The sequence below is a fragment of the Dipteris shenzhenensis genome, chromosome 30, assembly GCF_047967505.1.
Source record: "Dipteris shenzhenensis isolate YYH24624 ecotype China chromosome 30, Dip_SZ_1.0, whole genome shotgun sequence".
NCBI lineage: Eukaryota > Viridiplantae > Streptophyta > Polypodiopsida > Gleicheniales > Dipteridaceae > Dipteris > Dipteris shenzhenensis.
The window spans coordinates 11,218,496-11,290,584 of NC_141625.1; the positions used below are offsets into that span (position 1 = coordinate 11,218,496).

The following is a 72,089-nucleotide window of genomic DNA, read 5'->3' on the forward strand; positions in this document are numbered from 1 at the left end:
TGGATAGTACTTCACATTTAGACATCCATAATACTACATCTCAACTACAAGTTCATAGTACTTGTAAATGGGGGTTAGCTTTCTTGAAATCAAGTTTGCCCAAGACAGTTTCCTTCAATGTCATGGAAGACACAACAAAATATTATCAGAAGAAAAAGACTATAACACAAATGGGATCCAAATTGATAAGAAGCTATAGTTTAGTAATCAAGAGTATCATAGTGGCATGCTCATAGGTATTGAGGACATTATAGTAACAGATGTTGATGTAGAAAAGGTTTCTTGTGTTACAAGTGACTCAAAATATACTCACTGGTATATAAGACTTGTCTTGTGTTGCAAGTGACTCGAACAGGCTCATTGGTATAGAAGACTTGTCATGTGTTGCAAGTGACTCAAATAGGCTCACTGGTATAGAAGACTTGTTCTGTGTTGCAAGTGACTCGATCAGGCTCACTGGTATAGAAGACTTGTCTTGTGTTGTAAGTGACTCAAACATGCTTACCATTTCCAAGATATTATAAGGTATCAAATAATTATCAAGCCCACATAGCATTTGATTATATAGATGAAGATTCAAGGGAAATGGATTCGAGGTTTGATGGTCTTACAACTAGAAAACGCAAGACACTATTTACAAAAAGAAAGTATGTGAGTGTGAAGAGGCAAAGAATCATGGCATCAATTCCAGAACCAAAGAGACATGTAATGCTATCCGAGGAGAATATGGAAAGGATGCTTATGCGAGTTTGTTGCAAGAGACTTTGCATTAGAAAAGTTGGAAAAGATGATTGTGCAGTCATACGCCTTGGTATGGCACATACTAGACCATCTGGGTAGAGGTGAAAGAAAAAGTGGTTCATACAATTCATGGAAATACCTACAAGCTTAAATGCCATGGAAGCACTATCAATGCAACCGCAACATTAAAGCAAGTTCTCGAAGACCATGCATTACCGTAGCCTCATCTTCAATAAACAATGCTAGATGAACGTGTCAAATGCCAACAACATCTTCCTTTGGGAATGACAAAGAAGGTCATCCTAGAAACTGTCAATAAATTTTTACAAGATAGAGATGAGAGCATGATTTCATGATCAACCTTGTACAAAATTTGGCGTAGAGATTTTTGCCATGTCAAGACACCATCAAAGCAAAGGATGTCAAAATGTAAGACATGTGATGAATTAAAAAATGCCATTGAACATAGTAAATGTGAGCAGCAGTGAGGAAGATATATTAAATGGTGATCAATCCATTTACATCATGTGCAAGATGCTCAAAAGTTGTATGCTTCTTGGAGAGAGGAAGCTATTTCACATGTCGATAAGTCCATGTGCATCACCATTGATGGCATGGACCAGAATACAACCACTTTGCCACGATATAGACGTATCCCACTGGCATTAGAGGGCAAACGTGGACTAAAAACACACTTGTGTGGAGTATTAGTACATGGATACCAAATCTTTTGTGATGTATGGATTGATAGTTTGCATGACCATGATAGTAACCAGGTTGTTACATCAATCATGAAAGCAATAAGAAAGGTCAGAGATGCTCACGGATGTTTACCTAACAGATTGTGAATACTGTATGGATTGATAGTTTGCATGACCATGATAGTAACCAGGTTGTTACATCAATCATGAAAGCAATAAGAAAGGTCAAAGATGCTCACGGATGTTTACCTAACAGATTGTGAATACAAGCTAATAATTGTTGGAGAGAGAATAAGAATAAATATATATGTGCTTTATGCTCTATGCTAGTTGGTTTGAAAATATTTGAAGAAGTGGAAGTTGGCTTTCTTCTTGTCAGCCATACACATGAAGACATAGATAGAATCTTCAGTGTTATCTCTGGTGAGTTGAAGGCAATGGATGTTTTGACAATGGAGGATATGCTATTTCGAATTGGGAAAAAAATTAGAGGTTCTCGCAAGGAAGAATCAGAAGTGGCTATCTTAGAGAGGATAGTAGATTGGAGAGCATTCATAGAGCCACATTTACAAACAGGAGATGATGCCCTAATAGGACACACAAAAACACACTACTTTCAGTTTCACATGCATAACAATATTCCAGTGATGCAATGGAAGCACTACTCAGTAGATGGAGATCATTTATGGAGTGAGTCATATGCTTTATTACAACGAATAATTCCATTGAAGGGTACTAGATTTGTTCTTGCAAAAAACAAATCACTTGACATAGATGAAATGAAAGGCTTGAAAGCCTTCATTAAACATCTTCAAAGTATGATGCAGAAATATCCTGAGCAATCAACTAAGAATTTGGAGATAATTAAATCAACTGAAGCACTTATCCAATCTTTAGAAAGACAAGAAAACTAAATGAGCATTGAATACTGTGAATCCTTTTGCACGGAACAAGCTAGGTCACCAAGTTTTCCTTTGGATATAAATATGTTAGTAGATATGGAGGAAGCAGAGGAATGCCTTTTACCTCAAAAATATTGTGGCAGGAAGGGAGACAAACACTTACCAGAGTTTATACCATCTAATGAGATTGAAGAGGGTCAATTTGTTGCAGTTTGGGCATCTGATCTAGGTTCAGAGTTGGATGACCAAGGTGGCCCAATTTGGGTTGCAAAGGTTGCTAAGATAGAAAGGGATGACAAGGAAACTCCTATAACATTTACAGCTTTATGGTATGAACCAAAGCCATTGAAAAATCTCTCGAGAAGATATACAATAAAACAACTCTATGAGGGATGCTTGCAAAAGAAACATGAATGGGTTCCAAATAATGAGGGATTAACAGAGGTGGAAGTCAGTAGCATTATTCATTGCTGGAAATCGAGGACACGAAGTTTTAAAAAGAAGCATGGATACAATGTTGAAAAATGTATCACAATCCCTGATCCAAGTCGTGTCCATATTAAACATCATTTGGCAAGACTTGACCCATCAAGCGCAAATACATTACATGAATCTGATGACTCTGAACGAGATTCAGATGCATAAGATAATGTTTTGTATGCTTTTTTCCATACAAATGGTGTATCTATACACCACCAATAAGATAATTTATTGTATGGTTTGTTTTTCAAAAAAAGGGTGTATCTATACACCACTTATATATTGAATTCAACAAACTCTTTTTTTTCAAAAAAATGGTGTATCTATACACCACTTATATGTTGAATTCAACAAACTCTTTTCATATGGTGTCATATTTTCACTTCATAGTGTTAAAATTGAACTAGAGTTAGGAGACTACTATTATTATTAGTATAGTTATTGGATGGGGGCACCATGCATGAGTTTGGGAATTATAGCTTCGCTGAGCCATTTTTTTAAAAATTAGAGGTCACCACTTGACTTTTTAGTTTAGTAAGGCCATATTTGTATATAAGTGACACATTTAGTGCTCTAAAAAACCCAATTTTTGAGCTCACTAAGTGAAGTTGAGTGGAGAAGATATGCTCCAAAAAAAAGTCCAAACCAGGAGAGAAAGTCCAAAAATTTTGAATAGTGTGTTGATTGTATCACGAGCATTCACTTGCATATCTACGTCTTTGCACATATAGATAGCATCAATCGATTTTAACCTAGGGCTCTAAAGTGATGCCTGAGTTCTAGCTACCCTATGCAAATCCCAGGAACAAAAAAAGCATATAGTTAGTCCCTACCTAGCTACTAGGTCACGTGCACTCACACGCTTTTGCTTAGACACATAGATGATTGCATGAATAATTGTGCCACACACTCATTCCACACTCTAAAAGCATGTATAAAAATAAGATCTCCCACACACACACACAAAGGTCATACTTGCATGTCAACCAATCTAATGATCAATGGTACACCACATGCACATGGATGCACGTTCAAAAAAGATGTCGCCACTAAAGAGGATGCGCAAAAAGAGCCCACTGACTCAACCACGAGACCCCCTCCAGAGTTCGTAGCCATCTACATCCTCTCAACCACGGCAACCATAGGCATTTGTGGTCTAGAGCGATAGCTCCGAAGAGGATTCAATGCATGACCAAGAAGAACAAATGCCACCCCAGTCACCACCGACCTACACAGCCATTGACAGGGCCCAGTCACTACTTGTTTAGCCACCCACATTGACTTATGCTTTTTCCCAGGAAGCAACATCTTACTTAGAGCAAAGGGGTCTAGGCAGTTTGCATGAGAGCCTAAAATCCTTAGAGGATAGTCCTACAATGACCACATACATCACATAATTTCTCCATTCTTACCACTCCCGCAATGTAAAGGTTGGCAAGTACGGTACAATCACTATACATGAGAGCCCACTAAACATTATCCTTGACAGTACAGTCATTCAAAGGGCTTTCTCACTGCTAACACAAGGTGCCAAATACCCTACATGGCCTGCCGATGCAAAGTTTCCTGAAGTACAGTCTCTCATCACCAAGGGCATACTGTTCCATAGGGACGGCATATTGCTTCACACAATCCTTAACCATCACCTCAAGGAAGCAACACAATTCCTATTCACAATCCTAGGGGTTAAGTGCAGCAAAAATTGATCCCTTCCACTCCGCACATTTGTTTTGCTGAGTAGGAAGCTAAAACAAGACTAGGTCCTGCACTTAGTCATCTTCTTTACAAAGAAACTAGATGGTTCATCAGGCCAAAAATATAAAATTCCACACTTATTGGCTATAATCATCAAAAAAGAACTACAAGAAATAGAAATGACTCTGCCCAGTCACCAAAACCAATTGAGGAGTTGGACATACCCTTCTTACCAGTATGGGAGTTGTCACCAACTTCTCCTACTATCACATTGATAAGTGCAGATGCCTTAGAAGAAATACCTATTCTGGAGATCGGGATTGAGGAATTGTCCCACGAGATGCTATAGCTCGGTGCACAACTGCAACCAATATATCTCCAACAGTAGCAGCAACAAGAGCCTAAGGCAAGATCGGCACCAAAACCTGAGGAAAGATCGGCACCAGAGCCTGAGGCTACATCATCACTAGAACCGCCCATCGATGCCATGCCAATCGATGAGCCATAAGGGGAGCTAGTGCCAGATCAACAGTATGACTATTGTATACAAGGGACTGAAATACCATTGGAACAACCTCCCCCAAGTACTACAGAATCATCGAGATGGCTACATGGGCACCACTTGTATCAGTAGTATCACCAGACCTCATCATCGTCTGTCATTCTCCAACATCAAGCTAGCCAAATGATCCAAATGTCAGAACTATTCACTAGCTTAGCCAAGGAAGAATATGCAAGAGAATTCGACAGACAGGCTGCAATAGAAATCGAAGACCAATTCCAGGCAATCGCCATAGAGGTCAAGGTACTTCTTGTGCATATAGATGAGAAGAAGGTAGAAGAAGTACGCATAAACCAAGCTCTCCAAGCTCAAGAGAAGGCAGTGAGGGATGTGACCTCCAACCTCCACCAAAGTCAAACACAACTGACAACAACAGTACAAGCAACGGCAATCCTACAGACCTACTATAACTCCTTGACATCTGCACATGCTCAGCAGACGGAGATAGTGGCACAAGCTCGACTCACTCTAATTCACAAAGAAGAGCTCCAGGATTGCAAAGACAAGCTTAAAGAAATAAAACAATCTTTGGCAGTACATGCCTTTAGCATTGACGAGCTTACAAGGGAATGCAGAATCTTAAAGGACCAACTTGCTACCACTTAAGAGGCCAGCACTTCACAAGCACAAATCTTGGACCAATGGTCCAATACTAGTGAAGACATTCCTCAACAGACAAAGGTTATCTTGCAAATGAGAAAGCTTAAGGAGGCATATACAACCATCTACCATCAATACAAAGAAAAAATGAATGAGATGCACTCCCAAAAGATAATCATCTCCAAGCTTGAACTCCAATTGCTAGTGCACAACAATGAGGCATTGGAATATAACAACAATGAAGCCCCACTACAATGCACAACGATGGTGTACCAAGAGCTTGTGGCTGCTCTACAAGTGGAAGATCACCTCAATGCACGCGTGCTTATCCAATGGAAGCAACTCCAAATCAGGATCATATATACTCATCCAACAATCAAATGGAAACGTTCCATAGGGACCAAAACCTTGTGCATAATTTGCCAAGACTTGTCTGAAGATGAGAAAAATATCTTCATACTGTCTGCACATGCCGGATTTATAGCACTCAGGACGGATGCTTTCATTACATATGTATGCTTCATGGATAGTCCTCCCCTCAGGGTTATTGTAGGTTTGTTGCCATTGCTACAAAGGCCATCACCATTATTTGCAAGGCATGACATAACCAACATCCCACCCATGCAGCTGATGATCCCATCGCACCAGCAAAAACAAGTGTTGGAAGATGACATGGCCTATCTCACATCCAACTTCCCATATCTAACCACTCTTTCTGCCAACCTCATAACCTCGCTTTACCCTTGCTACTATAATTTTGACAATACAATTTTATTTAAAGAGTGACATGCTTTCAAAAAAGTCTATCTTTGCTTGATCATCTTTTCCTACATTCGATGTCATGCAAAATGCATGTACTTATATAATTTTGCATCAATGGAATATATTATTTTCTCTCACTTTGTTGAATGTTGTATTCTCTTGGTGACCAAGCTATATATTCAATGTGCTTATGCCCATCCAAAAATACTTTACTAGATGCACGTCTTTTATATCTTTTCAATTAGAAGTTGATTTATAACTTGAAAAATGGCTATTTACAGTTTTGGGAAGCAAAAATTCAGCATCTAAAGAGGCAGGTGGACGGTTTACAATTGAAGTCAAAGTAAGCTAATCTATTCCGCGATCACTAATAGTGTGCCTCTTAACCTTCCCCGAGCTCCTCTTAACCTTCCTCGAGCTCCATCCTAACATCTATTCCCTCCATCGTCTCTTTACTCATGCCTCTCACCATTTTCAACTAACCCAACAGTCACAAACTTACGAGCCCCTCACACCTAGCTTCTTTCCCTTCCTTGCTAATCCTACCCTTGAGGATTTCCAAGCTGCTCAAACCATTTGCCCAGTTCTTCCCCCCCTCCCCTCTGCTCCCCCTTTCGCAAGTAACACTCTTCCATATTTCTCTCCCATGTCCCTAGATTCTCTCCTTGCACCATTATCACCTTCGACACTACTCGTGCTTCCATCAGCAGAAAATGACATAGTATTTGATTTTGAATATCAGGATCTAGATAATCCAATTCGTACTCCCATGCCAACTTTCAATGATGGGTATGATTTTGATGAGATACCACTTCCCAGTAACCCCATCAAGGAATTTTGGAGCAAATATCCTGATATGAATACTTGAGGTGGATGGACCCTAGACAACTTTCCTACCAACCTTTGTCAGCATCAAATTAGTGAAGGTTGGATTAGCAAGTTGGATCCACAACCTGATTGGCGCTGCCCCAAGCTCTTTGATTTAATCTTCTTGAAGGAGTACCTACGTGCACCTCCATGTCTCAGAACCCATCCCAAGTTCTATGCAGTTCCACGGCGTAAAAAATGGGAAGCCAACATACACACTTTGGATGAAGATCGAATCATTAATTGGCCAATGATCGAACCATACTCTGGTGTAGAATGGAATATCCAAGGCACAATGGTCCGAGCACTTCAGCAGCATGAGCAAATAATGCGCGGCAACATTGATCGCTTCCTTCGCCTAAGTGCTATATTTTGTCAAACATTGGAATTCATTCTGGAGGTCCCATGTTACCTCGATTCCCATTTGCCTCCACTCAGTTTCAATCCCAATAAATGGGTCGATGCTTAGATTACAAGCTGAATCTATCAAAGAGTGATCTTCTTAAAAGCACACCACATATCTCTGTTCGAGCAAATGGTGGATACAGGCTACCTGGAAACTAAGCAAAAATTGTATGGTACCAAGGCTTTACGACAGGATCGACTAGCATGACACAAGTTCCACAGCCACTGGACTAAAGGCATGGCAATCTAGGTACGTGCTCATAATAAGCCATAACCCGAGGACGGATAATAAAATGGATCCGAAAATATGTTGTCTCTGTGCCAACATGGACTTAGGTAGAACAGAATGTGAGTGTAGAGTAGCGGCAAAGCTCCGCTTTGTACTTGCACAAGGCTAGAAATAATCCCTCTTAGAAATCCAACTTGCATGTTCTACATGTAAGTCTTACATGCGATTCCTACATGCAACTTCTACATGCAACTCCTAAATGCAGCTTCCACATGCAACTCCTACATGCGAGTTCTACATGCAACTTCTACATGCGAGTTCTACATGCCACTCCTACATGCAACTCCTACATGCGAGTTCTACATGCAACTTCTATATGCAAGTTCTACATGTAGAGAGAGAATCTCTCTAACTTATATAAATACCCCATAATGGAATGAAGCCCATACTCTTTGGGGCATTGTGTTGAGTTCTACTTTGGTATTCCAAGCAATTGTCTCAAGTGTCCATGCTTCCTTGCACTCCACGTCCAAAAGCATGTCCTAACCTTGTAACTCCTCCTCCCCTCTCCTCCAACCTTGCAACCCATCCTCTTTCTCTCCTCCTCCCTCCTCCTCCTCCCTTCTCCTCCTCCCTCCTCCTCCTCCTCCTCTCTCCTCCTCCCCTCCTCCTTCCTTCTCATCATCCTCCTCCTCCTCCCTCCTCTCTGTTCTTTCCCCCATGCTCTTACACCTTCTTTCTCTCCTACTCCTATGCTCCCCCAAAACCCTTAGTTCCTCAACCCTTAACCTCCATGATCTACAAGGGAGACGAGTTCTCCACCATGTACTCTATACTAAACCTTGGAACCTCTTCTAAACCTTAGAATCTCTTCTAAGCTCTGGAACCTCTTTTTAAACTCTGGAACCTCTCTCTAAACCTTGGAACCTCCTTCTAAACCTTGGACCTCCTTCTACACCTTGGAACTCCTTCTAACTCTGCAATCTCTTCTAAACCCTCGAACCTCCTCCTAACCCTTAAACTCCTCCTAAACCCTGCAACCCCCAATGAAGATGAAAGTCTTCATTACCTCAACCATGATGATACACGTTCTTTTTACACATGCATGCACTATGTTTGCTTACCACACTTAAGCCTACGTCTCTCACAGAAACACGGCTCGAGGTCCTAAGCTATACGTATATTACAAACGATAACCCCGATATATTTGTAGATGACAAAAAGCCTCGGAACCCTACATACTGAGAAAACCTTGCTCTTCTTACGAAAACCGTGGGAAAGAGCCAACAATGTATATGAGGGTATTTTTAATGCCGATTTACAATGGTTTCTTGACCATGGGTGTTAATATAAGCATAAAAAAAGCTCGATATGATTGTCATAATTGTCGATATAAATATTGATATGTCGTGCTCTAGAGAGAATTACCTTGTAAACCTATAAACCCCCTATAAACTTTTCATTGGCTTTATTTGCATGAAACATAATGATTCTGCATAGTGCAATACGTGCACATGGTGTTTACAATGGGGTCAAATCATATAATATAAACATTAGATGTGAGGTTATATAGTGGGAGGAGCATCAAAAGTGCATGAAGACACTGTCATTAGACCAAAGAAGATGCGTGGAGCACTTTATCAAAATTTTTTACAATAATACAATCCTGTAGATGAGCCTAAGAAAATCACCACATTTACTTATAGTCAAACAAACCAATTGCTAAAAGTATGGTAAACTTACAACATTAAACATGTAGAAAGATTGCCCTTGGACCAATCACCTTAAAATAACAAGGTGAATGATATTTAATCATTCATAAGGCCTTCCCAAGACAAAAATAGTAAACAAAAAGGAATCCATTGGAAATCCTCTGGAGGAAGAGTGCATGAGATAAAGGAGAGAGAGAGAGAGAGAGAGAGAGAGAGAGAGAGAGAGAGAGAGAGAGAGAGAGAGAGAGAGAGAGAGAGAGAGAGTCAACCACTTAAGTCCAATGTAGAAGAGTGAACATATTGTCCAATAGAAAAAATGCACTTCTAAAATTTTTAAAAATGCTTAATTTCTGTGCCCAAATTGAAGCGTTGCTAAGGCTACCCAAAGGGCACGCCAAAAAGAAATGTCTAAAATAATACTTATTTTTACTTTCTCATCACACATCTTCACTAAGGCCTTCCTATGGAAGGCCAAAAATTATATTTTTTAAAGTTACATGTGGAAATTCACAAAAGAGCTCAAGGACAGTTTCAATACTCTACTATGGGAGTACCTAAAGTCACAAAAGAGCTCGAGGAGAGTTTCATAGGTACTCACAAAAGAGCTCAAGGAGAGTTTCAATACTCTACTATAGGAGTACCTTACCTAGAGGCCAATGCTAAAAAATTAAAGTTTTGACATTTTATTGCTTTAAGAACATCCAAAGTACAACTTCAATCGATATGGATGTAGACTTGGAGTCTCAAGAGAGGTAAAGCCAAATTTAATTTCGAATTCCAAACTATGAGCGGATGGTTGCATTCTGCACTTTTAGGAATGCTAGGTAGCCCTCGTCGAACGTTTGTATGATGGACTTGACGTTTTCATAATGGAAACAGGCCCGGGATTTTTTCCTGTAAAACGCTGCTGCGCAGGAACAGTTTGATGCGCACGAATTCTTGCAATCCTCCATCGTAGTCGAAACTTTCTGTGCGATCAAGGCATCATTGGGAAAGTAGTCTGCACCTTTCAACTCTAAGAGATACTGGGAGTCCTTTCCATGTTCGCAGTTGAGGGGGCGTGGGGCTTCGCATCCTAAGCTTGGAATGGAGCTGTTGACTGGCAGAAAAACTTCCACACCTAATGAATTCCGGGGACAGCTGCACTGCGAATCGACGGAGCTGCAAATACCATAAGGACCGCAAATGCCCGGAAGATGGCAAGTTCCCAGGCTATTACTCTTGAACCAGTCGAACGTCACCGACCAAAACTTGTAAGTAAAAGAATACCCTCGCATATCACCATCAGAATCGAGTCTGAGGTAATCGACTGTCACCGCTTCAAAACTTGGGCCAAATGCTGTTCCGCTTTCTCCTGAGTTATTGCACTTTGAAGTCGTAAAGGCCTGTTTTTGAAGCAACAGTGAACCATCTGAGGACAGCTCTAGAATTGTGTGACGACAGGGACCATGGAGAGCTTCCTTCAATGTGCCCGGATCTGAAGTGAAACCAAACACGTAATAGGGAAGTGGTGTCGAAGTGGAAACGTCGTAGAGAACCAGGCCACCGGGTTCCATAACGGCTGAGTAAGATCCGGTAGAAGAGACACCAGAAGAGAAACCAGCTACAAGCTTCTTGCCTGGCGTCATGGTTTGTCCCCGCAGAATGAGATCGACGGGGTGGTCGAAACTCTGCCAAACGGTTTTATTCATGGCATTCACGAATACCAAATTGCCGGTGCTCTCCAGCCTTATCCCCTTCACGCCTGCTGTCTTGGCAGCCCAAACCAAAGAGCCATCCGCATCTCGCAAAATCACATCGCCCTTGGAATCGAGCTGCAGCGATGCATTGGCCCCGACAGGGCGGTGCCGGTTGGCTACCCAAACAGGCGTACTGCCATAAGATCCCAATGCATACGCCACAGTGATATAGAAAACACCCTGAGTATTCCAAGGTTGGCAACCGAACCCAAAACCACCACTGGAAGCGAAGAAGGTTGTGAGGAACCCAAATCCGTCGCTGGCCTGGCACTGGGCCGTCCAGTTGGGGGGCAAAGGGAAGATACTATCAGAAATGGACGTGTCTGTGGTGGCAGCTACTGAGTAGTGCGCAAGGAAGAAGGGACAGATGAGGATGAGGATGAGGATGATAAACGAATCAACGCCGGGAGCCATGGAGAAATGTATGAAGCAGGAAATGTAACAGGTGAATGGATATTGCAACGATGACAATATAATCGAACTTACGGCAAACTAGCGGATGCAACCTCTACTGACGAATAAGTCCGGCTGACTACGGGACCGTTACTGACGGATAAGTCCGACACTATCACAATTTATAGAGTATAAATAACGATTGCTACATCTGCACGTAAGCTCATCCAGCTAGCCAGTTACGATCCATAGTTTGCTGGATTTTCGATGTACTACAACAATCCAGTTTGCTAGATTTTGGATGCCGACACCGCTGGCTGATGAAGAGTCAAAGCTGGCTTTTGACTAGTTCGTTCTTGTGAAATATTATTTGTTTGACTTCTTATGTGATCATGATTGTAACAACACGATTATCTCCCCGCAAGGGTCCCTTATGTGATCATGATTGTAACAACACAACTATCTCCCCACTTACATTTTTTTTCCCCCCTGCGAGGGTCCTAAGGGATATCTTGGTTAGTGAGTTGCTAATTAGGTCCATCCTTTCCAAGTTAGTTCATTTCGTCAAATTGACCATGCAAATTGTGGTTAGTATGAGGTTTAACTATGGGTTAGTAGGAGTTTAAGGGATTCTAATGTGTTTAGGGTTTAAGGTTTTTGTTTGCTTGTGGAGGTCCTAAATGTTCTTGTCTTTTGTTAGATCTCTTGTGAAGATTCTAAATGCTTTTGTCTTTCGTTAGGTATTTCACTGCTTTCTTCTTGTATGGCACCACCTTTATATTACTCTTGCTAAAATAGGCACGTCCCTTCACACACACACACACTTCTTTCACCTCTTTTCTCTCCTGTCTTTCATTGCCCATATTCCTTCACCTTCACTTGCTTTTTCTCTTTTCCTTCCCTTCCAATTTACACCTATCGTTTCCCTTTTACAAGTTATCAAAAATATTTATTGAGCTGTACTTTACACCTAGTCTTATAATGACATTCTAAAAGGCAGGGCCTTAGTGGGATCCCCACCTTGTTTTAAACCTAGTAAAAGACACTAAAAGGAGAAAGTGCGCCTCAACATCTCCCCTACATAATGGTTGCTCACGTTTTCCAAGTTTTTTTTGGTCCCCTGAAAGAAGAGCTTGATCTTTCTCTGTGACGAGTACTCAGTTACTACTGACATTGTAAAGGCACCCACCTCTTTATTGACCCCTTTACTCTATTGGCCCTTCTCCCTCTTTCACCTCTCTCCTCCTCCCTTTTAAGTCATCTTCATGTCCCCCCACATATTCTACTTTTACTTGCTTTTTTCCCTCCCAATTTACTCATGTGGACTTTCCCCTTTACATGTTATTGGAAGATTATATTAAATTATTGTTAATTTCTATTACTTCTCATTTTTTCATACGAGGACTTAGTGGTTGTGCCACCTTGTTTGGGTCACTACCGTTCTTATCAAAGTATTATGTAGTTGACTTCTCATGTAATCACTTTATGACTATAGAACCTATGTTCACAGAGAAGTTTTATGTTTGTAGATGGAGAAACCTACTTTTTTTCACCTCTTAGGTTTTTTGTAAGGCAAAAATATAACCAAAACATGAAAAGTTTTATGGATTTTCGAAATTGCAAAAATAAATTTATGTAACAAACTAGAAATTCATAGTTTCATTGTACAAAATTTGCCAATTTTCTGTGAATAATTATGGAAATACAATAATCTCCTCTAGTAATTGCTATGCACATTTTCCAAGCACCCCATCCCCCCCCCCCCAACTTATCTCTGCACATCTTGCTCAAGGGTCAAATCTTTCCTACCCACATTCTTTAAGTGCAGTTTCTTATAGGCCTCCAGAGAGGGTAATTTTTGTGGAGCAATAGCAGTAGCTCAATCAGGTTAGGCATTCGCCCTCCTTAGTGGCTACCTACATTCAAACTCTTGAGTGGCTACCCACATTCAAACTCCCTTAGGGATGACCCAACCAAGTTGCACTTCCTAGGCTCCCTGCCCTTCCTTGTGTGTGTGAGTGTGTGAGCTATTATTAATATTGTGTGTGTGAGTGTGTGAGCTATTATTAATTTACTAATATTCCCTCCAAGTGTGTGTGAGTGTGGGATGTGTGAGTTATTATTAATACTTTTAAAAAAGAGAGAGCAAATTTGAGTAGCTTTCATGAACAAATATTTAGCTCATCACTTTCCATAGGTTAAGTTGTATGTATGGAAAGTTATGGAATAATTTGTTGAGATTAAGGGCCTTTAGAATAAGTACATGGGAATTATGGAGGTAACTTCATGATGCCATGTTTTTCTTACTCCACAAGTTCAGTTATATGTATGGAATGTTTAAGGGCCTTTAGAATGAAATTATGGAGGTAACTTTGTGATGCCACTTGTCTATCTCTCCATGTTGAGTAGCTGCCCGCAATCAAACTCCCTCAGGGATGACCCAACCAACCAAGCATTGCTTCTTGGGCTCCCCCCCTTTCCTGAGTTATTATTAATATTTTTGGAAAAGAGAGTGTAATTTTTAGTAGTTTTCATGAACAAACATTCAGGTCATGACTTTCCATAGGCTAAGTTTATGTATGTAAAGGTATGGAATAATTTATTGAGATTAAGGGCCTTTAGGATAAGTAGATGGGGAATTATATGAAGGTAACTTCCTCTTGCCATGTGTGTGTCTCTCTATAGTTAAGATATAGTTAAGATATATGTATGGAATGATTTGTTAGCCTTTGGAATAGGTAGATGGGAATTATGGAGGTAACTTGACGATGCCACTTTTTTTCTCTCCATGTGTTTAGATTAAGCAAGAAATTCCACAACGTCTTCATGAGGTACACTAAAAAGTATGCAACCATACAACATGGGTAACATATGACGTGCCTTCAACATGAAGGTGCTTTTTAATCCAATCAGCATGAGGGGTTATTTATTTAATAAAACAATCAAATCCAAATCTTTACAAAGGAAAAGGAATTAGAACATGTACATAGATAAAATTTAAAATTTTACATTATGAATGCATGGTATGTATAGGGTTTTCTAGCAATGCATTTTCCAGGTAATTATTGCAAATAGTGAATTGAGAGTTCCAATTATACAAGGTGATTAGACACAAGTACAAGAGAAAATTTATTTATTATAATAAGAATACATAAATAGTATACAAAATTTTAATGAGAAAAGTATATTTGGTTTATGTGAATAAAAATAAAATTGAAACCATAGAAAGTTAAAAAGTAAAATAAAATTGATATTTAAGTAATGATATGATTGTGGTGATTGAGCATTTTTTGTACTTAAATACTTTCATATTTCAATAATTTTTGAGCATATGTTATATTGAGCATTTTTATATTTAGTTCAAAGCTAAGATCAATGCAAGGAGTTTTCTTATTTGATTGCTCCACATGGTTTCATTTCCATAAACAAAGATAAAAGTACAAGATTAATTCTCAACGTACATATTTAAGTGCACAAAATTATCTCAAATTTTGTATCTAAAATTAGTTTATTTTGAATCCTTCGCCTATCTTTTGTCATTTTCTTCAAATGATGTAAGAAAAACAATGGATAGGAGCACTGGCTTTTATCGCCCCTAGAATGGAAACATTGTAACTAATTGATTTTGATATTTGAGAATATTTTATAGTTTAGAAATTTGAATACTACATTTGGGCAAGATCAATGCAGGTGCTACTTATATTTTACAAGTTTGTGGCATAAAAGTAGACATAGAGACTTAGAACATCCATCCTTTTAAAAAACTAAAAATTAAAAGATTTAATATCCTCTCATCATCTATCAAATAAATATTTAATTCATTCTACAATAACTTGTAGAAATTTTAGAATGGTCCTATAAAAAAATTATAACTGAACACATCAACCACACAATATTCATTTTTACCTATTAACGCATCTCAAGCCTTCTACAATAACTTTGAGAAAGCTTAGAAGAGCCCTATAAAAACCTTATAAACAAGACACATCAACTACACAAACTACGTCGCAATTCAATTCTAGTAATAAGGAATCTCAAATAAAGCCATAAAAAAGACGCCAAGGAATAAGCCTAGCCTTGTTAGTACGAGGTTAGTCCTTCCCATTTCACACATTGCATTTTCATTTTCATGAAGTTTAAAAACCTCAACACAATACATTCATGGCATAGAATTTATGACACATAAAGCTCTCTATAGATATCAATGGTCCTTTTAAAAGGAAGGCAATGTTGAAATTATGTTTTATGTAGAACCCAAATAAAACCATGTGGAAGTTGTGTGAACGAATTGCAAAACCCATAGCCTCTAGTTTCACCATGTTTGCCAAGTTTCATGGCATTTGAGTCCCTATAGACCCCTCCTTGGGCAAACCCTATCAATATATTACCTAAGGAGCATGCAACTTATCTAGTGTTTGAGATGGGGAAGCATAAAAAAGATGGTGCAAGATAGCCCATGTGCGCCCAAATCGACATGATTGTGCATGGAGTGTGTCACACCATCCTTCATGCACCCACAAAGTGCTATCCCACAGTGGGTGAGCCCAATTCAATAAGTCTTTTCCTAGGTAATTTTAAAAATGCTTTTGGGCCTAGTTGGGTAATGGATTGGGAGATTGTAGAATGGTAAGCCATGTCCCATGGGGTTCCAAATGGGTCTAAGCTTTGCAATATGATGGGTCCCATCAAGTTCCATGCATCCACAAAGTTTCATGGCATTTGAGGCCTTATAACTGTGAGATTTGTGCACGTGCGAAAGTGTGTGAGAGAGAGAGAGAGAGAGAGAGAGAGAGAGAGAGTGTGTGTGTGTGTGTGTGTGTGAGAGAGAGAGAGAGAGAGAGAGACAGAGAGAGAGATGCAATAGCAAATGTATATAGATCCAGGAATCAACCTCATCTTGAGGGGTACAACAATGGAAGAATGCTCCAAGTGACCACTCACAATAGAGGAGAAGGGCCCTTTATATAGGGCAGTAAATAGGCTGACCCAAGGGGCTATAAATATTGACCCCAACTCATTGTTTGTGTCTATTAACAATGTGGCAAGGAGTTGATCCTGTTTAAGTACTAATCTTTCATTTAAGTGCACCATTTCCTTGTTGAGATCATCACAAGTGATTTGCATTTGGGAGAGGGATAACTCGACCTCTTCCTTTCTGGTTCAGGCATCAAATAGCTATAGGTGTTTTTCTTGGAGAGAAACCATGGCTAGGGCATCCTTTCTACTTTTTGCTAGAGCATTTTGTGCAAGGAGATGTTGTTGCATTTGTTCTACCATGCTTTCCTTGAGCTTATGAATTTCAGTCTCAACACTTTGCAACTTGGTTTGGAGTGATGGGAGCGTCTGCCTTTACATTTCTCTTTCCTACTCATCTGACGCCATGGTAGCAAATAATTGTGACCATTGTTGTAACAGTTGACTGTGATGTTGTATGATCTAGAATGTGCTATGGCCTTGCTTGTATTAGACATATAGTTGACTCCCATGTGCACATGTGGAATTTTGATGTATTCCTTGAACAACAGTCAGATGTATGTTGCCACTAGAGACATTTGGGGGTTGTGACTTTATAGTGGAGTCATCAACATTGGTGACTTGCTTTTCTTGAAGAGGCATGCTATTTGGCTCACTTGTAAAGTCATTATGTGGCATGGTCTCCTCTTGGATTTCCACGCTCTAGTCCTTCTGTTGTGGTACCAATATTGAACTGAGTTGCAGGATTCTTTGGCAAAGTTCCACATTGTCATTCTCTGGAATCTATTTGCATTGCCGTGCATCCACGTTCTCCGCATTGAGAGTAGGTGGAGGCTCTAATTCCCATTTTGGTGATAATATCATTGTTTCAAAGTCCTCTATATCTTGTGTTGAGAGAGGTGTAGAGTCTTCCTCTTGCTCTGTTGTTGCAAATTACCTAATTATAATGGCCAATCGATGGGCAATGTAGCTTTTGCCATTATGTGAAGTGGATACATAATTGGTTAGCAATAATGATATGTGTTGAGCCGAGTCTTGTAGTTTTGCTCTACAAAGGAGTGTGTGAGTTTTACATTTAATTTTTTTTCACTCTTGTATGATTGAAAATGTCAACCAAAAACTTAGCTGCCTCTTTGCATATGGGATCCAAAATCATATCATGATGTATTCTCCCGCTTTGTGACTTTGTGTTAGGTGGGAATAAATGTTGAATATCAAAGAATCTGGCATCCAAATGTTTCTTTGGATATTCTTCTTGTGTCTCTAGAAATGAGAAATCTTCCTACATAGTGGATCTACTGAGGTGGATCTGTAAGGGCTTTTCTTTATATGTTACTGTGCCATACTTATCTTTCTCCAACTCTCTGCTTTTATATGATGTTATGAATTGACAAATGTATTTTGTCATAGTAGGTGTTGGTAAGAAGGATTTTAGCTTCTCAAAAAGACTTCCTAGTCCCTTTGACTGCAAGAAGTTGTATGCATCGGGTGACATGGCGAACGTTGAGACTCGTGGCCATACAAGCTATATTGTTTCATATGTTGCTAGCTCTTTGTTGGTTTGGTCATCAAGGTGTTCTGCACCTGCATCCTACATAGTCAAATGCTCTGCCTTGTGAGTGCTCGTGATACAATCTAGTCCTAACTATGAAAGACTTGGGGCCCCCAAATCTTCATTATTGTTGGGGATGGCTTGCATGTTGATGTAGTAGCGCTTCAATCTGCTCCCATTTATTGTTGCTATGAACTAGACTCCATCCAGTGTTTCTAGCAGCACACCTCCGATGGGGTTCATTTTTTTGACTCAAGTGGTAGACCTCGGGGTAGTCCAGCCAAGAACACATTCCTAAGCTTGACAGGCAACAAATCTTGCAAAGAAGTAGATGTTGTTTTTGAATGCACATGTTTTCGTTCCATAGAAGTCATATTTAATGCAATTTCATCTTTTCCATCAAAAGGAGACAAATCATGGAGACATACCTCATCATCACACAATAAATAGCACAAAAACATCTCTTTTATTTCAGAATTATTTATAAGAGTCTGTAGTTCCACAAAACAAATCATAAGGGATGTTGGCATGTCTTGTTCACCATGTACCAAAATAGTCTTACCATCTACTTTAAACTGGAAAGAGTTATGATGATAATTCAGTGACAAGGATGCACTCACACCAAACAACCACTCTTGGCCTAAAATAACTCTAGCACAAGTCATGTGCATTCATTTCATAACATTGTATGACGATGGGTACACTCTAGACTATGGTGTCCCAAACGTCCTTATCATAACCATCAACTAGTGAGTAATCCTTCATTTTTAACTTCTTGTGACTAACTTGTGATTCAAGAAGTTGTGCGTGGCACTATCATCTATCATAACTTCCCCCTTTTGCCCATAGATGGTACCATATATGCAAGCCAAATTATGAGGCCTAAAGGTAGGAAGCTACATAGACATAGTGACACAACACTCGTGGGAAGCGGTAGCATGACAAATAGTAACCTCTCAAAAGTTGTGAGGGGTAACACTTTTATAGTCTGTAGAGCGTTCTTAGGCTCCTTTTCTTTTCCTTTGTCATTCGATCCCATCTTATGCTTTTTCAACTTAGGACACTGACCTTGAGTGTGCCTTCTTAATAAGGAAATGAAATAAAATTTGTCTTTCTTAGTCTTCTCGTAATCTGAGGACTTCAAGAAGCAGGGTGGTCCTTTAGGTTTCTTAACCTGATCAACCTTTTGGTAAGGTCCTTTACATTTCTAACACTAGTTGTACTAGGTGACTTATATGCATTAGATACATGGTTACCTTTTCTGACAGTGTTGTCAAAGATCTAGGCAAATTTAATTGCCTCTTCAAGTGTTTTAGGCTCGTTCTACTTGACCTAATTTTTGTAGTCCAGATCAAAGCCCTAAGTCAGTGGCCAATTTCTCATCTTGCACTGATGCCAGGCATCCCAATTGCTCTCCAATTCATTCTCAGGGAGAAACTCCTTTTTAAAGAGTTTCAAATCGTGTCCATGAGGTGTGTATCAAATCACTCTCTATAAGAACTAACCACCATTTATATGCCTTGCCCCCAAGGGACAGGCTGGTCTACAAGGCACACAAGTGTCCCAATGTCTGATGCAAATTATGTAGGTCCTACCACATCCGAAAGAAAGTGGTGATGGCATCTTTATTACTTTCCTTTTCTTTGCCATTGAAATTGGGAGTTTTTGATCTTTTGCGAAGTGGGTAGAATCATGGGACCTACAACTCCTAAAGAGACTAGAGAGAAAGAAGGTTATCAAATTAGTGCCACCAAAGCTTCTGCCCCACGAGGCAATACGATAGATACACTTCCTGATAGCTTAGGCAATAGGACTTACAACTATGGAACTAAATTATTCTGAAGATTCGAAAAAATTTGTGATACACTATCAACTTTATCTTCTAGGCTTGCATGGTGCTTTTACAATTCCTTGAATTTAGACTTGGAGACTAAATTATCATCAAGCAAATACTTATCCTCATCTTCATGCACGACATCATCATGCAACCTTGAGGACATTCCTATAGATGAAAGCATAAGCACAAACATTTCTGGAGGGAGAGTCAGAGAATCCATAGAAGGGAAAATTGACGACTCCATGGTTTCCAGAACAATCACTACAAAAATAGGGCGTGAAACAACAATAACTCAATGTAAGAAACTTCAACACCTTGATATCATGTTGTCACCATAGCCTAAATCTTGTCCTAAACCAAAATTCACAAACACGAAGATTTAATCCTGAATTCAAGCTGCAAGAAGTCAAAGAAGATCATGAACCTTGTGCCAACAACATTGAAACTCTCTAGATAGTAACCTCCTGGGAAAAAAGCAAGTCATTTTTTGGCTTTTGCTGTCAGAAGAAGAGCCTTCAAGGACAACAAACATGCTAGAACAAGATTTTCTTACTTCTAGATGGATAATTGACACTTTCCCTTTCTTGATTCAAGCAACAAATGGCTTGGAAAGTTAGGGTAGCCTGATATATGGGACTTGAACTAAAAAAACGGACAGCAAACAATGGGTTTTGAAGCAAACAGGGCACTCTCGGACTGTGAGTAATGCATCGCAGATATCTCACGCTATATGCTAAAATTTTATCTTCTTTATGAACAAAAGTTGTAGAGGATTTTATGCTCTAAACTTTTTGTTTTACTTTGTCTTTGCTATCACCGCTATAAGAAGTGATGAAAATTGACTTGGGTGGGTATAGGAAGATGGCTGATCATTTGTCTTTCTGACTCTCTCTCTCTCTCTCTCTCTCTCTCTCTCTCAGGTATCAAGTAGCAAGCAACAACAAGATGGAAGTGTAACAGTGTTGACACTCTAGTTTGCTCACTCCCATTAGTTAACCCCAAAGTGCTTGGTTTGTGCTGCTCTTGTTGAATAGTCAACCCAATTGTGTAGTGCTCTGGTAAAGGTGCTTGCTCTTGCAATCCTTAGGGAAATGTGTATGTGCGTGTCCAATTGTGTCAAACGTAGGAGCCAACAAAATAGCTTGGAGGTCTGGGTTGGTGTTGAAGGGAAAACTGTGTGATGACGGGTGAATCAAGTTATTAACAGTTAACAGACAAAAGAGAGCACAATAGACATTGGAAGTAAAGCCACACTTGTATTAAAGAGAAGTCTGTTACAACCAAGCCACCTCCGCTTGAACTATACAGTCAATAGCAAACTCCTATCCTTAAGCCAGGTGAAGGAGAGTGTGAACACCATAGCCACACTCGCTCTACTCTCTTCTCCCCATTACAATGCTTCTTCTACATGATTGCAAAACTGACTTCTAAAACTAATGCACTCAGTTTGGGAAACCATTGGTCGCTATTGGTCTACCACTCTTAGATTGTGGTTTGCAAACGCAAGGTCACCGCCTCTTGTTACCGATGCTCACCATTCAAAAGTTACAAAGGGGGGAGCTCCTTGATCACCAACCACGAGAACCACGAGTACTACTCAATCTCGTGCTTGTAATGGTAAGTGTACCTTTTGGCCTAACCAGCAACATGATCTTCTACTCTAATACCAATGTTAGGACAATAGAGGAGAAGAGAATTGAGAGCATGTGATCCACCACCTAGCTATGCTATTATATAGCCATTTGTGGACCTTTCTCCATAATTGGCCTGCCTCACCTAATATAGCTTACTTTGCCATACTTAACCGGTCCTCTTTTTACGTGTCTAAACACCACCTTAGCCACTCGGTTACTATACTGGCTCCACTAAACCGAACTAATGGATACATACCTTTACTTTACAACTATGCTTATCTAACCCGATCCTTTACAACCATAGTCCCTTTTCCTGTCTACTGCCGGTCTTGCTCTCACTTTCATTATTGTAACACCATCTCTTGATGCAGATCCATAGGCCGCATGAAGATGCTTGAGTTCCAATAATGAAAGGCCAAAGCATAATCTTGGTGTAGAGTCTGGGTGGCTCAAGTATAGATGGGGCTTGTTGTATATTTTTTGTAAGAGTTAATATACATTTTTTTTGTAAGTTGCCTAGTGCACTCTAGGTGGCTCAAGTATAGAGATGGAGCCAATTATTTCTTGTTCTAAGCCTTCTATTCATTTTGCACTATCTAGTGCTTTCAATAGTGCATGCATAAGTTCAAATTTACATTGTCTAGTGCTTTCAATACTACATGCATAAGTTCAAATTTGCAATTTGATCAAAGTTTATGTGTTGACCCTACATTAGGTCAATCAAGTATAAAAAATGTGAATTTTTTATAGAAGTTTTTCAATGTAAGGCGACCACAACAGAATCAACAAACTACTACAAAATCCACCTCAATTTAGACTTGAGCTCTTCGAACCCACATTTACAATTTCTTGTATTTCTTAGATCTAGCAAGATTTACAAGAAATCATGCTATGAAGCACACTTTGTTGAACTATTAGCTACCACTTGCATGCAAAAGCTCAACAAAACAAACACTTGTAATCTTCAGTGAGCATAGTGATGAAAGCAAAGAATCTGGTGCCCAAGTGGTTGGAGCTTGGGTTCTCTATTCTGCCATTAGTGTTTTGTACCTCTCTCTTCAACTCTTTGCTCACTTTGAAACACCTTAGTTGTTTACCTTGGGTTCTCTATTCCCCCATTAGTCTTTTGTACCTCTCTCTTCATCTCTTTGGTCACTTTGAAACACCTTCTATATTGCTCATGGTCTTGTTCTACCATAGGAAACTTTGAAGATGTGGGTTCGAGATTCTTGGAAATAGTAGAAGGCTTGCTCTTCACTATACGCAGTATTGTGTGGATTAACAATCATATGCAAACCACACTATGTTTTTTATGGAATCTTCTTCCAAAAGTAAATTTGAAAATTCATGCAATGCACACACACTCTTTGATGCACTGAAAGCTCCAATTCTTGTGACTTTTGGCGAAATTCATGCAATGCTCACACACTCATATGCAAGCCACACTATGGTTCTTTTGGAATTTGTTTTCAAAAGCACAGTTTGAAAATTCATGCAATGCACACTCTCTCTCTTTGATGCACTAAAACTCCCAAATCTTGTGAATCTTGGTGGCAAGATTTTGGGCACTTTATCACCAATGGTCTGCTCTTATTGACAATTGTTCACAAATGTACCGTAGTACGAATTTAGAGCTTAAATAATCATTGAATGCATTTTTGCTTTAAGCACCAAACTTGAACCCTACTTTATGACAAAAGTTCATCTCGAGCCCTCAAACCCTTGACATTGAACAAGGTTGCCAAGTTTTCTCACCTTAATCTCTTTAGCACCCAATGAATTCTGCAAAAAATCTCAAAATTTGAACATGTTATGTTTTTCACTTCAACAACTTAAAAGTGTTCCCCTAGATTGATCGTACTCTTTGGAGTTAGTTTAGTACAACCTTTAGACCTCATGCTTAAACGGCAATATTTTCTTCTTGCTTTTTGGTAGTAATGCAGATCTAGCATTTTTTGTTATTTTTTGGGTCAAACTAACCTTAAACAAGTACTTGGATACACTGAAGAACAAGATTTCTCTCTCTCATGTTATATAAGGTAATGTCCAAAGGTTTAATACCAGAGCACTATTTTTAGTGGCTTATCAAAAGTAGTTACACACTCCCAACCCTTAAGTAAGGTGTCAATGAACCTCTTTGTTGTTTTCTTATTCACTCATCCCTATGCATGATCCAATAGCGCTTTAAGGAGTGCTAACCTCCACAACAAAAGCACCAAAATCTTTTAAATTATTATCTTTCTTATTTTTTGAAGTTTTTGTCACGTACAAAGCATTATGTTAGTCCTAAGGTAGGTTAGAAGTTTGCTTAGCATTATGTTGGGCTTAGGTTAGATGTTTGCTATGTGACATACAACCTTAGGTCATATTCCATTGAGAGGTGTAGGGTTGGGAAGTGGTTCTCGCATTAGCTCATGTGAAGAAGAATGCTTGTTTATCGCATTCAGATGGATGTTTGCAATTCTATTAGGGGTTTATAGTTTACAAAATGGTTTAGGGAAGGGTGTATGATTGAGAGGTAGGGTAAACGTAGATAGCTATCTGAGGGGAGTGAGTAGATTAGGGGTAGGAGAAGCAGCAGTGAAGTAGAATGGAATGGGAGTGTAAGAGTTGGAGTAATCTAAGAATTGGAGGGGAGAGAGAGTACGAGACCTAGGATTTCAAGGTTTGGGAGTACAAGTTGAAGGGTTGGAGCACACATCTATAGTGTTGAGGAGTGAATACACTACCCAATATATGTTAAGAAGGAAGCAAAAGAAGAAAGTTAACAAAACCCACATGCTTGGATACATAGCAAGAGACCCATCAAGGTCTAGACAAAGTTCGGCCTCCAAATCGAGTCATCAATACCTAGAAGAAACCTCTTAAGCTACTTCATGAAATGGGTGAGGAACTTCAAATTGTGCTATTGATTGCACATAATGAGGTGAATCCTTGGAGCAACACCTTTGAGCTCTCAAGCTATGCTAATTTCCAAACATGCAAGGAGATGACCTACTAGCAAAACGCAACAAATACACAGAGATGTTGGAAATTAACTATGAAAAGATAAGTAGCCTCATTAATAATATTGATTCGATCATTAGTGCCTATAAGGTAGTGCTAGCAATGATAACCTTGAATGGAGCACTAAGTGAGGTCTCAACATGAGGACATTAGTCACTTGAACACTCCTTTAATTGAGCAAAGTTGTATGTGGAGACTTACCGCAACCATGTTGAGGTCTCCTTAGGGGATGGTCATTAGATTTCACTGAAAATTTTGGTCATGCCACACATGTAATCGTTCTATTGGTGAACGAACATTACAATCTGGTTCTTCGTGTGCGAGCATGAGCCAAAGATGCACGACGCCTAGTAAAGTTGCATATATCACGAGTTCTACTTACACATGGCAGCTCACATCTAGGTGGGCTGACCAACAAAGATGTGGGGAATGCATTTTTGCCCCAGTTTGCCCAAGGGGACATTCCCATGTAGGGGAATTGTATGTTCTAACTTTGTCGAGAGGCAAATAATAGCCTTTTTGAGTGAATTTGGCCTTCCTCATCGGCTATGGAGAAGCTCCCGTCAACATCAGGAATTTTGGTGAAGTTAAGCATCTAAATGGAGAGGGAGTAGATGTCAGGGAGTGCATTCCCGCCCAATGCCCATTGTCGCTGAACAATGCTCAAACAACATTCGTCAGGAATCATTCCCACCAAGGGCCAACTCTATGGTCATAGCCCATCTCTAACAAGGACCCTTGCAACGGCCCAAATCAACCAAAAACTTGCAGTACGAATGGCTAGTGAAAATTCCTATTTCTAGCAAAGGCGGTTGTAGCTCTGGTTTTCGTCCTGGCGGGTAGCTCGTGGGAATGTCTCCGGCATTGGCAGAAATTATTAATCCCGCTCATGTAGCTGTGACTGGGAATGTCGCCTTGTTGCAGGCCACTCCCTACCCCTGCTTGCAAGGATGCACGCCTATTGTGATGCTACTTGAAACCCCCTTGCTTGTGATGGGCATACTGTATGAGGAGATTGAGCAGACTGTGTGTAGAGATTGTGCCAGTAAATCTGTGGTGGAGCTGAGGGCGGCATTGACGATGGCATTGATGACGGACCGTGAACCTGAGGAGATGGTGCTGCATGGAGAGATGCTGGGGAGGGTACAGTGTAGCCTCTTAGGGCTTGTTTCCACAGGGGCCAGTGCGATGCGCATCTGGCCACCCGATGATTGAGGTGGAGAAAATTTGTTGAATGGCGCTGGTGAAATCAAGACGAGAGTACAGGCTGACAACAACCATGAGTAAAGGGTGAAAGCAGAGCTGCGGGTGGCCAAATGAGTCCATGGATTTTCATCTCGCGCACTCAGAAGCATCGCATTCAATCAGGAAATTCTCGTGTGAACAGAATAAAAGCGCGCTCGCGCACGCCGAGCACAGATGTGCGCATCTGAGTTGCGGGGAAACAGGCCCTTAGGTAGCTCTCTTCCTAGCTAGCGAGTCGCCAAGCTCCAAGCCCCAAGCTATGGCGATGGCAACTCTATCGCCCACATCGTCTCCCAACTCTCCTCACCTCTCCTCTCAGTTCCTTTGCCCTCTCCGGCTCACCCATCTCCCTTCTCAATCTTCTTGGCGGACCACTTGCTCCTCTCAAGACAGCAAACAGCTTCCTGAGCTCATTAGCCACCTTGCACGTTCCCTCTGGGGTCCGGGATTGCCTCCTGGTTTGCTCGTTGGGGCTGTTCGATCTGCCTGGACTACAGGATGGATGGTAATGATGAAGCAGCTGGCCCCTAGCGACAAGCAAGGTGCTTACGAGAGACCCAATAGCAAGTTTCGTCGCCGTCTAGCTCATTCAGTGCTTGAATCAGAACGTGGGAGATACCACCTTTATGTCTCACTCACCTGCCCTTGGGCGCATAGAGCTGCAATTGTCCATGCATTGAAGGGATTGGAAGAGGCAGTGCCTCTGTCTGTCGCAGTGCCGAGTAGCACTGGGTTGTGGGAATTCAGGCCTCAAGATAGCACACCAAATAGTTCAAAAGACGTTCTACCACCAACCGTAGACAAGGCAAATAGATGCCAGCGACTTATTGACGTGTACAAACTTAGAAATGGTGGCTACGATGGTAGGGCCACGGTGCCAATGCTCTGGGACGCGGTTGAAAAGGAGATTGTAAGTAACGAAAGCGCTGACATTATTGAAATCCTCAATTCGGACTTCAATAACCTCGCCCTCAGCCCACAGCTGGACCTTGCGCCTCAGGATCGTAGAACTGAAATTGATAAATGGAACAGAATGATCTACCCCAAAATCAATAACGGTGTCTACAGGTGTGATTATCAACTCTTGACATCCTCCCAATTGACATAGGAGTAATCTCGTCTTTGCCCTTTACACAACATACAAAACTCCTGCATTGACAAGCCAGTAATTTATCATCATGGATGCATGATGAATCTTTCAGGCATTTCTCTAAGAGTTCAACCCGTATGATCACAGGCGTGGCAGCTGGAGAAGCTCTAACCAATCTACCGTCGTTACTTACTGATTTTATTAAGCATGTGTGCAGTAGTAACCAGGTCTATGGATGGATTGTTAGCACCGAGAAGCTAGAGGTGTATAATCTTCAATGCTTATGTACAGGAAGCCGTTCCTTTAAGATGGCTAATTGGTCTGCATCCAAAATTGAAGAAAACTAGTCTATGTATCCTCAAACATGAGAAATCTGAACGTCCTAGCGTTTGTTATAGTGAATTGCTCCATTTGACCAAGGGGCAAGGCGGGTTTCTCTGCAGACAGCTTTATTGCAACGTGTCTAGATCCTTTTCCTGAGCACTCGTGGATTGGATGGGAGGAGTGGGGAAGGCTGACAGACTTATCCTTGCCTCAACATTGAGAGAAGTGACACATTAAACCAACTGGATATGTATTGATAAACAAACATAATTTTTAGTAGTAGAGTTGTTTTGAAACATGTATATCCAATTCTTGCTCTTAAAATTTATGTAAGAGATGATAGTTGCTTATTCATGACCTGCAGTCAGCTACACTGGTGACCATGATTCTCATGCTTCTCATCAAGCCTAATATTGAGGCTTGCTTGTCCTTCTCTTCAGGCATCATTATAGATCCCTCATGTCCAAGCACACACTTTGACATATTACACCCTTCTTGAGTCCCTATCAATGAACTTGTTCCCATGTAATTACCATACCTTTTAAGTCCATTGCACAAGTGGTAGGTCTCCAAAGCTACTAGGTTGAACGCAAATGATTCACGAATAAAGATATAGTATGGTCAAGTTTCACCATGGTACCACTCCAGCTGTCCTTGAATTAAGCATCATGAGATTAAATTTTCAGCTGTTCGTATGGGTCTGCTGACACCCCTGCTGCATAGTTTTAACGGTGTGAGTTGGACACATGAGTCTAGATTAAGCAGCTAGAAATTTTGGAATAAATTGAGATTATTCTATGATGTATCATTGCTGGACATAATTCAGTTCATCCGCTAGGTGAATTCCATCAATTATATATTTTTTGTGACACACATACGCCTCCAATGGAGGAACCTGGGACATAGACTGTTTCTTCAGTCACTTAAGGTACAATCAGTTGAAGTCCTCACAGGCACGGAGAGCTCTCTTTCGTGGGGTGAGACCCTAGGGTTCACTTAATCTCCAAAGGTCCAGGGATTGATACCACACATAGCAGCAGTTTCCTCTGGTCTTGAAGAGCATCCATCATATGCTTCTGCATCGAAGCTCTGCCAAGCTTTCACTTGCAAGGAGAGCTCTGGTGGTGTACCAGGTTCTTTTAGCTAGGGCCTAGCAGACAGCCTCTTGGTGGTGTTTTTAGATGATTGGTTTACAACCTCCTATGAGCTGGTTCAGAGAATACTTACAAGACATGGGGCTCAAGTTGGCAGACATTGATGCTTCCTAGACAGAAGGGGGACTTCGCATCATAGATTTGGAGATGCAGTGCTAATCTGTGCTCGCCCATACCCCAAGCTCAGGTTTTTTTTGCAACACGGCCTCCTCAAGAATACTCTAGGTGGAGCAGGATCTGACAGACTCTCAAAGGTTGGTATTTTTAGAGGGCCTGCTCACAGCCAAGGACTCTCCGCGACGATCCAAGTGTGACGAGGGTATGGAAGCACCGTGGCAGTTTACAGTAAGGGATGAGATAGAGAGGCTGCTGCTGGTTTGATCTCCTCCTCAAGAATATTTCAGAGGGCCTGCTCACAGCAAAGAACTCTCTGACGATCCAAGTCTGACGAGGGTGTGGAAGCACCTTGGCAGTTCACAGTAAGGGGTGAGATAGAGAGGCTGCCACTGGTTTGATCTGTGACTTCAAGGATGGGATGATAGGGTCCCGCAAGCACATTGGTTGGGCTTAGTGGGACCATGGTTGTTAAGACACTTGAGACACGTGTCTTACCTTAAGACACCTTTAGACGCTCTTGTTTTTTCTTTTCTTTTTTGTGGTGGGTAGGGTGTAACAACAAACATTGAGTTTGACTTAACCATGCCATCATTGATGGTGACTTTGGATCCAGCAATGGGAGTGACCTCATTAGGATGAATCTTGAGAGCTTTGACTCTTGAGAGTCGAAAGTTTCCTCTCAATTATATGTATTGAGATGCAGATTTCATTCATGTCACATGTGACTGACTGACTATTGCCATGATATTTATGTTTATTGATATATGATGATTGGCTTATAATATATGTAGCCTTCTAGGCTCTTGTTAAGTTGTTTATCTGGATTTTCAATATCAAGATTCAATTGTCAGTTTAAACCTTTACGATTGTGAGTCGTGACTTGCAAGCTCTTAAGTCATGACTCTTAACTTGCAAGCTCTTGAGTCGTGAGTCTTAACTTTTAAGTCTAGAGTGACAAGTCTTGACTCTTAACTACATTGTACGAGTGCATTGTTACTTCTTGCCTTGTTCAAGTGTAGCTTATTTGTACTTCTAAAATCTAGCAACTAGCAGGTTGTACACACTTGTACACATATATTAGTTAAATATTTATTATTATAACCACAATAACGTGTCTTACGTGTCTTATCTTTAAGACACTTTAGACACTCGTGTCTGAAGTGTTGTGTCTTAACGTGTCTTACAACCATGAGTGGGACATTGGACCAGGGTCTTGAAGCAGTGTTTAGGGCTTATTTAGAAGGAGAGATTCCACATCCTCTTGCATCTGTGAGGGGTCAGTCGCTTAATTGTTGACATTGATGCAGCCATCTCTGAGGCTTGGTGGCAAGGACTAGGCCCTGCCAGTGATGACCCCCGTTTATGCTGGCAGCAATGGACAAGGGTCTCTCTGAGGGTGAGAGGCCACCACTGCAGCCTCCCACTGTTATGCAGGATGTTGGATGGTGGAGCATTTGAGCCAAAGCCCCCTTTACAACAGCAGCTCCATGCTGCAGATTTGTCCTTGGAAGGTGTATTTTGGCAGAAGGTTGGAGTGTTTGGGTGGTAGGGGAAGCATTGGGTATGTACCGAATTCGCTAGCCTTGGAAGGTGCATTTTGGCAGAAGGTTGGGGTGATTGGGTGGTAGGGGAAGTGCTGGGTTCCCGAACTCAGCTAACCTTTGTATTAGTCCTTGGTAGGTGTATTTTGCATAGTTACCAGGGAACGGGAACATTCCGGAAATTCAGGTGTCGGAACGGGAACGTTCCAGGAAGGGGGAATGGTAACCGGAACGTGACGTCATACACGACACGTCATCATATGACATAAAACTATGTTAGAAAATGAAAGAAACTAAAATTTTATAGCTTTGAACTTTATATATAAGCTCTAAAATACCCATTTGAAACTTTCAAATAGTGCGAATAAACAAATAAATTGGACATTCCGGGGCTGTTCCAGTTCCGGGCCCTGGCCTGCTTCCTGGAATGGCTTTCCAGACATTCTGGGTGTTGGGACGCCGTTCCCTGGTAACTTTGGTATTTTGGCAGAAGGTTGGGGTGATTGGGTGATAGGGGAAGCGCTGGGTTTGTCCCGAACTCAGCTAGCCTTTGTTTTAGTCCTAGTGGAGCCTTTGGTTATGGGAGGGTACCCACTTTGAGAGGTGCAGTGGGATCCTGAGACTGTGACTTCCAATACACTAAGCTGCCTGACATTGCCATAGATAGTGTTGGATAGACTCTTGACGGAGCTAGTGCAATAGTGACGTGTGCCGTCTCTACATTTTCTTAGCTATGAGAAAATGAGGGGCACTCCATGTGCTGAAAACATAGGAAATACCAACATGTTGTGGTCAATGATTGCTCCAAAGCCAAGTCCAAAATCTTGAAAGGTTGTCTACTTGAACTGCTACTGCAGCTAGTGCCTGCAAGCACCAATTGATGTGGATAGTATAGGAGAAGAAGAGTATTTGCTCTGTCTAAGGGACCTACTCTGGCCAGAACCAATGTTGCTTGGCTCACGAATGCCAACTATGCTTTTAGGTTCAAGATGTAGAAAAACAGAGGGATGCTGCTTGCTAAAGGCCAACTCCGACACGACGGAGGAATTACTCCAAAATCACAAGACACATGAACTGAACACAACTCAACTTTATGTGCTTTACTTAACAGTAACAGAGGGCAACAAAGATCCGAAATGGTCGATATGGGCTAACCCCCTTGGTGTTCCCACTTGTGGATTGGAGGACAAAGGATTGATTGGGTTGCTTGTGATGCTTGGTGACACGTGGATTTGTGGCTTGCTAATCCCATAAGCAATGTTGGGATGTTGTGAGCCTTGGATATAAGTAGGAGTTCAGATTCCTCTCCCATATCCCACTGGCCCTTTCTGGGAGTGGGAGAGGGCTTGGCATGGCCATGGGCGAGGGTGTGGGGCTGTTCACGTGGTGCTCTCCTTATGGATGTGCATAACACTAGGGGAAAAACGGTGTATAATGCGTGATTGACCATGCAAAGCATATCCGATGGGCACAATACTTTGCACGCACCTCAACCTAGTTGAACTTGACTTGTGTGCAAAGTGGAGCCCTCATCCGATAAGTACTTGTTTGAATAACACACCTAGGACCGTGTTTCTTTATGGTTGTGCATGACACTAAGGCAAAAACGGTGTTATATGCTTGAACGACAATGCAAAGCATATCCGATGGGCACAATACTTTGCACACACCTTAAACTAGGTGGAATTAACTTACATGCAGAGTGGCACGCCCATCCCATAAGTACTTTTTCAAATAACACATTTAGGACCATGTTTTTTTACGGTTGTGCATGACACTAAGGCAAAAACGGTGTATAATGTGTGATTGCCTATGCAAAGCATATCCGATGGGCACAATACTTTGCATATGCCTCAACCTATGTGGTGTTGAGTTTCATGCAAAGTGACGAGCCCATACCATAAGTACTTGTTCGGATAACACACCTAGGAGTGCGTTTTTTGACGGTAGTGCATAATGCAAGGACGAAAATGGTGTATAATGCGTGATTGACAATGCAAATTATATTCGATGGGCACAATACTTTGCGCACACCTCAACCTAGGTGGTATTGACTTGTGTGCAAAGAGGTGCCCCATCTGATAAGCACTTGTTCGAATAACACACCTAGGATCGTGTTTTTTGACGGTTGTGCATAACACTAAGGCAAAAACGGTATTTTATGCTCCCTTGACCATGCAAAGCATATCCGATGGGCACAATACTTTGCATGCGCCTCAAAAGCGGTGGTATTGAGTTGCATGCAAAGTGGTACACCCATCCGATAAGCACTTGGTCGGATAACACACCTAAAAGCGTGTTTTTTAATGGTTGTGCATGACACTGAGACACAAACGGTGTTTAATGCGTGATATACCATGCAAGCATGTCCGATGGGCACAATACTTTGCATGCACTTCAACCTAGATGTTATGGAGTTGCATGCAAAGTGGCGTGTGCATCCGATAAGTACTTGATCGAATAACACTCCTAGGAGCGTGTTTTTTTACGGATGTGCTTGACACTAGGCAAAAACGGTATTTAATGCTCAATCGACCATGCAATGCATATCCGATGGGCACAATCCTTTTCCTGCACCTCAACCCAGGTGGTATTGACTTGTTTGCAAAGAGGATGATGGCAGACTATGTGTGACTGTTTGGGGTGGCCGTCACGTGCGCGACACATGGTGACAGCTGACTTAGGGCAGATTTGGACTGCTGCGAAGTGTTGCGATTCATGGCAGATTATTAAGTGCGACTATATCAGTGGTGACCGCTCCGCACTGGCGGCTGACCTCTGTATTTGGGTTGTCGTGGACTTTGATGGGTGACTTTGGTTTGTCATAGCCTCTGCGTCACCCTTTGTTTGTGGGCTGATCTTGGGTTTGATCAGCTCACCTTTCATGGTGCTTAGCCCACGGGGGGTGTTGGATATGGGCTAACCCCCTTGGTGTACCCCTAGTGGCTTGGATGACACAAGATTGATTGGGCTCCATGTGGCGGTTGGTGACACATGGATATGTGGCTTGCTAATCCCATAAGCAATGGGGCTGGGTCTCCTGGAATGCATGAAACCCCCAAGTGGGGCTCCTTATATAGGGCACAAGGCCCTCCTGCCGACTGGACTGACAAATTGGCCGGCCTGGCAGTCCGCCAGCCTATGCAATCTGTGGCTGTTCTATCCAACCGACCAGACCATTCCCTATTCCTACAGGCCTCCTTTCGCAGGCGCCTGTCTTATGGACATCCTCTCTGGAGTGCAGTCTTCTCCAAGTCCTGCGACATCCCTGACAATGGTGCTCCAGTCGCCGTCCTTGCTGTTGCTATACTGCTGACCTTGGCACAGACTCACAGCTGGCCCCTATACTGAGCTTATTGTCAGCCCAATTCTCAAAAGTCCTGATAGAAGTCAGTTTAGTTTGAAGTATTAATAATGCTCTCTAACATGATATATGTCTGCATATAGTTTGTGCAGCAATCCACACCTATCTTGGCTGTTCACGAAAATTACTGGGGATTTCTATTAAGTGCATCCACTCTCAGGATGATGTGAAGCACAAGCAGAGGGCACCCCATGCGAGAGACAGATCAGTACTTTATGCAACATGCAAGAGGTTAAGACAGAGAAGCACTTCACATTCAAATGCCATGTGTACTATGAGATCCGTGTGTGTACTTGGGTACACAGATTCAGATTATGCAGGGCATGTGGATAGTCAGGAGTGGATTTGGACCACTTTTGGATTCCTGGCCCATCCTGATCAGCAATGCGTGGCGACTTTCCTATTGGATGCCTAGTAACATAGAGACCGACACTTTTGATTACAGAGGCAACGAGACCAAGAGGGTCGACTGACTGGCCCACTGACAAGGACCTCCCTTCACTTTCCTTTTTGGTGTTTTTGGTTCTCATATGGAAAGTCATTTTTGTACTCTCCCATAGAGACATCACTCGTAAACATCAATGAAACAGAGCATTTGTAGTTATGACATGCTTTGGGCTTCTTGGTCATCCATGAGTTTGCTTGCTTGATGTTGAAGGTAAAGAGAAACATATGTGTTGAAGCACATTGTACACAATGAAGCTGCACAGTTGCACTAATGGCGAGGTATGGATATCATAGCACCGTTTGGTGGGGAATAGTAAATACTAATCGAGGTTTTCTAAGTTGACTCTGATAAAGTCACTCTACTTTTCTCCCTGTCAAGTTTGGGAAGTGATATGAGTCTCATGTGTGTATGTTAAACAATATAGAGCCATTCCAACTTTTAAATTGGGAATATCCCGACTTGATGTGAAATTTTGAAGATGCCAATACAATGGAGTAACTCAATTGAGACTGAGTTTTACATTGACTTCAGAAGAGATTATGTGTGCACCTAGTCATGGCTATTGTAATGATAGAAGGGCTGTGGTGTGTTAATGGGACCCCTTATAATGGTCCTTGGGATCTTTATGTGAAAAGAATTGGATGACCTTAAAGCCAAAGCATGTGCCTTTAGTACCTCGTTCTATTTCACATATGAGATAAGGTAATGCCTTAGTTAACGTTGCAATAACTATTCAACACTGGAGACAAGTTTGAAGCCTCCAGATAATGCATATGTACAAGAAAATTGTATTTGGCAAAAGTTCCATCCTTTGGACATTGGATATTCTATATGCATATCTGTTAAAAGCACTGATGTTATGACTGTTTAACACCTTACAGGTGTGGGTTTGCACAAGGGCAAGAAGCTTATGAAGCAGCAGCAGAGGACCTTTTCTCTGCATTTGATGTCTTAGAAGGGCATCTTTCTTCTTCTCGATATCTGTGTGGTGACCATGTTACTCTTGCAGACATTCGGTTGTTCACGACCCTCTATAGGTTCGATGCTGTTTATCATGTCCTTTTCAAGTGCTCAAAGCGCAAGCTATCTGAGTATCCTAACCTTTATGGATATTTGCAAGATTTGTATCAGGTATGTACAGATTATAGTCTCTTTTTCCCCTGTGCCGACTTACAATTCCCTGTTTTGTTTGTTTTATCTTTCATGACATCTGGTTCATCACTCTTTGTACCCTCCAACAACTCATGGTGTGGATCTTGATTTATGCAATTCGTTGTCTAGACTTGGACTTGGCCTAAATACAAGATAGGGAACCATTGTCTCCCTTTAAAATCCTTAGGCCTGCTCGAATGCAGTGGTTTGTATTATCTTCTCTAGAATTTGTTGTCCGCACTACTCCACATACTCCATTTCGTATAGAACTTCAATAAATTAAATGAAATCAACCAATCAATTTGTTGAGCACCCGATGAGTATAAATCTGAAGGGCATGCTATAATGCTCAATTTGGATAGCTTCACCTCTAGTTGAAGCATATACAGGCTTTGGATCTACGACAAAGGTTCCTAATTTGCTTCATAAGATTTTTCTGCACCATGCTACTAATTCCATGGAGATTTTGCAATGTGAACTTGCCTTTTGTCTATTTTCAAGGGTCTTTGTGCTTGTCTTGCAAACCTCTATTCAGTCATGTAATAAATCCATATTTGCAAATACTGTTTTAGCTACTGAAGGAAAGAATAGGATGCTGTTTGCAAACCCTTGGTAATCCCGTCTGTATGCTTAGGTGTTTTGTTTGTCTTAAAGGATAAGTACAGTCCACAATAATGTGGTGGCAAGACAACCTATGCCCTTGCACTTCTTTCTTCCTCATAAGCTGGAAGATAGATGACAAAGGCCTTGGTAATGCAGCAAGAAGAGAGAGAGAGAGATGATATGATATGATATTATGAAGACCCAAAAAGATCTATGGGACAGTAGAATTAGCATCAATGATTACAAGTTGCAGTTCTATGCACAGCTGGCAAAGACCTAATTCTAAGTGTTTGTGGCACTTGTCTGGCCAATGTTCGTGCCGTGTCTAAGATGTTGCAGTATTCCAAAACTTGAGAGAGAGAGAGAGAGAGAGAGAGAGAGAGAGAGAGAGATTTGTATTGCCGTCTTTGGGAGGCCTCGCGGGCCTATGAGACAAACTACAATATCAAAGTGGCACATGCTCATACAAGCGGCTATGGGTTAAGGCAGAGGGTTCACTAAGACCCTTTGCTAAGTACTATACTAAACTAAGCTCATAAGTACAAACACAAACTCAAAGTCCAAAACTAGGAGCTGATAGCTAGACTCAATCTTGAAATTGGAGTCAGAAGACATAGCCAGGTGCCATGGTGGCTCTCCTGTGAGTTGTGAAAAGATCTCATTTCTGTGTCTATCTGGTCGTCTGGCATTGTGGCTGGGGCTGTGGTCTCCTTGCTCTTTGTATCTGGTGGGACATATCGATAGTGACGCCTTTGGTCGGGCGGTGGGCCGCACCTCTGGTCCGTTGCTGCATCGTGTGTGGCTCCTGCGTCTCAGGCTGCATCCCTCCTCATCATCGTCTCAGCTCACCGATCCATATTACTCTCATGTCGTCGATCTCCTCCTCGTCTACCATGACATGCCTAGGAGTAGACTCCAATGCGTAGTCATCTGTTGTGTGTCGCTGAGCTCGATCTACCCCTATTCCCTGATGCACTGCCCTCTCTTGCTCTCTAATCTGACACTTAAGGATCTCTCTTATGTCGTCTCATCTCCATCAGATAGAGGCTAACACAGACCTGGTCTTGGAAATCAATCAATCATGGGAGAGAGGCATGAAACCATGTCCCCCCTGGAAGAGGAAGTGATAACGTCCTCGGATCTCATAGTAAATCGACAGGGACATAGGAAATGCTCCTCCATCTCCGTCTCTCCCAGAGTGAATAGTCTACAAATCTGTTGCTCCCTACATGTACCTGCGGCTCTCCTTGTCTCGCTCCTCAGCTCATGGGATGAGACCCGTATCTATCCGGTGGCAATCCCGAGGGCATGCGAGACTTGCTTGTCCTTCAGATACTGGGTTCTAATGATCACTCCATCCTCTAACAGTCTCAAGAAATGGTCGCGGTAGAATCGGGTCTTGGTGGGGGTCCATGACGTATAGAGCTGGAGTAGGTCCAACTGTGTAATACGGTTGATCTCATCTCATGGGACCAAGGGATCAGGAGCATCCAAGCTGTACTGAAAGGGGAGACGATCCATCTGAATGTCCTATTTGTCAAACCATCTGGAAATGCGTGCATACCAGGCCATGCGAACCTCACTCTCAGCTAGTCATATAGATGAGTCCAGTGCCACCCTCGGTAGCCTCCTTTAGGTAAGGCCCAGACCCTATGAAGATAAGTAACCAGATGGCATCAATCTCGAGCAGTGTCATGGCAAACTTTGCTTGTATGATCTAGTGGGGGCCTGAAGGCTTACTCCGAATAATCCTGTATCCCATAGTCACCTGCAACCTCTCGAAATGTCGCTACTCGGTTGCTTTCAGGTCACACCCCTAGAAAGGTGCTATGTACATGATTGTCAACCTCATTAGCGTGTCAAATACCCATCCATTCATCGGGTGGTCCTGGAAAAGTGCCTAGAAGCATTGCGGCTTTAGTCGAGCTAGAGCTCGCCCTCATGTAAGTCATGCCTTAGGTGCATAGGTCATCGTGAAAGACTGGCCCCGTAAAGACTACCCCTAAGTAGGTGTAGGTGTGTATGATCTCCACTGGCTCTCCTCGGTAGGTGAAGCTATGTCGACAAAGTGCTGGCCGTGAGTGTGTTAAAAATCATAACCTTGGTCTTACCAAGGTTAATTGTCAAGTCTCTCTCTCTAGAAAACACCTTTAGGGCATCCTAGGTGTCTCTGTAAGCTTGCTACTGAGGAGGATAGAAGGACTATGTCATCTGCATACAATAATACATGTATCATCTGGGCTAGCTGTGATCCCTCACCTCTCAGGCAGTCAATGAATGTCGTGATCTCATCAATATATAGCCCAAATAGCGTCAGTGAGAGGGGGCATCTCTACTTCACCCCTATTGTGCTCTCGACTTAGTTGGACATGCCTCGAGGGGTGCATACTCTCCCTCTGATTGACTCATACATACCATCACCCCCCAAATGTCGACATTTGGAATCTGCATCTCCTGTCAAAGGCCTTCCGAACGTCTACAAAGCAGGCACATACTTTTTGGGCCCTCAATCTCGCCTCCTCAGTGAACTGCCCACATAGAGTGAAGATATGATTAAGAGTGGAATGCTCCTAAAACCTACCTGTCCCAGTACTCGCTGCCCGTGTGTCTTTGTGTAGGCATAGATCTAGGCCAGTGTGTGAAGTGTGGTAGCTCCCAGTATCCATGGGATCTCCTGCTTTGTGTATCAGCACAATGGTAGTGGTACTCCAAGCGGTGAACATTTGTGCTAGGATCGGGGCCAAGATCTCGTGTCCATGTGCAAAGTGGTTAGTCCATAGCCCAACATGGTCTTGGGCTCTCTAGTTGTGGAGCCAGCATAATGCAGCTCTCACATGTTGTGGGGTGAAAAGAATGCAAGCGGTGGGCTTGGGGAGAGCGGACATATCGGGTGGTGCTTGAGCTGGGACATCAAAGAGGGATGGCGCATAGGTGTGCCACACATCTGGATTTGTGATGGTTGTAGGTAGCTTCCCCTTGGATAGGAGCCCCCATACAAAGGTGGGATCACCTTCACAAAAAAGATTGGATCACCTCATCCATCCTATGTGAAAGGAATGGCCGCCTCTTAAGCCACGTCAGACGTCGTGAAATCCAATGTGCCTCAGATCTCATCAAGTGTCCCAAAGCCTACTCCCGTATGAGATAGGATCTTATCTCCTGGCACTCATCGTCAAACCATGGGTTCTGTGGAATCTTCCCATTTGAGGAGCGAGCTGTAGACTTGGTCGTGAGAAGGGCTGATTCCCAGGTGTATGTCGTGGCCATGGGTAGTCCTCTCTCAGGATTCTCATGCATCTCAACGTAGAACATCAGCTCTCTGTTCGTGTAAGTCTCCGAGATGTCCCCTGGGTCTGACCATAGGGTGGCATTGCAATTCGCTATCTTCAATCCATGTCCCCTCACCCCATGGCCTATGCACCATCATGTGCTGTCCCCATCTCCTCTTTCGGTCCATTCTTGGATTATGACTTTTCCATCTCTATAGACAGCCCACTTTTCTTCTTCTCTGGCTGCCATGACACGTATCATACCCTTTCTTCGGTGCTCCTGTTGCAATAGTGTAAGATCATGATCCAGATATGTTCTGGTTCCCTTCAGCGTGGCTCTCATACTCATGAAAGTGGATCTATCCATGTAGTCCTGAATTGCATTATGGCATCGTGGGTGCATCATCCTTTCCCACTCGCCACGCAGCCTCATAGGTGAGGTTGACCCTAGCTTGGTCTTGAGTGCCTTTGTGTCCGCCATTGAGGTGCCACCCGCCTCTTACCAAACATGTTAAGGGCTTTGTTGCTCCGTCTTTTATCCTCCTCTAAGGCATCGGAGATAAAGGCCTTCTTCGGGGCTGAAGCACCTTTCTTAACCGCTTCTTTCGATTTTAGAATTTTCTCTTTTCCCTCTATTATATTGTTATGTGAACTCTCCATGTTTGCCCTGCATATTGGCTTGATAGCAGCCATCTCCTTTGTTATGCTCTAGCCGAGATAGCATGACCTCGGAAAGATCGGTGGGCATTTTCTCTTAGATGACCGACTTTTGTAATATTTTATGTGCGTAAATAAAATGGTCTGCCAAGGTCCTAGGTGAGGGTGTATTGGCATCGACTAGGTGGTTCTGAGTGCTAAGGCCTAGGTGCACCTAAATGTGTAAAAATGCCAAGGGGCAAATGTTTTAATTGTGTCCCAAGAGAGGGGTAAATGAAGCTAAAGGTCTAGAATGATGACATGTGGCAGAAGGAACCATCTAGGGAACTGAGGGCTTGTGGATATGCATGAAAAGAAATTGAATTACGTATCTTTTGAACATGGGATCCACGAGATAGGCTGGGAGGATATTTGGGATGCCAGCGCCTGTGATTTGTCTTACCCTCGATTGACGAAACGAAAAGAGAGACATGTGACTTTGTATTGTCCGTAATTCGACGGAACATCGATGGAACAATGAAAGAAAAAAAAAAGGAGTTTAACATTTGGTATCAATTTGCCTTGCCTATGATCCGACGAGAAACAAGACATATTAGAAAAAGTTCGTTTCATTTGGTATCAGGGCTTCAGGCTGGACGAGGAGTAGCATATGAAGGAAGCGCAGGGTGGCACGGACGGCCATCGAAAGACCAGAGCGCAGGCACGGGATGCGTGACTGTTCGTGGGCTTAACGAAGTGGTCTGATCGATGCTGGCCTAAACGCTCTGTTCGCTTCCATGTGGGGCTTTGAAGTTACGGGGAGGCCTTCGACGCGACATGTGGAGTTGGGTGAAAAATATGCGAAACAGAGGCTATACGTGGCGATGGGCGACGCACGGGGTTGGGAGCCTGTGAAAATAGCGGTAGGCTGACGATGGACGGCTCTGTGGCCTTGCAGCTTGAGTTCTAAAGAGGCTGCGGTTAGCCTTGATGCGAGTAAGCAGGTGAAGCCGGTTGAGGGATCAGCAAAGACAAGTACCACCGTTAGGGTGAAAAGGAAAGTAACTCCAATGGCAGCCCAGGCTTGGTCAAAGTCCTCGTTGACCCCTGAGCAAAAAGAGAAAGCTAGAAAAGAAGGATTGTGCTTTGGCTACCTTCAGCGACATCAGTGGAAAGATTGTCCACTAAACAAAGACTGTCGCACGGCCAATATGATAATATCTGAATGCGACACAGAAATGCAAGAGAGTCCCAATGCGGAACATATGCAGATGCAATTGGCGGGACCTTCTCAGAGGTTAGTACCTGTGTTGTTAAGTGTGTTTGTTACTAAGTTAATAAGCGGTGCACCTGATAATATCCTTTCAAAGCCCGCAGCAACGGGGTATACAGTTTTCGATGAGCCCGAGTTGATTAAAATGAAAGGGCAAGTAGCCAATCATGATGTGATTGTGTTGTTCGACTCAGCGTCAACGCACAATGTAATTAACTCGAAGCTTATTAAGAGGCTCAAGTTGAAAACTAGTCCGTCTGACTATGCTTATACGGTGAGGATGGCGGACGGAAGTTCAACTGAAGTATGGGACTAAAGGGTTACCCAGTTGGAACTTCAAATTCAGGACTATGTTGAGAAGCTGGACTTTGAGTTGACCAGGCTAGCTCACGCAGATATAGCCCTAGGTATGGCTTGGCATTTTTGGAAAAATCCAGCCATTGATTGGAAAAAGCATATTTACTAGTTCAAGATGAACGGGGTAGAATATGTTCTGCGAGGTGAAAAGGATTTACCTCGAGGACCATTGATTTCAGCCATGGAAATTCGGAAGACTCCGAAAGAGTTTCTGTGTCTGTGTATAGCATCGGTAGAGTCGATTGATGATGCGTCGACTAGCACTGAGGCTATCCAAGATGGAAAAATGGCCGAGTTGGCTAAAGAGATATCGGAGAAGTTCTCTGATTGTTTTAGGGATGAGTTACCTTATGGGTTACCTCCAGAGCGGAATGTTCAACATAAAATTGAGCTTATCTCGGGGGCAGAACCTGTAAATAGACCTCCCTATAGATTAAGTTTTACAGAAGAAGCTGAGGTGCGAAGACAACTGGAAGAATACCTCAAGCTGGGGCAGATTTAACCAAGTTTTTCACCTTTTGCTTCGCCAGTGATATTAAAGAGGAAGAAAGATGATACTTTTCGCCTCTGTATAGATTACAGAGCATTGAATAATGTCACTATTAAGCACATGTATCCGATGGCTCGGATCGATGATTTGCTAGATGCATTACATGGGGCCGTAATTTTCAGTAAGATAGATCTTAAGTGTGGCTACCATCAGATCCGCATTAGAGCCGAGGATGTGCATAAAACTGCTTTTAGAAGCAGGTTTGGTCATTATGAGTTTTTGGTAATGCCCTTTGGACTTACCAATGCTCCAGCTACATTTGTCATGCTTATGAACGATTTACTATGTCCGTATATCGGAAAGTTTGTAGTACATTTTATTGACGATATTCTGGTATTCAGTAAAAGTATTACTGAGCATCGTGAACACTTAAGAATAGTGTTCAGTACTTTGAGGAAAGCCAATCTTTATGTAAATAAGAAGAAAACTATACTGTATATGGTTAGACTTGAATACTTAGGATTCATAATTACTCTAGAGGGGGTAGAAATGGATCCAAAGAAAGTGGCTGCGATACTGACTTGGCCAATCCCTAAGAGTCTGACCGCTTTGCGATCATTCTTGGGATTTGTCCAATTTTATCGAAGGCATATCAAAGGATATTCCGAAATAGTATTGCCATTGACTGATCTGACCTCAGATAAAGTACCTTTTATATGGGGACAGAATCAACAAGAAAGTTTTAACACCATAAAACAAGCTGTGGTCACGGGACCGGTGTTAAAAATAGTTGATCCCTAAAAACTGTTGTTCCTGGAAACCGATGCAAGTGGCATTGTGGTAGGAGCAGTTCTCCTTCAAGAGGGAAGGCCAGTAGCCTTTGAAAGCAAGAAGCTTTCTCCCTCTCAAAGAAATTGGCCAACTCATGAATTAGAGTTGTATGCTGTTGTCCATGCTTTGAAAACATGGCGACATTATTTGTATGGATCAGAGTTTTATGTGGATGTTGATCATGATATTCTGAAACATTTTTGTAAACAACCTGACTTGAGAGACCGCCAAGCTAGGTGGTCAGAACTCATGCAGGAGTTTAATTTGACGATTCGGTACCGAAGAGGAAAAGATAATAAAGTTGCTGATGCGTTGTCACGCATTATGCATAACATGAGTTTCATGGTATTAGAGAGTGCTCTAATGGCCGAGATTAGAGAAACTCAAAAGATAGACGAGGGGAAAACGAAAAGGATGACCTGGCATCCAGAAAAGGCCATTATATGAAAGACATGCCATAAGGGATGGTATGCTGAAAAGAAATGGCAAGGTAGTAGTACCTAATCAGAATGATCTCAGGCAGAGAGTCATTCGACAGTGCCATGATAGCCCATGTGCGGGACATCTGAGAGTCGAGAAGACATATGATCTCGTGAAGCGAGATTTCTTTTGGCCAAAGATGAAAAAGCATATTCATGAATATGTGACACGTTGTTTTTCGTGTCAGGTAAGTAAGGCAGAATGGGTGAAGCCACCCGGCCTTTTACAGCCCTTGGGGATACCACTAAGTAAGTGGGAGAGCATTTCCATGGAATTTATTGTAGGGCTGCCTACGACACAAGGTGGATATGATTCTATCCTTGTGGTGGTTGATCGTCTCACCAAGATGGCTTACTTCATTCCAACTAGAGAATCTGTAAGTGCCCCGCAAGTGGCGGATTTGTTTAGACATATATTTCGTCTGCATGGATTACCCAAATCCATAGTGTCAGACAGAGATGTCAAATTTACCGGTCATTTTTGGACTGCGGTATTTGAGACACTAAGGACTGAGAATGAGTAGTGGGGATCATTTAGAAACGAATGGTCAGACGGAAAGAATCAACCAAATTTTAGAGGATATGCTTAGAGCATATGTGTCATTGAGGCAACATACATGGGACAAGTGGTTGCCATTGTTGGAGTTTGCCTACAATGATAGAAAACATTCCTCTACAGGGTTCAGTCCGTTTGAGCTGAACTATGGTTATAGACCAGCGAATCCGCCTATAGTTGGAGTACCTCAGAAAGTGCCTAGTGCCGCGAACTTTGTGGTTCAGATGCGGGAGATGCTAGCACTTGCGAGAGCTAACATCTGCCAAGCTATGGATAGAGCTAAGGCGTATGCGAAAGAAAACCGATCCGTTAGAGAATTTAAGGAAGGAGAAAAAGTTTTTCTCAGAGTTCCTTCGCACTCTAAGTCTTTGACTGCAGGAGAGTGTGCTAAGTTATCACCTCGATATTGTGGGCCATGGTTAATTCTAAAAAGAATAGGCAAGGTAGCCTATAAATTAGAATTACCACAGGGGTGTAAGGTGCACCCAGTGTTTCATGTTTCTCGTTTAAAGAAATTTTTGCATACAGGTGACTCACTAATCGAAGGTGTGGTTTTGTTTCAGAAGATAGAGGATAATGCAAGACACAAACCAACAAGAATCCTAGACCGAGGAACAATGTAAGTGCGCAATCGGAAGATACCTACGGTGTTGGTTGCATGGCATGGTCTACCTCTATCGGAAGCTACCTGGGAATCCGTATACCAGTTACGGAGAGTGTTCCCAGATTTCATCATCGAGGACGTTGATGCTTGAAGAGGGAAGGAATGTTATGCTCTAGCCGAGATGGCATGACCTCGGAAAGATCGGTGGGCATTTTCTCTTAGATGACCGACTTTTGTAATATTTTATGTGCGTAAATAAAATGGTCAAGGGAAGTAACTGCCAAGGTCCTAGCTGAGGGTGTATTGGCATCGACTAGGTGGTTCTGAGTGCTAAGGCCTAGGTGCACCTAAATGTGTAAAAATGCCAAGGGGCAAATGTTTTAATTGTGCCCCAAGAGAGGGGTAAATGAAGCTAAAGGTCTAGAATGATGACATGTGGCAGAAGGAACCATCTAGGGAACTGAGGGCTTGTGGATATGCATGAAAAGAAATTGAATTACGTATCTTTTGAACATGGGATCCACGAGATAGGCTGGGAGGATATTTGGGATGCCAGCGCCTGTGATTTGTCTTACCCTCGATTGACGAAACGAAAGAGAGACATGTGACTTTGTATTGTCCGTAATTCGACGGAACAGTGAAAGAAAAAAAAAAGGAGTTTAACATTTGGTATCAATTTGCCTTGCCTATGATCCGACGAGAAACAAGACAGATTAGAAAAAGGTCGTTTCATCCTTTCTAAAGTTTTCATTTACGGATCTGAGCTCTTCCCATGCTTTGCTTGTTTTCTTTTCCTCTTACGGCTAGAGGGATTTGACATGCTCTTTAATGATATTCATCTCTTCATTTAAAGGTTTCTGGAATTTCTCTTCTTCCCTATGTGTGCACGCTTTCAAGGCTTCATTCTCGATGGCAATTTGTCCCTCTAACTCCTTCATGAGTGAGGCATGGTAGCTGGTGTTTTCCTCAATTATTCGTGCAATATCCTCTTGCATTTGGTTTAACTGAGTTTTCCATTCTGTTTACATCTCCTATTTCCACTTGTTCAAGTCTTTTTGCATATGATTCCTTGGTGTATGCATAATCTCATCTCCCTTGTTTTCCCCTCTACTGACTCAATTTCTGCATCTTGCATTTTGAAAATGTCCTTAATTGCAGATATACATGCTTTGACATTTGCATCATCAACCTTCTGTGTATTGGCCCCAATGAGACTATATTTTTGTTGCTTTCCCCCTCGTGTTTTCTTGTCTGGTGAGCTGTCCATCTTGAAACTTTGAATCTAAACTGAATCTGGATACATTGTACTTACATGTGCTCTGGCTGGTCCTTGGGGATTTCCAACAATATCTGGTGGCTGCTTGCTGATGTGCAATGCTCCAGAAGTGTCTTGGTGTTCTTTGCTGATCCTTTTCTTGTTGTTTGCAGGTACGGGGTCCCTTGAGGGAAGATCGCCCAAGCAATGTGAGCCGCGAGATTGGTCCTTGGGGCAGGGCAGGCAGTACAAGGGGTCTGAGGCAGGGGGCTAAAGGATTCCCAGAGGGAGGTGGGGGGCTTAAGGAGCCCTAGAGGGAGGCAGAGGGCATGTGCAGGTAGTGATCTCTGTAGAAGTACCAAAAGCTCATTGTGTGCTAGCCAGGTCTTGTTCATCTAGACCTGGTAGAGTGCTGATGTGGCAATCAGTCGGTTGCTTGATAATGTGGACCACCTCTATGGCAATCCGCACTGATGTGGCAGCTTGTAGGGCTGCCCACGTGCCTAGTGCTGCCAGCGTTGATGTGGCAACTTGCATTGTATGCCAAAATTGGTACATTATGGCAGCCAAAGGTTGTGCCTCTCCTTGTCAAACATCTGGGTGCCAAATCAAAGGCTGCCACTAGATCTCCTCTTTGCATTAGGAATTGATCTGAATGAGGTTGGTGAAGAATACTCCCACACCCTCATCAGGCTTCCCATCTATGGTGACCCCTTCTCCGTGAAAAGGGCCGTTGTGAAGATCCAATGGTGTGATTGCTACCACTGTCCTCCTGTGCAAGGGTGTGCTCTGGAAGCCCTTGCTTCTCTTTGCACTAGGGACTGGTCTGGATAGGTGTCAATCTCGATGCCCCACATGTTCATCAGGCTCCTCGTCAATGGCAACCCCTTCCCTATTAAAGGGGCCTTTGTGAAGATCCAGTAGTGTATACTGCCATCGTTCGCTCTCTCTCTCTCTCTCTCTCTCTCTCTCTCTCAGGGGTGTTCTCCAGAAGCCCCTGTTGGAGAAGAAGCTTCCAATTCTCTGAGCCTAGGTGAGCTCTCTAACACTGACCTTGCTCAGGAGGACTCGACTTTACATCTTTATACCAGCAAGGGCCTTCTTGCCAATGATATCTTGGCAGAGATGCATTGCCTCTAGTACCAGGGCAATCTCTGAGCTGAAATATCCAATTCCACCTGCCATCCCATTGTGGACTCTGAGAAAACAGGGAAGCCATGACACTCCTTGAGGAAACTAGTCCTCCTGGCAGATACTGCCCTGGAAGAACCCTGCATGCTCACCCAAATGCATCATATTGTGTACAGTATCTGTCCAATTTTAGCCAATGTGTGTGAAAGGCAGACCAATTATCCCAAGGATTGACAAATAGACAGCTAGAAATTGCAGTAAGATGCTGCCACATACATGAGTAGTAGTGTAGGGGCAGGACTAAGGGATGTAGAAGGGGCAGAAGGGAGTAGGGAGGCAGAGAGGGAAATCAAAAACCCATGCATGAAATGAGGGGGGAGGAAGCGCAAGGAAGTAGAAAAGCAAGTTACAGGCAGGAAGGGAGGGGGCAGGCAGAAAGAGTAAGACACGGTGGGCTTGACAGGGCAGGGAGAGGTAATGAGATGAAAGAAAGGGATATGCATGATGAGCAGGGAGAGACGAGTTGAAAGAGGGAAGCAATGCACTGAAGCTGCAAATGGGGAGAGCAGGGATTGAGGGTTTAGAGCAACGATCTTGAGTGAGGAAAGAGAGGGTTGAGGACTGAGGCTGAGAAAGGGAGGGTGTTAAGCTGCTTCTACTTATCGTCGCTGCTCATGCGATAACTCTAATGTTACGCTACTTCTACTGCTCTCCCTTCGTTAGTATTTGTCACGGGCGATGGCTTTCTTTTTTTTCCTCCTAGCCAACTCTTAGGGACCTGATGCGTGATCTTTCGTGATATCCATCGTTAATTCCTTCATCCTTATCCCTGAGACCCACAATTCCCTAGATAGTTCCTGGCCACATGTCTTCATTTTAGGCCCCTACTTAGATGCATCCTTTTTCACCCCTCTCTTGGAGTTCCTTTAAAAAACAATTGCCCCTTGGCAATTTGCACATTTAGATGCACCTAGGCCCTAGCCCTATTAGAACTACCTAGTCAATGCCATTACGCCCTCACCTAGGACCTTGGCAGTTACTTCTCTTGACCATTTAATTACGCACATTAACTATTACAAAAGTTGGTCATCTAAGAGAAAATGCCCACCGATCTATCCGAGGTCATGCTATCTCGGCTAGAGCATAACATTCCTTCCCTCTTCAAGCATCAGCGTCCTCGATGATGAAATCTGGGAACGCTCTCCGTAACTGGTATACGGATTCCCAGGTAGCTTCCGATAGAGGCTGACCATGCCATGCAACCAACACCGTGGGTATCTTCCGATTTCGTATCTGCATTGTTCCTCGGTCCAGGATTCTTGTTGGTTGGCGCTTTGCAATATCCTCTATCTCCTGAAACAAAACCACACCTTCAATTAGTGAGTCACCTGTATGCAAAAATTTCTTTAAGCGCGAAACATGAAAAACCGGGTGCACCTTACACCCCGGTGGCAATTCTAATTTATAGGCTACACTGCCTATTCTCTTTAGAATCAACCACGGCCCACAGTATCGAGGTGATAACTTAGCACACTCTCCTGAAGTCAACGACTTCGAGTGCGAAGGAATTCTGAGAAAAACTTTTTCTCCTTCTTCAAATACTCTTATAGACCGATTTTCATCCGCATACACCTTGGCTCTATCCATAGCCTGGCGGATATTAGCTCTCGCAAGTGCTAGCATCTCCCGCATCTGAGCTACAAAGTTCGCGGCACTAGGCACTTTCTGAGGTACTCCAACTATAGTTGGATTGGCCGGTCTATAACCATAGTTCAGCTCAAACGGACTGAACCCGGTAGATGAATGTTTCCTATCATTGTAGGCAAACTCCAACAATGGCAACCACTTGTCCCATGTATGTTGCCTCAATGACACATATGCTCTCAGCATATCCTCTAAAGTTTGGTTGACTCTCTCCGTCTGACCATCCGTCTCAGGATGATCCCCACTACTCATTCCCAACTCAGTCCTTAGTGTCTCAAATACCGCTGTCCAAAAATGACCGGTAAATCTAACATCTCTGTCTGACACTATGGATCCATGCAGACGAAATATATGTCTAATGAACAAATCGGCCACTTGCGGGGCACTAACAGACTCTCTAGTCGGAATGAAGTGAGCCATCTTGGTTAGACGATCAACCACCACAAGGATAGAATTATACCCTCCTTGTGTTGCAGGTAGCCCTACAATAAAATCCATGGAAATGCTCTCCCACTTACTTAGTGGTATTTCCAAGGGCTGTAAAAGTCCGGGTGGCTTCACCCGCTCGGCCTTACTTACCTGACACGAGAAACACCGTGTCACATACTCATGAATATGCTTTTTCATCTTTGGCCAAAAGAAATCTCGCCTCACGAGATCATGTCTTCTCGACTCCTGGATGTCCCGCACACGGGCTATCATGGCACTGTCGAATGACTCTCTGCCTGAGATCATTCTGACCAGGTACTACAACCTTGCCATTTCTAACTAGCATACCATCTCTTATGGTATATCTTGCACAAGTTTGGCCTTTTCTGGATGCCAGGTCATCCTTTTCACTTTCCCCGGGTTTTAACACATGAGCCTTAGGCCATAAGCTCTGGATAAACTCGTCCACCTTCTGAGTTTCTCTGATCTCGGTCATTAGAGCACTCTCTAATACCGTGAAACTCAGGTTGTGCATAATGCGAGACAACGCATCAGCAACCTTATTGTCTTTTCCTCTTCGGTACCGAATCGTTAGATTAAACTCCTGCATGAGCTCTGCCCACCTAGCTTGGCGGCCCCTCAAGTCGGGCTGTTTACAAAAATGTTTCAGAGTATCATGATCTACATCCACATAAAACTCTGAACCATACAGATAATGCCTCCATGTTTTCAAAGCATGGATAACTGCATACAACTCCAATTCATGAGTTGGCCAATTCCTTTGAGAGGGAGAAAGCTTCTTGCTTTCAAAGGCTACTGGCCTTCCCTCTTGAAGGAGGACTGCTCCTACCGCAATGCCACTTGCATCGGTTTCTAGGAACAATGGTTTCTGGGGATCAACTATTTTTAACACCGGTCCTGAGACCACAGCTTGTTTTATGGTGTTAAAACTTTCCTGTTGATTCTGTCCCCAAACAAAAGGTACTTTATCTGAGGTCAGATCAGTCAATGGCGATACTATTCCGGAATATCCTTTGATATGCCTTCTATAAAACTGGACAAATCCCAAGAATGATCGCAAGACTCTGAGGGATTGGCCAAGTTAGTATCGCAGCCACTTTCTTCGGATCCATTTCTACCCCCTGTGGAGTAATTATGAACCCTAAGTACTCAAGCCTAACCATACACAGTATAGTTTTCTTTTTATTCACATAAAGACTGGCTTTCCTCAAAGTACTGAACACTACCCTTAAGTGTTCATGATGCACAATAACACTTTTACTGAATATTAGGATATCGTCAATAAAATGTACTACGAACTTTCCGATATACGGACGTAGTAAATCATTCATAAGCATGACGAAGGTCGCTGGAGCATTGGTAAGTCCGAAGGGCATTACCAAAAACTCATAATGACCAAACCTGCTTCTGAAAGCGGTTTTATGCACATCCTCGGCTCTAATCCGGATTTGATGGTAGCCGCACTTAAGATCTATCTTGCTGAAAATCACGGCTCCATGTAATGCATCTAGCAAATCATCAATCCGAGCCATCGGATACCTGTGCTTAACAGTGATATTATTCAATGCTCTGTAATCTATACAGAGGCGAAACGTATCATCCTTTTTTCTCTTTAATATCACTGGCGAAGCAAAAGGTGAGAAACTTGGTTGAATCTGCCCCAACTTGAGGTATTCTTCCAGTTGCCTACGCACCTCCGCTTCTTCAGCAAAACTCATCCTATAGGGAGGTCTATTTACAGGTTCTGCCCCCGGGATCAGTTCAATCTTATGCTGAACTTTCCGCTCTGGAGGTAACCCATAAGGTAGTTCATCCCTAAAACATTCAGAGAACTCCTCTGTGTTATAAGATTAGCCAGCTTGGCCATCTCACCACTTTGCGTAACATCAGTGCTAGTCGAAGAATCATTCACCGACTCTACCGATGCTGTGCAAAGGTACAAAAACTCTACTTGAGCCTTTCTGATTTCCATCACGGAAACCAACGGTCCCTGAGGTATATCTTTTTCACCTCGCAAGACATAAAGCACATCATTCATCTTGAATTGATATACGTGCTTTTTCCAATCAATGGCTGGATTCTTCCTAGAATGCCACGCCATTCCCAGGGCTATATCTGCATGAGCAAGCTTGGTCATTTCAAAATCAAGCTTCTCAGCATAGTCCTGAATCCGAAGCTCCAACTGGGTAACCCTTTGGTCCCATACTTCAGTTGAACTTCCATCGGCCATCCTGACTGTATACGCATAGTCAGATGGACTTGTCTTCAATTTCAGCCTCTTCACGAGCTTGGAGTTAATCACATTGTGAGTTGACGCCGAGTCAAACAACACAATGACATCATGACTGGCCACTTGCCCTTTCATTTTGATTAACTCCGTATCATTGAAGGCTGTATACCCCGTTGCTGCGGGCTTAGATAGGATGTTATCAGGTGCACTCGTCACTAACTTAGCAACAGATACACATAACAAACAAGGTACTAACCTCTGAGAAGGTCCCGCCAGTTGCATCTGCATATGTTCCGCACTGGGACTCTCCTGCATTTCTACGTCGCATTCAGATATTATCATATTAGCCGTGCGACGGTCTTTATTCAGTGGACAATCCTTCCACTGATGTCGCTGAAGGCAGCCGAAGCACAATCCTTCTTTTCTAGCTTTCTCCTTTTGTTCAGGGGTCAACGAGGACTTTGACCAAGCCCGGGCTGCCATTGGAGTTATTTTCCTTTTCACCCCAACGGTGGTACTTGTTTTTACTGGTCCCTCAACCGGCTTCACCTGCTTGGTTTGGCCACTTGGCTGCGAGACACTTGTCTTTGAAACCCATTTCCTCTGAAATCCCCCTTTTCTCGGGTGCTCATACTGAGTCCCTGCCTGCACAAATCCACCAGATCTGCCTCTGGCATCCTCATAGTTCAGGGCTACTACTATAGATTCATCTAGTATAGTCACATATTTAGCCCGAACTTCCATTTTGATCTTGTCGTTCAGTCCATAGATATAGTCTTTTAACTGAACCGACATAGGGAGAGGGTCTGTTATTTTCATGACACATTCTCTGAATTTGTCAGTGTACTCTGCCACTGACAAGCTCCTCTGACGAAGATTTCTATAAGCATCCCAAGCTCGGGATTCTTCATCAGGTGGGAGAAAGTGTTTCTTGAACTCAGCTTTAAACCCTTCCCAGGTGGTTGGAGCAACTTGATCCTTCTGTTGCTTTATCCACCATCTGTCCGCTGCCTCAATAAACAGGTGTGTGGCCTCGCGGATTTTCTTTAGATCGGATCTAATCTCACAAATGGCGAAGGCTTCTTCCCACTTGTGCAACCAAACCTCGATCACATCAGAGCTGCGCAGCTGCGCTCGGTCATCCGACCAGCGTACTTCTCCGGTCTATAATTAGCGATATTAGGCACTTTGACCCTTGCGCGCTCTAAGGAATGTACACTGGGTTCTGGCTCAGCTAGAGCTTTGCCCTTATCAATCCTAGACGGTCTAGCCGACAAGGCTTGCACCATCTCCCTAATCTCATTTTGACCAGCATTCACTTGAAGTTGCTGGTTCATAATTTGCTGTAAAGCATCCTCTAATATTGAAATCCTACCAATCAATGTAGGTGCTGCCTGATGTGAGATCTGTTGGGTAGACTGTACTCTAGACTCACTAGGATTCACTCTTGAATTCTGTCCTTCTGCTTCCATAGATTCACAGTGGAAGATGGGGGGGGGGTTTGGTTTTTTTTTTTTTTTTTCTCTCTTCCTTTTTGGGGTTTTTTTAATTAAAAATATATAAATAATAAAACAGAAAAGATAAACGACAATCCCTATTGTATAAAACAAATTGACTGTAACTCAGAATTTTTTTTTCCGAAAGAAATGCTTCCTGGATTCTCCACGCGATCCTAGTTCGTGCGCTTCTGACTTTCGCGATTATGATCTCTCTTTGCAAATTTTTGACGCCTGCGGGTATCCTTCTACAGGCTGCAATTCCTCCTTAAGCATACGGATTTCCTGCTGGAGACGCAGTAGCTTGGCACGCTTGCGGTGCCTGCCGTACACATCTGGGTTTATGCGGGATCTAGGACTGGGAACAACTGACGAAGAAGCCGTAATCTAGTGGTGAAAACTCTGCCATCACGTGTGCGCTGATCGACAAAGCCAAGGAATGTTGGGGAAAAAATTTCGGGTTTTATTTCATCGTCGCCTCCTGTTCCGCTATACCGCTCTCTTTTAGAAGTCTTACGATGAGCAAATTGTCGCAACCTCAGACCGTCAGCAGGACGTGGTTGTCTTCTCGTCACGACAGCCAACAATCCTAATTTGTCGTAGATCGTGCACGTCGCTCATCCCGGATCCCCTGATCCTTCACCTGCTGTCCGTCACAAAACGACGGATTCTACCTTACCTTCGCTCTGATACCAAATGTTAAGCTGCTTCTACTTATCGTCGCTGCTCATGCGATAACTCTAATGTTACGCTACTTCTACTGCTCTCCCTTCGTTAGTATTTGTCACAGGCGATGGCTTTCTTTTTTTTCCTCCCAGCCAACTCTCAGGGACCTGATGCGTGATCTTTCGTGATATCCATCGTTAATTCCTTCATCCTTATCCTTGAGACCCACAATTCCCTAGATAGTTCCTGGCCACATGTCTTCATTTTAGGCCCCTACTTAGATGCATCCTTTTTCACCCCTCTCTTGGAGTTCCTTTAAAAAACAATTGCCCCTTGGCAATTTGCACATTTAGATGCACCTAGGCCCTAGCCCTATTAGAACTACCTAGTCAATGCCATTACGCCCTCACCTAGGACCTTGGCAGTTACTTCTCTTGACCATTTAATTACGCACATTAACTATTACAAAAGTTGGTCATCTAAGAGAAAATGCCCACCGATCTATCCGAGGTCATGCTATCTCGGCTAGAGCATAACAGAGGGAGGGGCGGTGGAAGGAGACGAGCTGTGTGCAGCAAGAGGGGAGCGGCAAGGTAGAAGAGGAGAGCACGAAGAGGCAGCAGTGAGAAGGACAGCTAAAGGATATAGTGAAGGAGGATCAGTGAGGGAAGCAACAGGGAAAGTGTGAGGCAGTGAGGAGGAATACAAGATAAGTAGGGGGAAGTGAAGCCTGCTTCAAACCCATTTGTAAAACGGATTTGGACCCTCTCAACATATGGCTGATGTTGAGAGGGAGTGACCACAATGAAATTCGATCTGTGTTCATTCTAAGTTGTTCGAAGTTTCAATTTTGTGAGTTTCAACTCCATATTGTCTGCTTATGTACTTGAATATAGAATCTTGCATTAACCCCCAGCAGCCATCCTGACATTGAGGCTCTTTCATTTGGCTTTTAAAACCTCAAACGCGGGATTATTTTTTGCTTTGTCCCCTCTGATCCCCCTTGCAATGATTGCATCTTCTCTGTGCTGAGAGTGAGGTAATTGTACCTCAATCATACAGTTTTGACTCTGCATGGCATCCTTATTTTGTTAGCCGTGCCTGCATGTTTACAGTGTGTGACATTGGGTGCCTATTTTAGTCTTTTCATGGACTAAACTACTTGAGTTTCATAGCCATCAGTACTGCAACGGTTTGCTCAAAATCTTGAAAGCCTGACTGATAATTTGTGCATTCTCATTTCTACTGTCGGTAGGATTGTATTAAAGCTGTATGAGGATTGTATTAAGGTTTGACATGCTGTGCTGGGTTTCTCAGATCCCTGGTGTTGCTGCAACTTGTGATTTGCCAGCTATCATGGATGGATACTATAAGGTTCTTTTCCCCTTGAATCCTGGGGGCATTTGTCCAATCATTCCAACTGGATCGCAGTCTGTGTCACTTTTATCTGTTCATAACCGGCAGTCTATATGTTCTTCCATGAATGTTCCAGCAACGGTCTGAATTTTCATGCGAGGTAATGTGCATCAAGTTTTTGAAAGGGTTCAGACATTTATTTGCGGTTGATCACTTCTGTGAATATCACAAGGTCAGATAAACTTTTTGGGTAACCAGTGTCCAATGGTGGGTGTAGAACATTGTAGAGACATATGAAGACACGTCCTCAGTCCTGTGTGAGCACACATGAACATCCATGTATATAAAGGTCTTTATGCTAAGTTTTTCAAATAATTTAGAGGTGAAGTGCAAGCTCAATCATGGTGGGCCAAGCACTGAAGGTGGACTTGAGAATATCCCAAAATTCGCTTCATCAAAGCTACAATTGCTTCCATGCAGACATGCCAATTTTATTGTAGTCTCTCCCAAACAAGCAATTTTAAGCAAAAATGTTTAGGAAAGTTGTGCTCTGATTTCTGACATTAGAAATGTAAGGTGAAGAGGCTAAAGATTGTCCCAAGAGCCAGTTTGTTTTTTGATGAAGTAATCCTTCTGTGTGCCCTCCTAGAGAAGGATCGTGCTTACTCATTGCAAAGTATTGTACCAGTCTAAGCCTGCGAAAAAAAGTGCTTTTGTTGAATTGTCTTAGAGGTATGTGACAGGAAAATGGAATATTTTTGCATCTAGAGCTTTTTTCTACCCTTAACATGCATGCCTTTTGGAGTATCAAAACAATACAGTTACAAGTCCCCATATTCTACTTTAATCTTTTTGAATGCCTCTTTGCTTATCAATTATCAAATCAACCAATTCTTTCATGCAACAATCACTCAAGTTTTTGATAGAAACATATTGCTCATAGTTTCTACTTAACTCTTTTGTTTCTCTAATTATAACAAAGGCATTATCAATGTAAAACAAAGGCTTGGATAGATTTTTTAGTTTTGTAGTAGTGATTCTGAAGTATTTGTAGTAAATATTATATCTTCTCACAAACTTAGCCTTTTATAATACCGCACGTCTCAAACTTGCTTTGGAGAAAATGGGTTCTAGTTACATGAATAGAAAGACAAAAATCAACAATGAAATTGCTTCAACATGTTGCTCAAGATTGCAATGTGTAACACATTGCCATTTTATGTTGTTTTTATGTGCACACATGCACGCATATGTTTATGGTTTTTTGATTTGTATCAGTGCTACTTGGCATGTGATTGCAATTAGGGTAAGAAGAGACATATGGTCATAGATTTCCAATAGGTAAGGGTTGTTTGAGATAAAAACTTCACAAAAGTTTGAGATAGGCACATTCATGTATATAATGATACCAAGTACATTTTATTGGAGCAAGTTCCTTTGTATATATAGCATGAATATTGTTATAGCACAATTCACACTGTCATTATCATTTATATGAAATGACAACTTGTTTTGGGAATTGACATGGTCATGAGGACACATCTCCTTGAATCTTTTTTGATTTTTGATAAAGGTATGTTTTGAATACATCGAATTGGATTTAGGATTCAAGAATTCCTTTTCTTTTTTTTGGGGCGGGGGGGCGGGGGGAAACGTGAACTCTTTTTGTTTTTCAAGTGTTTTCTCTCTCTATATTGAGATAACCATCAAGCTTAGGCTCAAGCTTGATCACAACACATTGAGCTAAACCCTTGACTATATAAAGTGATGGGTAGGATTCGTGGCTTGATCTTAGCTTGGTAGAAAGTGTCCCATATCTCATTCGGCGTCTTTATGAAGAGGCTTCAAACTAGGTTCGTCAAGGTGCTACCTTGCATGTGGTCACAACCACCATCCAAATATTGAATCATAAATGCTTGTGGCTCAAGCCCTCATGTTCCCCCCTAACCCATCCATGGCAAGCCAATGATGTAATGTACTTTCCCTCCTCAATGAAGACTATTCACTCCAAGTTGAACCTCCTTTAACTTGTTGCTCTACATGTTATCTTCATGACCAATGTAACTTTGGTAAGTGTGCACTTTGTTTTACTTACCTTTACAAGTGCAATACCTCTAAGACTTGAGGGGTTGGCTCAAATATGGTTGAATGTATGCAATACCTCTAAGACTTGAGGGATTAGCTCAAATATGGCTCAAGTGCAATACCTCTAAGACTTGAGGGATTGGCACAAATATGAATACCTCTAAGACTAGAGGGATTGGCTCAAATATGGTTGAACTCCCACTAGATGTAACAAGATAAGTAAGGTCATAAATTCCCAATAGATAATGGTTGTTTGAGATGAAAACTTCCAAAAAGTTAGTGATAGGCATGTTCATGTTTTTAACGATACTAAGTACATTTCATTGGAGCAAGTTTCCTTTGCATACATAGCATGAAGATTAATATAGCACAATTCATGCAATTTGGTTATCATTGATATGAAACATTGACAAACTTGTTTTTAGAAGTGACATTGCCATGGGAACACATCTCCATGTAACTTGTTTAATTTTTAACACTATGTTTTGAATACACAAGATTGGACTCTGGTTTTTACTATTTCTTTCTTTTGAGGAAACATTATCTCTTTTTGCTTTTCAAGTGTTTCCTCTTGTGACTTTTGAGATAACCCTGAAGCTTGGACTCAATGTTGACCACAACACGTTGAGCTAACCCTTGATTATATCCCTTGATTATATAACGTGATGGGTAGGGCCCATGGCTTGACCTTATCCTTGTAGAAAGCATGTCCCATACCTCGATTGATCTCAGACTAGGTTTGTCAACCTACCTTGCATGTGGCTTAGATCCACCATCCAAATATTGATTAGGATGTAATGTATTTTCCCTCCTCAAAATGAAGTTGGGAATCTTCTGTGCTGTAGGCTATTCTTTCCAAGTTGGACCCTTTAACTCATTGTTCTACATATTATCTTTATGAAAGTGTGCATTTTTTGTTTGACTTTGCAAGTATTGTACCTCTAAGACTTGAGGGATTGGAAAGAATATGGTTAAATGTATATGAACCACTGGTGGAAGGTGCGTTTTGAAACACCCAAATGGCATGTGCTTAGGGAACAAGCCATCACTCGTATCAATAGCATGAAATAGCCCTACTCCCTAAATGTCTCAACTATGAATCACTGGACCTCGAAGTTGCATGAAACCCAAATGGCATGTGCTTAGGGAATAAGCTGTCAATTGAATCAATAACATAAAACAACCCTTAGCATAGTTTGAGTTCATGTTAGTACTACTAGCATACCACTTTTGCATCTAGTACCCCAAACGTATTCGATGTTGGAAAATTGGTTATATTAATATAAAATCTTGGCGAAATTTAATCAAGTTACTTTTTTTAGTTTCATGATATTGACAAAACATAGTATGATTTTATATATTTTCTTTTGAATTTCCAAGTAAATTATGTAAATCATGGTGAAACTTTTAAAATTTTTGCAGAAAAGTTTTAAATCTTGGCGAATGTTTCAAAATTTTATTTTTATTAGGGTAGATAAACTTTCGATGCCAATATAAAAGTTTGACTTCTTAATGAACTAGCATGAAAAAATCATCCATGTAGTCGGTGGCCATTTTGGCACTGAGCTAACAAGAGAAGTACTACAATGACTATGGTGGAGCACACTTTTCCAAGATGCTTTTCAACTTAGCACTAGATGTGACATCCGCCAAGGAATAGGACACTCCCTTCCCAAGGATCATATGCCATTGCCACCAAGCTTACCTTAGGAAGCTTTTCAAAGATGGGTCTTAGATTTCATGGGGCCATTCAAAGTGGTTGCCAAAACAAATACATTTTTATGGCTATTGATTATGCCACAAAGTGGTAGAAGCCAATGTGCTACATGATAACTTGGCTTGTAGCATTGCCAAGTTCATTAATGAAAGCATGATTTGTAGGTTTGCCTATTGATTGAGTTTATCAAAATTGGGAAACCTCGTTTATGAACCGAGTTTTCCATATCTTGATTCAAGATTTCATAGTGATGCACCACGTTGCTACTATATACTACCCTCACTATAATGGGCAAGCTGAGGCAACCAATAAAGTGTTGAAGTCCATCTTGACAAAGATAGTGAATGTAAATCACAAAGATTGTGACTTCAAACTGCATGCAAAAATCTGGGCCTATACAACTTCATACAAGGTCAGCACAATTTTGACCCCCTTCAAAATGGCTGCAGGATAGAGGGAATTGTGCCATTGGAATTCTTAGTTTAAATCTTAGACACTAGGGGCCATCCAATGGTAACTTGAATAGCTGGTTGAGTACAATGAGCTCCAAGACCAAGCAACATGGGCAACTAAGGAATCCAAAGAAAATGCAAGGCATGCCATGATCACCATATCACTCCCAAGAACGTTCCTTCAGGTGTGCTCGTGCTTTTTTGTAATGCCCAACTTGGTTCCACAAAGCCCAATCTAAAGCTCGATGGAATGGGCCATTCAATTCGGTCAAAATCTTTATCAATGGCATAGTTCAGTTGGCTAATCAAGGGTTCACCTAGCTACCAATGATTAGCACAGGTAGCCAGATGAACCCTATCATGCCACCACTTACGACATGTCCACTCTCATGTGTGTGACGGGTACACATTTGGGATCTTGGGTTGCAATTAGGCTTAGCAATGTCTAGCAATCATTTTGTGACTCATGCATACATTCACTGGCCTTCCATAATCCACTTGCACATGCAAATTTTCTCTCTTAGAGCTTCCTGATGCTTTTGCTACCCAGCTCCACATTTTGTTTACATGCTTCAAGAAGCCCAACACACACACATATACAATAAGCCACTTAGCCAAATTCAGCCATTAGGAGGAAGCCCAACTTCAGATAAAGTGAAGTACATGCCATTTTGTTACATGTGGATTGATTGTTATAGTTGTTATATCATACAAAGTGACATACTCATTAGCCATAGTGTGCGCTTATGTAGTTTCTGTGACGAGCTTTGAATTATTTATGAAAGTGCGTGAAGTCGCGGAAGATGAAGATGTAGAGGGCCCACATGTTGAGGGTTCACATGCTGCAACACAAAGTGCTGCACAGGAAGATCTCACCTTTCCGAGCATCATAATGCGTGACGCAATGTCTGAGTATTGGTGGGTGATGAGCGAGAACGAGTGCCTGCAAGCTGAAGTTAGTTGCCTAAATGCCATACTCCAACAAGCAGGCCAAAGGCAAGACCTTGAAAATGCCTACGAGGAGCAATGCCGCATCTCCGCTGCATATTCTTAGCACGTGGAGATGCACAAGCCGACCTCCAACACATTGAAAATGGCGGCCGTGTTCGAAACTTGGATCCAAATTTTGTGGGTTTGGCATCCAGAATACCATCCACCCTTCCGTCGCATATCACTTTTGTGGATGATGGGCCTTTATGTCCTATTATATGCCAAGATCGTTTTGATATGACTCACTGTGTTGAACACTGACTACCATGGTTACCTACTACTTCACACATATGGCCTTCTTCAACTGTTCCCTAGTGTTTCAAACTATGTTAAACATTGACTACCATGGTTACCTGCTGCTTCACACATATGGCCTTCTTCAACTGTTCCCTAGTGTTTCTTTTTGTCTTCTGCTACTATGGGAGCTCCTCTCTCGCTCTTCAAAAGCCCAATTTGGATGCTCTCCAAAACTTCACCAAGTTGGTACATGAGGTGAACGTGAAGGAGGGCATTAGGGGAGAATTGGGGTCTCCAAAGGGCCCCCAATTAGTGTTTCCTAATTTCAAGGGATTAGTGAGGTATTTGAGGTGTACCAATGGGAGTGCTCCTTTTTGTGGGGCAATGCCATGTTGAGGTCAGACCTGCAAACAGCCCCTATTGGCTACTCCTCTTACATCGGGGACCACTCAAACCATCCCCCCCCCTCAACCCATGCTTGACCCTTCTCCCATACGCACTTCCCCCAAACAAACCTACAAGTCATTCAAGAGGTGGTGGGCCCTTCTAGGCAAAATTTTTCCCCCTCTCAACTTGTTACAGGCCTGTCCCCTCCTCTTCTCTGGTCCAGCTCCACTCTCCCTCCATTTTTCAAACGTGGGAACTCATTTGGCATCTTCTTTACCCCCTCCTGCTCTGGTCCACTGTGTTTCTCCCTCTCCAGCACCTCCTGTAGCAACTGCTCATTCTCTCTCCATTCCTAGCTACAGCACCTCCTACAGCAGCAGCTGCTCATCCCACTCTGCTCTTTCTTCCTCCATTCCTAGCTACAGTACCTCCTGTAGTGGCTGCTTATCCCCCTCTGCGTAGTGCACACTTTATGAAGCAATGCGCTATTTGATTCCTGTCAGAGTATGTTGAATTGAAGAAAAGTACTTTTGATTTCTAGTTCACTTGATCAAGCAATCAAATTGAAGAAAAATACTCGCTCTATCTCTAACGCCTTTGTGGTTAGAGTATAATCTGTGAATTAGGTAAGTCCATCACTATGGGCAATGGTGTTTTGGTCCAACTTTTTGCAATTTCTGAAAAGTTGCACAAATGGGTGGAGCCATTGCAAGATCGATTCCCACCTGTGTGTATTTAATAGAAATTGATAGAACAAGTTTCCTGCTGGCCTCTCACGCCCCCCACATGAATGTGAAGTTACACGAACATGTGGTTATATGTATTATGAAATTTGTGCCAAGATGATCATGCTTTCACATGATCATCATACCGCTACACATCATCGTCAATCATCGACTCGCCATTTACTTCCTCTACATAACAACTCCTTGCCCGGATCTAGTTTACAAATTTATGTGTATCATTGAGCCGAAATGTGCAATGGATTAGATCTTAAAATTACAAACGTGATGCAAAAATTCAATGGAAATCGAGCGCAAAGATCTTGAATTTTTAGATATATTAGACCCATTAGACGTGGAGAATGGAGAAAAATGAACGGTTCATGTTTTGTGCTTGATTTTCTCGGGCTCCTCACTGTCCAAACCACCGAGGATCAGAAACCCTGTATCGCATGACTGGAACTAGAACCTCCGAACTCACTAGCACTCCTTCGTCGAGCAAGCTTCTTTGTGGGCGCTCCTCTGGCTCACGCTCATGTCATCGAATTATCAAGTCTTGGCACCAAGTCATCTCTATATCCATTAGCCATTGCATTGGACGTGGCTGTGTGTAATCTACATAAACCTGCGCTGGTCACTTCTCTCTTTCCATGCTCTCCACGATCATGGCACCAAAGCTAAATTTAAATGAATGCGTTCCCGAGCCTTCACTGGGTGCTGATGTACTTGTGGAAAAAAAGCTGGTGGTTGGCTAATGGTGGTGTGGTGCTTGGAGTAGTGCTTGCTAAAAAACGATCAGCTTCTCGCAAGGAGTCGCTACCGAGATGGGCGAGGTTGGCATATTGGCATATGTAGCGCCAAAGAACATGCACTCAACTCCATCCAAAAGCACACCCATCTGAGACTACGCCACAATTGAAGAATGCAGGTCATTGTAGTGAGAGTCTCCGTTAAAGTATTGTATTTGGCTCTGCCACCGCAGCGCCTTTGCCCTTGTTCTGTACCCAAAGGTCTTTCAATTGATACATAAATTTACTAACACAATACTTGAAACTGTCCACAGGTAGTTTGCCAGGCTGTCCGATGTCTATCGGCGGAGCAGCTTTGCTTGATGCTCGACATATTCTTGCTATATTGTAGGCTCTATAGACGCCTCTGCCTCTCGCACTCGTGATTCCAAAATGGTGAGGCATGATTCCATCGGTCGCATCCGATCTTCTTGGATCCGCATTGTGGCGTTTTCCATCTGTTGTGTGGCGACTTAAGGCTGCAAGTCCACTACCTTGGCTGAGCTTCCCGGTTAGCTGACCACTGGCTCGCCATGTCCATTAAGGAACGCGCCCAAGCCTCCAACTGGGCAGGATGAGGATCCAATTGTGGCTACCTCCATGGCAGAACCGTCATCGTGACTTCAATCGTTGTCAAAATGGCTGACACAAAAGGATTCGAACAGACTTCCTGAGATGTAGATAGTCAACCCTTCCTTCAACTGCAGTCTCGTTGCCGGCACCGTGCTTGGGGTACCGAATAAAGCTTGAACCAAACCCGAGAGAAGTACTCACAGTAGCCGAAGTCATTGATGTCGCACTCACCAACGGGCTGGGCTTTGCCATGACCACTATTGTAGCCGTAGTAGGAAGAGGTCTCGTTGTGGTGGATGTGGACACAGGAGGATTCCACAATTCAATAGTGGCACAGGAGCAGGTCGATTTGGCGTGGTCTCTACAACAGTACTGCTCCTTCCTCCTTACACTTCCGCTTCCCACCTCTAGCGGAGGGTGTCTCCTCACCTCTTTCTCGAGGGCCACCTGGGACCAACTCTCGAATGTATGCATTGTGTCACTAGATCAGTCCTCGAGATTGAAAGCATAAGGGAGAGGACTTGGCCATTTTTGTATTCACTTGCCATTCTTTCGCCACCCACTGCGCCTTGGCATGCAGCCTCTCTAGTTTATGCGCCCTTGCCCAAGCCATTGGTTGTTAATTTTCCAGGGCAATTAGCCCATGCGTTCGCAAACAACGAATCCATATAAGTTCTAGCGTACAGGAACACCGACTCTAGCCAGTGTTCAGTCGATACTCACCCGAGTGCCTTTCCTGAATTCTTCCACAGTGGCCTGGCTGAAGGTGCCATGCAATTGACTCTCTCCGTCCATTGGCAAGAACAACGTGTCATAGATACGCTCTGCAGTGAGCGTCCACTGGTCTCCCAAAAAATGAACCTGATCTCCCTCTGCGAGCTACCGGGGAAGCTGAAGTGCCAAAGGCTGGACTACAATCCGAGTCCAGTCGATACTGCTATAGCTCTGACGCGCAACAATTGAAGCCACATATTTCCGTCAATGTCTGCCAGACAAGAGATGGGTGTGAGAGGGAGTAACTGAGCAGCAACCATCCCCATGCTAGCAAGATGAAGAGCTTGGAGAACAGACAGCGGAAGCGAGAGAGCTGCAAAGAGTGTGCGAGGGACGAAGTCAAGCTAGTGAAAGAGAATGCAAATGATAGAAATTAGCGCACGCTCACATCCGGTTGAGGGAATCTGCATGGCAGCAAGGACAAGTCGACCCAAGGAATGGGTATCATTAAAATTACGATCATCCCGTCATAAACACTTGGATTCAGCAAATCGAGGAGCTGCTCAGATCTCGATCAAGAAGATTAGCACTTCCTTCTTCACTGGAAAAGGACACTCAATCCGACGTCGCTTTATGATGGTAGTGACACAACGGAAACCCATGCACTAGAAGTGCTAACACGTGTCCCTGTGAATCCACCAGATAGAAGGACATGGATGCGTATTCATCAAGGCATAGGGAAAGGGAGGGGCTCAGGGGGACACCTTTCCAAACCCCATGGCCAGCGGGCGGGCAGCCTGCTGAGAAAGGTGGACCCTCTCCCTTTCCTGGCCGTCAAAGGCATGGCGAGCGAGCCACGTGGCATATATTGAATTCGGGCAGCTATTGCGGCCAGTTTGAAGATTACCATTCTGCAAAAATTTTGATCTAACAGATGAGATCTAGCGACCCCAGCCTTTGATAGATCCAGAATGGGCCAGACCATCTCATCTTCAGTTTGCATGGCATTTTGTCCATCTGACTATTGAAAACCAGCACCAATTGATCGTAAAAATTTCTTATTGGCTGTCAAATCCACTCTTTGCTATGAGCCTAGATCAGATAGTAACTCTAGATACCGGATTCTTCCAACTGCTCTAACACATCTAGACGATACTCCATGGAATCCTGTGGATGGAGCCAATCCGCAACCACAATGTGGAAGTTGGGCACAATGTACTCAAGTGGAGTAATGGCCTCCATACTGAATGCCAGTTTGAATGGTGTCAACCCTATATCTACTTTGAATGATATGCGGTATGCCCACAACGCTGCCAACACCTTCTCATCCCAACCCATTCGGTGAACACTGATCAACAGTATCGTGATTTGTTTGAACATTTTATTCATGGATTCTGCCTGTCCATTGCCTTGTGAGTAGTAGGTAGATGACTCCTTATGGATTGCCATGTAGAACGACGTCATTCTCTTGATCAATTTGTTCATGAAATGTTTTCCTTGGTCACTGACTAACTCAATTGGGCAACCAAATTTGAAGAACACATCCTTGCATAAATACTTGGCTGTCAAATTTGGATTGTTGTCCCGCAATACCCGGGCCTCTACCCACTTGGTACAGTAATCTGTTGTGGCTAGCACATAGTGATTTTGGGTCCTTATCGCCGCTATTGGCTTGAATGGCCCCATGAAGTCTAGACCCCATTTCTGGAACAGCTCCAATGGCAAGATCGGTTGCATGGGCATTGGCTACCCCAATCTCTGGCATACATTACATCAGTGCATGAACCTCCTGGCATCTCGTTGTAGCATCAGCCACAACAATCTAGCTTGCATCACTTTTTTCATAGTGATGGCTCCTACAAATTGGCCGTTTACAACTACACAATGTGCTTCGACTAGGACTATGACTTTCTCATGTAGAAGAACATAGTGGAGTAGAATGTCCACAAGATTGCAATGATAGAGCTGGCCCATGACCACTTCGAATCCATCGCACATATTCTTTTGCGGGGAGGGTGCTTGACACCATCAATTGTCGAAAGTTTGGGATGATTTGACAAAATAGGCCATGATAGTTCTATACCACATTTCTCAATAGGGGATTCCCCCATACAACAAGATCGAGAATGTCCAAGCCAGAGGCAAAGTGAGTCTAAGGTTGAGCTTCAAACTACTAATATCGCTGAGGGGCTTGATCACATACAAGCTCAAGACAACATTTTTAATGCGCAACACTCAACTTGTGACACCCCTTATCAAATCTTCAAACTAAATTGTCTAAATGCAGGGGTAGATGCAAGGCTCAAAACAAGAAGTGGAAGCAGTTGGAAGCTGTGGTTGCATGATAGTTTTCACCTCTAGATGTCATTGCATTAATGTAGAGCAAGACTCATTCCGAACTCAAGAAACTCCAATCATAGTGCTTGATGACATTTAGAAGTGGCTGAGTAGGCCCTTGAGAATCCTCGACAAGCACCCTAGCAAGCTATCACCATGCATGAGTTAGAAGATTGAAATGTGGATACAGGCTCACAAGAACCATGTTTGAGCTACGACTCCTGCTCATCAACCAACATCTCATCGATCGAGCCCCATTCAATGGGCACCAAGGGACAAGCCCCCTTGGCCCAGTAGCAGCTCAATTGTCTCCTCCACACAACTTGATGGCTTAATAATCCTTTCCACTCGCCGCTCACATCAGCATCTAGGATTTTGATTCTGAGTCTGAGCGAGCTGCGACCCCTAAGATTGAGCTGCTCAAACCAAGCCAACAATAACAAGCCAAGCAAGAGCCCATCATTTTAGGCATAAATGTGAGTTATTTAGAGGCTCAACTCCTTCCCAAAGATATCCTTCGAGCAATCCCAAAGCATGAAAGCATCAACATTTATCATGTTAGGCTGCATGCTTTCCCAATCACAGAGACCATGATGTAGATTGAGGGTTCGATGGTACTTCGTGAGTTGATTTCCCTAGGGATTTTATTAACGTTTTCATGTTTGCCTCAACCTATTATTCATGAACATCAATTTCATTCCCAAAATTCACGAATATAACGTGACCATGTTGGGTGGTAACCTAGAAAATCCACTAACCAAGTAAATATAATGGCAATAGAAGACAATATACCGGTGGTACGCAACATGAAACTAGTGATTTTAGTCCACGTTGGTGGTATTTTTAGAAAAACTGATGGTAAGTTGTGTTGAAGAACCGGTACATGTAATTATACCAGTGGTATAGTAGGATTCTACTGGCGGTAGTTTTGGATAGCTTTCCTGCTCATTTTTGCATAGAGAAAAGCGAGAGTTGTAAGCACTTTTCATTCTGCACGATTGTAGTCCATGGCTTCTATACTTAGCGTGTTGGTGTAAATTACACCAAAATTGAGTCATAAGTAATGAGAGAGAGAGAGAGCATTCATTATGAGTGTTGAAGCGGTCAACTGCTCCGATATATAGTGTATTGGGGTAGGGGTCAACCACAATAGCAAGGCAATGAAGGCAAGGGGATTATGTGAGGTATCAAGATTTTTAAGAGGTTTTTTTCTTAATTATTCATGCATAGTGAGACATGCTCATGTATGACAATTTCAACATTTGAAATGATGATGAAAGCATGGTTTCAACACTATAGTATTGCAAGTGCATTAGGGTTTTCAAGAGAATTCTCCTATAAGATGGCCTTGAAGCTCCCTTGCACCTTGCAGCACAGTTTGTGTGGAAAACCCAACGCACCCGCAGTACTCCAGATTGGGAACCAAGCCCTCATTTACATTTAGAACACAAAAATTGCCGTATATGAGCCTGTCTCACTGTGCATGATTTTTCAGGCTACCAACACACATACACACATGCAAGCACTTTTAATTCCTTTGATGGCACAAGTTGTCTTTCTATTTATGTGGATGAGATGTCGCAACTTGCCTTATCTTTGCGTGAGGTGCTTATTTTATTAGAGAGATTGTATTGATGCGTGCTAATGAATTTGGAGTCTTGAATTTTCATTTGAAGACAAGATTTGCATTTGGTCTTGCTGCTTAGCTATAGTTTTAGCCCTTTGAGCCTCCTTGAGCTGGTTTTGTTACTAGGAACACTCGTGGTATCAAAAATGAGGTCTCTTTTTGAATGAGTGTTCCTCTTGTAAGGTCTTGCCTATTAAATGCATAATCCTTCCTTTGTTGAGGTTGCATGCCTTCTTTCTAGTGGAGATCTGTTTAAGTTTGAAAAGCTCAAGATCTCAATTCATGTAGCTAAAGATATCCTCCTTGGAAGCTATGTGCTATTGAGTTATTGTGAGGTTTTTTCATGAGAAATAGTTTGCAAGAGAGATTCTTAAGAAAGAAGAGAGGAAGAGGAAAAAAGGGGTTCACAAGTCAAACTCTCTCCTCTTCTTGCAATGCAGTAATTGAGGGAGAAATCCTCAACAATCACTTTCAAGGTTTCTACACAAGCGTGGTGTGTTCGTAGCGCCAAAGGGTTGTAAGTTCCATTATTGGTGGCACGGCGGTCCAGACCACAAATCATCCCTCCATTCACTAGAGTCAAGGCCGAGCTACCCACAAAACCTCCACAATACCTCAGGATGCATCTTCATCATCACAAGCTGCTCCTTCAATTGAGGTGGTATATACTCCTTTCTCATGAGTGTGTACAGTTGTAAGTTGATACCACCCATAAAACCAAGGAATGCACTCCTTTCTCATGAGTGTGTACAGTTGTAAGTTGATACCACACATAAAACCAAGGAATGCATGTTCATCCGAGCAACTAGTCATTAGACCCAACCTTTAATCCTTGTGCCATACAAGAGATTTTAAAGATGTTTGGACTAGGACCAACTGCCTCTCTTTGCTTGAGTACCTCATTAGCTTGATACTCCAGCAGCCTCATATCCCTATGTCTCATGAATGTTCCTCCTACAAAGCCCCTCCACCCGAGACACCCGAGCTATTAACTCTATGGGTCCCACCTACTCCAACCATTTCCTATCCCCTAGCTTTTAGAGTAATTTGTTCATGATTGTCCTTGGTTATTTTAAGGAAAGTCATGATTGACAAGATGTGATACTCAATGAATAGCTCACAACTGAGTTGGGAACTTGGATTTTAAGATTTAACTTTCACAAGCAATACAGACTCTCTCTTTGGTATCCAAATTCAAACCCTAAACTTGCTAGAGTGTGACATTCCTGGTAAAGTTATGTACTCAAGTGTATAATATCTTCCATTACTTGGGTTTCTACATCTTGTGGAAATTGATCCTCTACGTCCTAATAACCTCCTTCCTAATCCTTTGTAAAGTTTCCTTGCTACTTAGCTACAGTTTTATCCCTTTGAGTCTCCTTGAGAGCTGGGTTGTCTCCTTGAGAGCTGGGCTATTACTAGGAACAAATCAATATCACCCACTAGAAAATTAAATTCTATTACTTTAAGTTTCAATGTCTTGTGGAAATTGATCCTCTACTTCCAAAACATCTCCTGCCTAATCATCTTTATAAAGTTTCCTTGCTCCTTAGCTATGTTTTAGCCCTTTGAGCCTCCTTGAACTGGGCTATTACTAGGAACAAATCAATCCCACCACTATAAAATTCAATTCCATTACTTGGGTTTCTAGGTCTTGTGGAAATTACAGGCTATGTTTGCCCCTTACTGCAATATCATTCCAGCATCTTGTATCTGTCTTTTCCAGTAGTTCTTGAGTAATTAATTGTGTAGGCATGTTAATCCAAGCTTGCTAGCTTGCATATATCTTCACATGCTTACTCACTTCCCTAATAGGATGAAGTGAATGATACCTTGAAGCATGTGTTTCTTCCCGTGCACAACACGCTTTCTCTCCCAAGTGGGTAACATGTGAGTACAAGTATTCATAGAGGGACAAAAAATAAACCATCAACAATTGCATAAGGCTCTTGATAGTTAATCCTCAATTTTGCATGGTACATCTCTGTGTTGAGAATGATGTAAGAAGACCCTAAAAGGATCAAGGTCAAACCCTAACCCTAAGAAAAGATGAGTATAATCTATTTTAATATTACTATACAATGGGCTACTTTGTGTGCTCTCTCCCTCTCTCTCTCCCTCTCCTCGTATCAAAATTGAGGCCTCCTTTCGAATGAGCGTTCCTCTTGTAAGACCTTGCCTATGCAATGCATAATGCTTCCTTTGTTGAGGTTGCAGGTCTTCTTTCTAGAGGAGATCTGTTTAAGTTCAAAAAGTTCAAGATTTCAATTCATGTAGCTCAAGATATCCTCCTTGGAAGCTGTGTGCTATTGAGTTATTGTGAGAAATAGAGTCTTAAAAAAGAAGAGAGGAAGTGGAAAAAAGGGGTTCACAAGTCAAACTCTTTCTTCTTGCAATGGAGCAATTGAGTGAGAAGTCATGAAGCATCACTTTCAAGGTTTCTACACACATATGGTGTGTTAGTAGCTCCAAAGGCTTGTAAGTCCCGTTATTGTAAGGCTTGTGTGTTAGTAGCTCCAAAGTCCCGTTATTGGTGGCACAACGGTGAAGCCCATAAATCGTCCCTCTATTCACTAGAGTCAAGGCCAGAGCTACCCACGACCTCCACAATACCTCACGATGCATCTTCATCATTATTAACGGCATATTCAATTGAGGTGCTAGATACTCCTTTCTCATGGGTGTGCACAGCTGTAGGTTGATACCACCCATAAACCCAAGGCACGCATGTCCATCCATGCGGAACCGGTCATTAGACCCAACCTTTGATCTTTGCACCATACAAGAGATTTCAAAGCTCGTTGGACTAGGACCAACCACCTCTCTTTGCTTGAGTACCTCATTAGCTCGATACTCCAGCAGCCTCATACCCTCTGCCTTATGAATGTGCCTCCTACAAAGCCCCTCCACTCGAGCTATTAACTCTATGAAATTTGTTCATGATTGTCCTTGGTTATAAGTCATGATTGACGAGATGTGATACTCAATGAATAGCTCACAACTGAGTTGGGAACTTTGATTTTAGGATTTAACTTTCTCCTTGGTTTCCAAATTCAGACCCTGAAGTTGCTAGAGTATGACATTCCTGGTAAAGTCATGTACACAAGTGTAACTATCTTCCCATATAATCTCTTTCCTAATCCTTTCCTTGCTGCTTAGCTATAGTTTTAGCCTTTTGAGCCTCCTTGAGCTAGGCTGTTACTAGGTACAAATCAATCTCACCCACTAGAAAATTCAATTCCATTACTTGGGTTTCTCTGTCTTGTGGAAATTGATCCTCTACTTCCAGATTGGTGGGTCTTCTATGGTGCTCAGTACACACCAAGGGTATATCGATTCTACACAGCAAGGATTCCATTTCAAGGGTAAGGCCATTATATTCCAGAACATACGCTTTAAAAGCTGCCCATTCTGGAAGAAGCAACACCATGTTCAAAGCTATTTCTGTGATCCTAATTCACCTGTCCGGCAAAGCTGACCCGTTTCCCTTACAGACAACAGCTCAGCCTGTGATATCGCTTCATTTTCTTCTTCTATCGTGTCTTTCCCCTACTGACTCAGTTGGCAACATTCTATGGGCTGCACTGCAATTTCGCCTCCAGCAGTGCTCCAGGTCCAACAGAGAAGCACTGCAACTATCCATGGCAATGACCTGACAATCATACTAATTCCAGCAAAAATAATTTAAAACCATTACCTCTTCCTAAGTAGCTCTCCAACAAGTCCTTGCATGTAAAGATACCGTGGTGGGAAGATGGGGACTTTTGTCATTGTGTACCACAACAATTAGAAATTAATCCAGAGCCCATATGCTACCATCTCACAGAGAGCACTAGTGTCAAACTGAAAAAAAAGCAGGTCTATTGTATTTTTGGTCAAAAATTAACAGAACGCACAAAACTCTTAAAAACTGCCTGTCTCTCTGGTCACAGTCCCATGCTAGACGGTAAAATCCTAGCAATATACTGAAACCCTGTCAGATGTGTGCATATTTCTATAAGAAATTTCACAGAGAGCACCAGTGTCAAATAGGGAAAAAAGCAGGTCTAATGTATTTTTGGTCAACAATTGATAGTATGCACAAAACTCTTACAAACTGCCTGTCTCTCTGATCATGGTCTAGACAGTCAAATGCTAGCAATATACTGAAACCCTGTCAGATGTGTGCATATTTCTATAAGAAATTCTAAAATCTACCAAACATATTCAAATTATCATGGAAAAGAAAAACAATTGAATCTCATGATAATCTCACAAGATCAAAATCCATTTGCAAAGCTCTCCATTCTTCTTATAAAAGTACCTCAAATAATACAATGTCTCATTCTATCAAAAGGAATACGCCACTAAAACATGTGCTGAATCTTTATTCACATGAATAATCATTAGTACGTCTTCAACAGGGCTAAAATGTTGAAAACAACACTCAATCAGGACAATCCTGCCATCAGATTCCAAAATGAACACATTCCATGCACATCCGCTACCACAGAGAGATGATCAATAAAGGCTCAGCTTTAACCCCAAAGTTAGCATTGTAAACACACACAACCCCTACTCTTGACACATTGTCGAAGTGGCACTTTCAGGAAAACAAGCTGTGCAAATGTATGCAGGCGTAGAGATAGAAGCACATTATATTAATAAAATTATATACAGAACTGCCACTTCCCAGAAAACTCTGTAAGCCTCTTTATTTAAAACTGTGAGGTAAAGAGCTCGCACATTAAAAATTGGCGATGAAATGTTTTGCAAATGTACCGAGATAAAATTATTTCTTTCGGATACTTATGTCTCTGTTATGCAACACGTGTATGCGATTATCGATGGCGTTCCTTGGTTAAGTAC

General features: G+C 42.4%; 2 protein-coding genes across 3 annotated transcripts; one reads left to right on the top strand and one right to left on the bottom strand.

Moving 5' to 3' along the window:
* Positions 1-10,438: 10,438 nt before the first annotated feature.
* LOC147881713 (EP1-like glycoprotein 2) lies at positions 10,439-11,809 on the bottom strand. The gene has a single exon (XM_087401233.1). It carries the CDS (start codon positions 11,807-11,809, stop codon positions 10,439-10,441), a length of 1,371 nt encoding a protein of 456 aa, XP_087257359.1.
* Positions 11,810-26,198: 14,389 nt separating this feature from the next.
* Positions 26,199-55,465, top strand: LOC147881714 (Glutathione S-transferase family protein). Of its 2 annotated transcripts, XM_087401681.1 has the most exons (4): positions 26,199-27,104; positions 34,956-35,205; positions 54,574-54,772; positions 54,890-55,465. In XM_087401681.1, exons 1-3 carry the CDS (start codon positions 26,296-26,298, stop codon positions 54,757-54,759), a joined length of 1,245 nt encoding a protein of 414 aa, XP_087257807.1. In that variant the 5' UTR covers positions 26,199-26,295; the 3' UTR covers positions 54,760-54,772; positions 54,890-55,465. The 2 variants fall into 2 exon arrangements, with proteins under 2 accessions (XP_087257807.1, XP_087257806.1); XM_087401680.1 differs by having other exon boundaries at positions 54,574-55,465.
* Positions 55,466-72,089: the final 16,624 nt, after the last annotated feature.

Excerpts from the sequence above, each read along its gene's own strand:
- LOC147881714 (XM_087401680.1), top strand. The coding sequence starts at position 26,296 with ATGGCGATGGCAACTCTATCGCCCACATCGTCTCCCAACTCTCCTCAC. Across the intron at positions 27,105-34,955 it reads ATCAATAACGGTGTCTACAG|GTGTGGGTTTGCACAAGGGC; the intron begins GTGTGATTATCA and ends AACACCTTACAG. Across the intron at positions 35,206-54,573 it reads ATTTGCAAGATTTGTATCAG|ATCCCTGGTGTTGCTGCAAC; the intron begins GTATGTACAGAT and ends TGGGTTTCTCAG.
- LOC147881713 (XM_087401233.1), bottom strand. The coding sequence starts at position 11,809 with ATGGCTCCCGGCGTTGATTCGTTTATCATCCTCATCCTCATCCTCATC.